Source organism: Lepisma saccharinum, chromosome 11 (assembly GCF_977018435.1).
Source record: "Lepisma saccharinum chromosome 11, izLepSacc3.1, whole genome shotgun sequence".
Taxonomy (NCBI): domain Eukaryota; kingdom Metazoa; phylum Arthropoda; class Insecta; order Zygentoma; family Lepismatidae; genus Lepisma; species Lepisma saccharinum.
The window spans coordinates 14,839,085-14,911,173 of NC_139239.1; the positions used below are offsets into that span (position 1 = coordinate 14,839,085).

Sequence of the window (72,089 nt, forward strand, 5' to 3'; positions counted from 1 at the left end):
GATGACATGATTACCAGGCTGAATTGTCATTTTTAGATTCGGCAAAAATCCGATATTTAAATTGATTCAGTACTTTATTTCTTATCTTTGAAAATCTGCTAAAAGAGGATCTATCATCTGATACTGTTTTATCCACGTTACATGAATTTAACTTTAAATTAACAAAACTCTCATATAAACCACAAATGATAGCCACACTAACAATTTTATGAGATGTCACAAACCAGGGTGTGAACTTTGAAGCTCTTGAAAATGTACATAGAGCTGTTCATTTCGATTAGATGTTGATGATGCTTCATAATTTGGAAACCTGATATCGTAGCAGTTTGCAAATTTGCTACCTTCTTTCATGAATTTGCGAGGCAAGGTAACGCGAGAACACAACCAGTCTGTGTTTGTGTTTGATTGTTTCTTGATTTCTTTTAAGTCCACTTTATGCACAGATAGGCTAATTGGGACTGGACCTGCAATTTAAAGTGGGATCCGAACCACTGTGCAATGTAACTCCACTGGGTAAAATATGGGACCACTTGATTACAAGGCAAAGACATTACGCCAATGGGGGGCCCCAGCCAGTATTCATTTAAAATACCTTATGAGAATTGTGAATCCATTGTTACCAGTATGGAATTCTGAAGTCAAAGTATCACAGGAAAGGGGAAAGTGTGGCATGATATTTTTACAGGGAAATTCTCCCTCTGAGCCAAGAGCATCTCTGTTTCAATGTATATTTGTAAATGAGTTTAAAAAGAAGGGGTTGACTTCTTCAAACAACCAACTCATGATTTTATAGAAAATAACAGATTTTTCGATTTATATGATTGGGAATATTCTAGCAAAGTTTTAAAGTGCATATTTGAGCTTAATATACATATTTTTGCATATGTTGGGATTAATTTTCATGCAGTCGTTAATTGCAATTGTTTTGTTCTTTGTGCGAAGAGTAACCTGTATCGCTTAATTGGGTCAAGGACATCCAGTAACTGGAAACCTATTGTTATTGCAAAAATCAAGAAAACCAGCTTCCCACCAACCAGTGACATCTAAAACAAATGAGTCACAGATCCAGGTGCCAATCACAGCAGCAGTGTGGCATTCTTTGCTAATTAGTTGTTCATACGTTATCTTTGTAAATCCATGTTGGTGCTTGTGTTGTAGTGGTACCTGTTTGGGAGGGAGATAGAAGGGATATTTCCCCATCTGGTTGCAAATGTTCATGCTACGTATATGCTTATGAGAATTTTCTTGAATCTCCCCTCCTGATCTGGAAATATTTAAACTACTACGCTGCTGTGTGCAACTCTCCATCCACTGTATGAACAAAGAAAAGGTAAACAAAAACAGGTGACTTGATTCGCTAATACAATCTTAGTTAATTTTTGTGAAACGTGTTCTATTTTTATGCTTTAGAACAGCTGCCATCGAAAATAACCAATAGAATTTTTCCAATCTGACTGCATTTGTTTACATCACTCCATCCTTACTCTGGATGGACGGTAGTTAGAAATGTGTTATACTGAAGGAGTGAAGAGAATACTGATACAACAATATACAGAAGGTGATGACTAGGGCTCAGATAATTATGCATTTTGCATATTGCATATGCAAATGCATATTTAAGGATTTTTAACTAAAAATGCATATTTCTATGAAAATAAGTTGATGTGCATATTTTTGTACCCACAACCAACACCGAGCATATACTCTATTTATTTTTCTTCTTCTCGCTTCTCTTCTTTTCTTTATCTTTTCTCTGTCTTTCTTCTTTCCTTTTCCTGGATTGTATGAAATGTGGCAAGTATGTCTGTCATTCTTACCTCAACAATGGACTAAGCTGGCAACGCCGTGTGCAAGTTTCTTATCGCTTGTAGGTTAATTAATTCCTGCGAGCGAAACCCGATATGTTTAGCTACAATTGTCGTGGCTTTCACACAGCTCTTCTCTCCGTCCATTAAACCTGTACCATGCGAGAAGTTTTCTATTTTTGTACAAGCCGTTTTCTAGTGTAGGAAGACAATGCCTAGGAAAAGAAATGTTTGAGTGTCATCTTGGAGTCATACGTGAAACTGGACAAGGACTTCAGCACAGACTGAAAAGTGTTGTGCTACAAAGTTTGCGAGTGTACTGTGTCGTGCGAAAGGAAATTTCAAGTGCAGCAACACATGTGAAAATGAAATCTCTCAGGACATTAGTTAAGCAACAGACACTTTTGAACTTACTGTCACACCCGGGTCCAGCCCGGTCTGAATTCAGTGCAGATTTGTGTAAAGCTTTCATCTCAGCAAATATTCCCATCCACAAGCTTCAAAACAAAGACCTTGATTGTTTTCTAGAGAAGTATACGCATCATCACGTACCCAATGAATCAACCATTAGAAAAACTATGTTCCGGAACTGTATCAGGAAACTTTAAGTTCAATGAAGCAAAAAGTGGGCCAAAATAACATTTGGGCATCACTTGACGAAACAACTGACGTAAATCAAAGGTGTGTTGTAAATTTCGTGTTCGGTGTATTGGGAGTCAAAGAAGAAAAGTCAAAATCTTATTTGTTGACAGAAAAGGTGAACCATAACACAATAGCAGCTTTCTTTAATAATTCTCTACAGTTATTGTGGCCAGACAGTGTAGGGTCATATTACGACCAAGTGCTAGTTGCTTGTACCAATGCTGCTCCATGTATGTGTAAAGCAATGGCCGGTCTTAAAATATTGTATCCGAAACTTATTCATGTTACATGTCTTGCACATGCGCTGCATCATGTGTCTGAATTAGTTCGAGCAAACTTTCATAACGTCAATGAACTAATTTCAAATGTGAAAAAGGTGTTTCTCAAAGCACCTAGCCATGTAAGAGTTTTCCAGCAAGTAGCGGTTGACATGCCACTTCCACCATCTCCTGTGGTTACTAAATGGGGCACGTAGATTGAGGCTGCTGCATATTACGCCGACAATTTTGAAATGATGAAACAGGTTGTTGATAGACTTGATGCCCAGGAAGCAGTGTGAATTGGGGAGGCCCAGCGAATACTTTCCACAGAGGGAATTCGTGAGGATCTTGCCTACATCCGAGCTAATTTCTCTTGCCTGAAATATTCCATTTGTCGATTAGAAAACAAAGGGTTACAACTTGAAACAAGCATCAAAATTATAGAAGACGTTAAAGAGGCCCTTGCCCAGGTTGAAGATCCTGTGTATGTACAGAAATTGGATGCAGTATTGAAAAAGAAAAGTGGGTATGCAACAATGGTGAAAGTTTGCAAAATTCTGCATACAAATTGACAACGTGTGGATGATCTGGAACTTGATGTGTCCGACTTCGTTGCCCTAAAATACAGCCCACTTGTATCTTGCAAAGTGGAACGTGTGTTTTCTGAATAATAAGACTATTCTAGCTGAAAACAGGAGTTTCAAGTTCTAAAATTTGAGACATCATGTTGTTATCAAATGCAATCATGATCTTGATCTGTAATGTATTGGGTTTCTTTTAATGCAGAACCATATTAATTGAAAAAAAATTGTGTAGCGAATTAGCATTCAGAATAATGCATATTCATTGCCTGGCATGTAATCTTTCATAGTTTGTAATATACAGCATTTATAAATTATACTGGTTTTTAAAGTGGTTTTTTTACACTTTTTTAGTGCATATTTACATGCATATTTTGCATTTTTTTAGTGCATAACTATCAGAGCCCTAGTGATGACATTGTTACCACTGATGCCATAGTTGTTTACGTCTATTTTCAGCATTAAATTTAATATCTTAGGTGTCTACAATAATTCCTTGTGATTCATATGGAAATTTACAGAAAAGAACATGCCAATCTATTGTCTATTGTAGACTGTATGCCACCCTAAAGCTCCTCCCCCAAGGGAATTTGTGACATTTAGCTCTTTATAGACAATAACACAAAAGAAAAGTGAAAAAAATTATTAGCCAGCTGGCAATTATGCATTAGGTTGGGAGAAACTAGTGTTACTGGCCAAGTTCCGATTGTCTAATTACAAATCTATGATTGTGTACAGGCATTTCTTAAATGCTTCAGTTTGAATGCAGCACCCATCACAATAATCCAAAACACCATATGGAACATTGTCTACCCCTTCATAAGCACAAAATATTAATGACAGAAATCAATAAATATTTATTATTTTCTATGACAAAGCATTACAAAAGAAAAAGATTACCATCAACAAGTCTTCAATTGAACAATTACAGTCATTTTGAGTTGATAAATTACATTCCTGAGGGTGAAGACATCATCCAAATACTGAACACAGCATGAAATGCTCAGAGCGCAATCATTGTTCTAGTTGCTTACATGGCACACTACTGTCACATACTACAATGAGGTGCTGGCAAGAAGAGCAATAACTGGTATCGCATTCATTGCTTACATGCGTCTTACCATGAAATCTGTTGGCATTATTGAATACTAGGCCCAAACAAGTTGGCCACACTGATTAACATTTGAATATGTTAAATTATGCTCTCTAGATTTATACACAGGATATATACAGTGCTTAAATGCACACCATGACCCTGATTTAAATTCTTGATTTTATTTCCACTTATAATGTGCTGCACTGAAAATGATGATGAAAAGGTTTCTGGCATTTTGCAAACAACATTTTAAGATTTGGAATAGCGTTGGGTGATATGTTGTCTAGACGATATTTTGTGATATTGAAAAAATCAACTAGATGATATATCATCATGATTAGGGCCAGAGACTTTGTCCTGTAAAACTGTAAAATATGTATGTAATTATGTCATAAAATATTTTTTAAAAAAATGTCATGAAAATTGAAAAATATGTCAGAAAATGTAGAAATATTCCCAGTAAAGCCAAAAATATGCACAACAGTACTTTCAAAGATCGGCTAGGGTCAAGGTGGGGTATTAAATGAAGTCAGAATCCATCTAACCGAAGAATGTAGTTGAAAAATAGTGAAAATATCATGAGGTTCACTGTAAACTGAATAATGCTTTCTAAAAAAATTCTTAAAAAATTATTTTCAAAAACATCTAAAAACTGTTTACTTACGTATTGGTGAGTATTTTGTTCTTTGAGCAACGTTTCGGGGTTCCTACAGCCCCCTTCTTCAGGTTTTACTTGGCACTAGTTTATCCTACATGCCACGTCACTTATTTTTAAAAAAATTGGGTTAAAAGGTACATTTGGAAAATAGAAATATTTTAAAAAACATGCCTTGGTAAAAAGTTTCACAAAAACGGTATTACTCCCGTTAAGAATCTCCGAGGACGTTAAAATATCAAAACCAAAAACTGTTAAAAACATCCCGCACAGTCGCCCATGATGGTATCTGGTTCTTGTTGGAATTGGAAGTGAAGCCTGAAGAAGGGGGCTGTAGGAACCCAGAAACGTTGCTGAAACAACAATATACTTGCCAATACGTAAGTAAACAGTTTTTAGATGTTTTTAAAAATATTTTTTTAAGGAATTTTTAGAAAGCATTATTAGTTTGCCACGAGTGAGTAATTCACACATGTACTATTATGAGGTTCACTGTAATTAACTGTAATTATCCTGTTTCATTTACTATTATGTCAGATTTACACCATTGTGGAAACTGTGTGGTGGAGCCATCTCACGCCTCTCTTGCACAGACACTTGTTTTCATTTGCCTGCTCCAGAAATAACCGGGACAGAGTATACACATTGATACGTGTGTGGCTCAAACGACAAGTTATCTTGAAACTCCCGTATCTATTGCTGATAGTGCAGGGGCTGTAACGTACCGAATGTTATTTTTACTTTTGACTGATTGTTGGAAGCAAAAAAAAAAAGGTAAAAAATGAGAACTCCACACAACAATTACAGAACATTTTCCCCTCAATAATGTTCACATGGATAACAATTGTCAGCATGATAAAAAAAAGGGGGGGAATTATTGTTCTGTTCTAGTTGGTAACAAAAGACGGCATCTGCTTTTAATTTGTTTGTCCATAATTTCATTATCCTGCCATCAATAATATAAACTACCCGTTTCACTAAAGATACGAATAATAAATTATAAAATGAATAAAATTATAAGCAAGACAATTACGAAATTATACAGAAATATGTTTTATTATGAGAAAAATTGGAAGAAATATGGTGTAAAAAAAATAAATTGTTAAAATTTATCAAAATATGCCTTACCAAGTTTGTCAATTTTGGCTGATTTTTATCAGATACGAAAAGATTTCACCCCAGTATTTGATTCGATGCCACATAAAAAAATATGTTATAACATAAAGACCTGGACCCTAATCATGATATTTTGACGATGTGATATACAAGGGTTGGATAAAAAATAATGGCAACACTGGTATAATTGGTACATGACTGTATTGGCAGAGAAGCATGTGTTACATTCCTTCAATGTAATCGCCCCCCATCTCTACGATCTTCTGCCACACGTATGAAAGGAGTCGTACACCGTCAGCTCGTCCATCTCTGTCGATGTCCCGCAGTGACCGCCCTATAGCACGTATGATGGCTTCGCGCTTGTCGTAGTGCTTCCCGCCCAGTGGTTCCTTCATTTTGGCAAAAATGTCGTAATCACACGGTCTCATACCGATGAATACGGTGGATGTTCCAGTACCTCCCACTACCAGTTATGCAGGAGCACCGTCACAGTGTTCACAGTGTGACACCTTGCATTGTCAAGCAGGATGATGGGACACCGTGCCAGAACGTGCCGTTGCTTCCTTCTTAATGCGAGACGAAGGTGGTGTTGCAAGAAGGTGCAGTAGTAGGCTGAGTTGACCGTCTGCCTGAGAGACGTTGTTCTTCTGGCCTACACATATTGTTAGGGCGCTTGCACTCTCATCCTCTGCTTCAGAGCACTGCTGTTTTTGACTGAATAACATACAATCGCTCCCACTCACTATACTTCCTCGTCTGACATTCCTTTATCAGCCACGAAATGCTTATGGCGCTGTGACTCACCCCTTTTACGGGACAGCAGTGTTGCCATTACTTTTTATCCAACCCTTGTATATTATCACAATAGTTTGGCAATATATATCATGGCCACGTATATCGTGTCAGCAATGGTCTCCACAATATGTATCGTGCTTTGTCTCCATGATACACATCGCATATATATATCCTGGAGACGATATATATATATGATATTGCCAATATCATGATATAGAAAAAATATCATATTATATGATGTGTGATGACATTTTCTTGACGATATATTGTGATACCTAATTTTTGATATCGACCATACCTAGTCTGGAAGGATTTGTAACAATATTTGGTTATTTTATGTCGCTTTTCTCTCTCTCAAGGTTAATCACGATGATGAGTATGAATGACAAACTGATGGAATAGGCGATGGGAATACATACATCCATGCCTTACTCAGGATACAAAACTGTGAGCCATTTTCTTCACAATATGATCAAACCAAAAGGAAAGGTTAGTAACTCTGGTTCTATCTTGCTTAAAACCACCAACATCACCAGTGTGTAGTGTGTTTTGAAAACTGTTATATTTCATAATACATTATATTTTAAAATGGTGAAGCATACATTCCATAAATATGCACCACAGATGCTGCTTGCATTGTTCAATATGAAATTGATTACGATGCAAACTGTAAGAATGCTTGAATTACACATATCATCATTAAGTACTGATTAACTATTCATGTGTTGAGTGCAAATGTTTCATTATCCTCTGTTGGTTCTTGTAAGTGGATAATTATGGAAATCACATCAATTTCTTAGCCAGGAATCATGGAATTTATCTTGTAATTACAATCACACCGAGACCTTAGTTCCATTTGCCAGCAATCAAAATATGGTTCCTTGGTGACATTCTTGGATCAAACACAGGTACTAAACAGGAAAGCGAGCCTGCAAGAGAAAAAAAAATCACAGTAATAGCTAGATGCATGCACATTGTATTTTTTGACGAAAACACTAAATGTGAAATAACACACTGTAATGTTCATTTTTCATGTTTTTGAAAGCTGTGAGGTGAATTTTTCTAACATGTGTTGTCAGGAAATTATGCAAAATGAACTGCAAATATGAAATCAACTCTTCAACAAGAAATTTAATTTATTTACAGACACAACACCTTCTGATGTATTAATTCTGCTGTAAATATTTGAGAAGCAAAAATTGACTCCTAACACAGAAATAAACTTAACACTCTAATAACCACATGAAAATGTGTTATTAGAAGGGAAATGTTTATTTTGTGAAATAAGTGTGGTTTTAAAATGAAATATAAGGGTTTATCCACCATTTTAACACCAAAATACAATTTATATACTGCTTTTTATCACACAATATGTCAGAGTGTGACGCAAGTCAGTGTGTGCGTGTATATAAAATGTGTAATTGATATATGTGTCAGAACAGTGTTTCTCAACGTTCACGAGACTGTGGCTCCTTAAATCATTGATTTCCCAATTAGTATTAATTGGAATTTTTCAGTGTTTAAACTTCAACAAGCCAATGAAAATTAGCACAACCAAATTAATTTAGTGATGGTTAAGGCATAACTTACACCACATGCCATCATTTCACTAAACAATAAGTCACGTTTTGGCATGTACTTACTTTTTTCCTCTAGCTTTCACTACAGTATGTGGTTTCTTCAGGATATATATGTGTGTGTATTTTTCATCGTTTCCGTTGACTATGGCTGTGTTTCATATGTACTCTTTTTTCTTCTTTAATTGTTCTGGAGTGGTACTTAGTAAACCCCTGGCTAGAAAATTGTTCCAAATGTTTCTTTTTTGTATTCTGGAGTGGGCTTTGGACTTATGGATGAACAGTTTTACCGTGGTTGGCTTCCTGTAGACTGCAGTTTGGAACTTGCCTCGTACTTTCTTGATGGTTAAGTTGTATAATATGATTATCTGTGATGATACTTTATCAGGGTGTCTACCAAAATAACAAATTCAAAATTCTTGACTTTTTCTTGACCTTTCATTCCCTTTCCCCTTTTTTTTAATATTTCTTAATCACCCCCTACTTCGGTATAGGTGCAAAATTAAGGAAACACATTTTTATTCAATGAAAAACCCCTATCATAAAGCCGATTGAGATGAAAACTGAAGCTGTACTTTAACAAGAGATTTAGACTTGTTTTAATTATTATTAATGCATCTAAAAATTAATGCTTCAGACTTCATCCTGGATGAGGAGTGGCCCCGTTATTTAATATTTTGCCAACACTTCATGCAAACAAAAATGTAATTCTTAAGGAATAAAGTGAACAAATCTTAACCACAACTCAATACAACTTTTGATTTCAAAATATTCAATTTTATCAAATCCCAGTACAGGTATATAACAATGTAAGTTCACTATAACGTACAAAATAGCAAAACTTTTTGACCAAAAGCATAATTTCTTGACTCTTCCATGACCAGCTGTTGATTTCTTGACATCTTGACTGGTAGACACCCTGTTTATATAGCCATGCACTACTGTTACTGACATCTTTTCCTACCGAATAACATACTTACATAACTTACATAACATCAGTACTTTATCACAGTATTTCTCAACTGACAAACCACAGGGCCTCCCCGATGGTGCATTGGTAGCGTCGTTGCCTTGTAATCAAGGGGTCCCGGGTTTGATACCTGGTGGAAGCACATAGTGGTTCAGATTCCACTTTAAACTGTAGGTCCAGTCCCGTTTAGCCTTACTATGCACGAAGTGGACTTAAAACACCAACTCAAACAAACGAACCACGGCTTGTTAATGGTTCACCAGCTATGCAAGGACATCAAAGCCTCTGAGAGGAGACTATCAGCCTCCAAATGTGAATTCTGTGTGAACCATAAGTGTGAAGTGACTTGCAGTCCAAGCTGGCAACCAGCTGGAAAGTGGAAAGATGACCATTTGCTTCAGCTTGAGTTCAACTGCAGTAACAGGAAATGCTTCCGCTACAGTGGCAGTGAACGATGAAATTATCTAACTGATAAATTGGGAAGTTGTCGGACAGACCCCATGGTTTGCGCAGCAATTTTCATTAACAAATATAATGAAGTGGAAATATTCTGATTAATTTGGATTTCTCGGTGTCCAAAATTGAACATACCTATGTATGAAAATTAGCACTTAGCAAATAAATTTAATGATACTGGCCAGAGGAAACTAAAAGATTGTACTATTAGATCCAGTCATTGCCAACTAATTTAAACCAAATTTTATATTTGTCAACAAAGCCAGACATAATGGAGCTAACACACTCTACGATTGTCATAATTTATTTCTTAATATTAAGTTCCAAGGTACATATTAATTAACAAATAAAGTTAAAAGAAACAGGAAGCTATTTACAAGTAAAATTGTTGGGATCGGGGCACTGATTTATATAATAAAAAAATTAAAAAAAAAAAAAAATCTGGGCTGCAGGCTCACGAAGGTTGGAACCACTGCCCTATGAAAATGGGATCATGCTTGTAGAAGAAGTCCATCCTGAGATTCTCTCTTTCGCTAAGTTAATGCATTGTTGCTTGTCAAGTATAATATAATAAGTTTCCATTAAAGACTCGTGATGCTATATTGAGACATATTCATAATCTGATGGTGATTCCTTCCTGGCTGTGGGATAAAAATGTCGTTCTAGATGATTCATTACATCAAAATGAGACCTCGGTGAACACAATTCTATCCAAAAAAATTGTTCACATGTTGTGAAAGCTTATCTGTGGTTCACAGCAACACCCTCTATGTCTATATTTTTCAATGCACGTATAGATATGTGTTGGTGTCATTTAAAGATTTACACACTTATATTCTAATGTTAACACATTTGCAGAACAAATATATGTGAATAAAAGATTCAATAATCTTATACAGGGCCTACATATTTCGAAAGCACGATGCCCTGTGCCATGGGATGCGTCGCACACACCTAACGGCAGCCCTGGATGGTCACATCTAATACTCCAGCATTTTGCTGACCGCCATGCAGAATGTGGTTTTCACATCACGCTAAGACTCGAGTGGTCCTATGTTTGAATTCCAGCCTTGGCATGGGGTGTTCTATGCGAGTGCCCCTTCATCAATTTTATCACATTATCACTCATCCTCATAATCGCAATTGACCAAAAGTGATAGAAAAGCGACATAAAATAACCTAATTTCATCAATCCAACAGCATTTTGGATCATCTAGTTCCATATTTTCAGATGTGGCCTCCCCCAAGAAAAAATACTAGGTACGGGTCTGAAGCACACAGTATTGTTGCCAAAGCACAAAGCCAACTGTTTATATATGTATACTGAGTGACCATTCCTACAATGATGTTAACAATGTGGCTACAGAAGCTTCTACAAAGTTGGACTGTTTTGAAGTTGTTTCAAATTTTCATAGTCTTGTTTGAAATTCTTGTCTTGTTAACACTATTTTCCTTGACCTGACCTGCCCAGGAAACTTCCCTTTCTTTTATTACACACAAATTATTGCATATTGCCGGTATTTAGAAGCACACACAAACTACACACATTTTAAACTGCTAACTTGGGTTATTCACAATTGATTAGTTGGCGCTGAACTGGCTACCTGCCCGGATGTGATGGCTGCCTGACTGCCTGCTTGACTGGTTTGAAGGAATACAACATGTTCTAATTGCTACTGGCTTTCCTCGACTGGATTCTGTGGAACAGCTGAGCAAAAATCATATCAAAAGAAAAATTCTGAAAGACCATACATCTTATCAGACTGAAACATCACCTGAGGAGTGGAGCCCAATGGCGATATGTTACAATTTACCTCACGGCATACGGCAGTGAAATGTAGCATTTACCTGAAGATGGTAGGTTACGAAAACTCAAACTTTTCGATTTTCAGTTTTTTAAAAGAAAAAATAGTCTTGTGTTTTTTTAATTCGGTTCTAAACAACCTGTTTTTTTTTGTTTTCGGAAAAAACATAATTTTTTGAAAAAAAATTTTGTTTTCGAAAGAAGGATTTTTCAATTTTAATTTTTTTGAAAAAAAAAAAAAAAAAGTGGCCTACCCTAGTGTTTTATTTCAATTATATCCAATTAATATGTACAATGAATGAGTTCCAGAAAACTGGGTCAAATTTTCAGAATATGCCACTGATACATTTACATGAAACTTAAATGTGTTACTCACCATGCTCGTGCAGATACAAAAGTCTATCAAACAGGAGAACGGTCTCTATCAAAGGAGCAAGCATGAGTCGAAGTGAGTAGAAAATGACCACCCTCTTCCAATCTGCCAAGTTCTTGCTGGTTTCGTCTGACATTAAATCTTCCTCCGGAATCTGCAATCCCAGCTTACTCACAGCCAATTTTGTGTACCTAAAAAAACAGCAACTTGAGTTAGTTGTGTAAGACATACAAAATCTGACCTTAGGCTTTTGTTAATTAGCCTGCGACCCTGTATTTAATTCTATACAGTCCCGTCTACCTCTAAGATTCCTTCTATCACTTTCAACATAAATTTTTGGCAAGGCTACAAACATCTAGTGATATTTGCTAGATAAACAATTGCAGCAATACAACATGAAACCTAACACTTTGTAGACTGGTCTGAAAATACTGCAAATTTACTACATTTTTTTTTTAGAAAATTACAGATAATATGATGCTGTGTGTATTATTATTTACTATTTTTTTCTGAAATTCACGAGACATTTTTCTTTGCATGTTACATTAATGACTTTTTTCTGTAACAATTTATAGAAAGAAAAATAAAAGTAACTGAAAACATATTTCGAATACATAATATAGAAATAACTAATGAAAAAACAAAAAAAACTTCTTCCTTGGATCAAAATCGTCAATAACTTCAAAATCAGAAGTAAAATCATCATAAAGAATTTCCACACTGTGCATGTAAATTGGAATTTTCAAGAGTATATGCAAAAGCACAATAAAATTTGACACAAAGTACAAGTAAAATTCAACAACAAAGAAAACGAGACGTCTAGCAGTTGAAATCTGACAGAGGTGGTTACAACACAAGTGCACAAGAGACACTATGTGATTATTAGATATTTAGGACTTTATAAACTTCATTTTAGGACTTTTACGTACTTAATAATAAATGAAAATGCATAATTATTAAATAATAATAATTTTATGAAATAACTGGTTTTAGATGTAATTTGCATGCAAAAGTCACTATTTTTAGTGCAATGAATATCATTCTTTGATTATAAAAAATACAATTTTAACAATGTAAAAAACTTTTATCATATTTTAAAGTACTGCACCACCATATGCTTTTCAATGTCCTCTGCGGAGAAGTTCTTCCAGTCATCCATGAGTAGGTCATTGTACAGTCACGGACACTTCTAGGTTGTAAGAATCCCATTAACTTTCAATGTGATCGTTAGAATCCAGAAGTGTCCATGACTGTACATGTAGAACCTTCTCACCACGCCGCAGGAAGTTATTGGTGCACACTCCATAAATGCAACTGCTGCTGATTCCCAAGGCAGGCTTTGTTCTCCCCGAGGTACAGTGGTGACGTCGTCGACTTGTAATTAAGAGGTCGTAGGTTCGATATCCGTTGGAGGCACATAGTGGTTCGGATCCCACTTTAAACTGTAGGTCAAGTCCTGATTAGTCTATCTGTGCATAAAGTGTGCTAAAAAAAAACAACTCAACTGGCAGGTTAGCAGTAGTTTTCTCTCCTTGATGAACAGCCTCTATACTAGGGCAGTTGTAGTTTCCGGAGCAAACCCACCCCTTTCACCTACTGTTTATTTATTTATTTATTTATTTCAGAAATTGAACGCAACAGGTATATTACCCATTAATGGCGTTCATTATACAATAATTTTGTGATAACATTATTGAAATATTGCACAGATGAATGTAGTATATAGACAGAAAACATTTAACAAACATATAAATCTTAGGTTCTATCGTAATTTATGTAATTTTAGTATACTCCTTTTCAAAATTGCGGTTTGGCAAAATAAGTCCACACTGTTTTCACTTTTGATGGTATCATTAAATGTTTTACACATATTCCAAATTGGGGATATTGTCAGAGCGTTGGTTCTATTACGACGGAGGCTGAAGAGTTGCGTTCTTGGTCGTAATTTGCTTGAGGGGACGTAGAAGTCGAGCTGTGACAGGGCGAAAGGAGCTTCGATGAGATTATTTAAAATTTTGTGGAGGAAAATGAGCTGATGCATGATGCATCTGTTGTTGAGAGTTGTTAGGTTAAAATATCTGAGAAGGTTCTCACGGGATTCCATTTGAGGGTATATACCATCTAGTTTGTACTTTAAGTGTCTTAAGAATTTACTTTGAATTTGTTCTATTTTGTTTACATCTTGCTGGGTTTGAGGGTGCCACACTATGCTTGCGTATTCAATTTTCGCTCTAACGTAAGCATTATAAAGCATCATTAAGCTTCCGACATTTTTGAACTCTTTGCATGTACGCATTATAAATCCCAGAAGTCTGTAAGCCTCGTTTGTTACAAAGTTAACGTGCGCGTGAAATGTAAGTTTAGAATCAAACAGAACTCCTAGATCTTTGATTGTTTCTACCTGTTTTAATTTTTCTTTATTTATGCAATAGTCGTATTTTATTGATGTAGTGTTTCGAGTATATGACATTTGGTAACATTTTTCGCTATTTAAGATTAGTTTGTTGCTTTTGCACCATTCCACAAGACTGTTTATGTCCGCTTGTAACTCGGTACAGTCACTGTAACTGCAAATTCTTTTGTATATTTTTAAATCGTCCGCAAAAAGTAGTTTACCCGATTGATTCGGATGTTCGTGAAGATCATTTATGTACATGAGAAAGAATAAGGGACCAAGGTTAGAGCCTTGGGGAACTCCGGATGTAGCTTCAAATTCATCGGAAGTATTTCCCTGAAACGTTACGTACTGTTTGCGGTTTGTTAAGTAGGATTGACACAATTGTAACATCGGATTCGATAGATTGTATGATTTCAGTTTTTCTATTAAGATTCTATGGTTTACGGTATCAAACGCTTTCGAAAAATCTGTATATATTACATCTACTTGAGCTCCGCTATCCATCGCGGTTGCGATAAAATGAGTTATTTCTGATAGGTTGGTACAGACAGACTTTTTTTATAAGAAACCATGTTGATAAGGAGAGATCACTGATCGTATGTGAAAAGAAATGTGCTTGTAAAGAATTTGCTCTAAGAGCTTGGCAGGTGCTGCCAGGACTGCTATCGGCCTGTAATTCTCTACATCATTTTGCTTATTTGTTTTTGGTATCGGGGTAATTTTTGCTAATTTCCAAATATCTGGAAATGTTGAGGTGGAAAGTACAAGATTGAACAGCGTGTGCAGGGGCTATTTGAGTATCTCACCGCATCCTTTAAGTATGTAAGGTGGCATTTTATCGGAACCAATAGATTTTTTCGGTTTAAGATTTTTAATGGCATCTTTAAGACTTTAAGATTTCTTTAAGACTAATATCTGATAGGTTTAGTTTATCGATTTCACTGTAAGTTTGAATATTCAAAGTCTTATTTTTTCCATCATCCTGCCGGTACACCGATTGCAAATATTTAGCAAATGCTGTTGTTACTTCTAGAGTGTCAGAAAGTACTTTACCTTGATATTGAAAAGGTTCTGCTCTTTTTTGTTTTTTCATATTTTTGGCAAAGCTGAAGATGAGATTAGGGGTATGAAGTATGTTATACTCTGTGCTTGAAATATAATGCATATATGCTTTTTGAATCCCTCGTTTAACAATATTCCGAAGTTCTTTAAATTTCTCATGATGATGTTCAGCGTGGGGAGCGTTATTTTTCCATTTTTGCCTATGATATGCTTTTTTCCTGATATTATTTATAATTTCCCGTGAGAACCAGCTCGGAAATTTCTTCGGTTGAGTTTTCGTTGAAGGTACGCATTTGTTAAATATGTCATACACCATTTCATAGAACTTATCAATAGCGGTATTAATATTAGTGTATTTCTTCAGATCATTCCAATTTACAGCTCTCATAAGATTATACATTTTTAAAAAGTCTGCATTCCTAAAGTTATAGTTATATTCTGCTTGAATTGAATTTTTCGTGATAGATTTAAATTTAGTCATGGAAATGTCAATATTTAAAGCTGGGTGATGAATGTCTTCTGGTACGAGAGGATCGGATTCCCTTGTGACTGTTATGCTTTTAACGTTACTTAAAATCAAATCTAACGTTCGTTGGTTATCATTTTTTATGTCATTGAAGCTGTTTAGTAGGTGGAGTGACATGAAATGACTCAATTCTACGCAAGCTTCGTTTGAAAATAAGAGATTGTGATCCGCCCCCTTCATCTCAGGGAAATTAAAATCCCCTGCAATAATAAGGGAAGACCCCTGCTCATAAAGTGATTCTAAAGTTTGATAGAAGGAACTGTATACAGATCGATTCGTATTTGGGGGGAAATAGGCTACACAAATATGCATATTTATTTCGCTAATTTTTACTAACAAGTAATTTATCAGAGGGTCAATTACCGGATTACCGGAGTTTCAATTTCGATAGCTCGTGTTGTGTCAATGGGGGAAATAGGCAAGGTGATTGGTTACTTACAGGATTGTCTTTCCTGCTCATCACAGCAGGCACTCGAAAAACAGCTAATCACATGGGGGTATTCCTGGAATCTTCCCGCGATCTTACACTGTCGGAGGCCGGGAATAATGCCGGCCCTGTTTTAACAACTGAATGAATTTGTAGCTAGGATTCTGTATCAAAACAGTTTACATTTTTGTTTGGTATACTACGCCTACGTCCCTCTAATTGCCTGGAAAGTACAACATTTAACATCGGGTCAGTTTGCTCCACATTTTTCCAGTTTTGTGATGCAGTCTGGAAGATGGTGGAGATTTGCAGAGACGTTGACACCGCTTTTGGTTGGATTGCTTCTTTTGGCACTCCGATTCCTTCAAGTTCTCAATGTTCAAGGGTCTCAAAGCTTTGTGGTGGAAATTAAGGGTCGTTCTTAATTAAAAGTTATTTTTAAAGTTACAAAAGGTTTAAAAGGTATTTTTCAGGTCAAAATACGGTTTTAGGCATTTATAGGAATTTATAGTTCATTTGGGCATTTTTAGGTCCCATAGAATTTCAGTAGAGGGGTGCTGTGTACATGAAATAGCAAATGTCTAGGATGCAGGGATGGCACTACAGGGGGGCTGGGGGGGGACTGAAGCCCCCAAAGCCAGCCTCAGTTCCCCCTGTAGCCCCCAAGATTTCTGTAGTATGGTAGACACATTTTGACCAAAAAGTTGAAGTTTACATTTTCCATTATTAAAATTCCATTGAGGCAAGTACAATGTTCAAGTACATTTTCTATTTCAGTTAGATGCGAAGTTACTTTCAATACGATGTGATCTAAAATCAAGGAGAGGGAGGTATATGCAGATATACCTGGTAGCAGTGGCTACCATTTGATACTACGTAATGCGGCAATCATGAGTGCCAGTCAAACTTGCTACGAAATTTGTTACCTGCCTCGTTGGGGGAATAACATATTCACTGGCTGTGGATTGTTCTTTAATTGTTGGCATATGCAGCTATATGTGTACATTATTAGGCTCCATAAATCGTATTGCTATATTCCTGAATAAATCTAACAGATGTGTAAAATGAATTTTCTTTTAGTAGGACAACGTTCAACATCTCTAAAGAGCCATCAATGTTCTTTTCTGTTTGTTGGTTCCTCATTCGAGTACCGATAATGGTATGAGTGTCATCGATGTTCTCTCATTGTTTTCATCCTTATATCTATCCTTATTGTTGCAAATATTCAAGAGAGAGAGAAATAGGACAATAAGAAATCAAAGAGTACACAAAGTAACTAATTCTTAAATGTTAAGAATTGGAAATATTAAAATTGGACCTCCCCACCCTGGTTATCTAGCAGCAACACTGTTGCCTTGAAATTAAGGGGTTCCAGATTCGATCCCCGGTGGAGGCACATATCATTAAGTGGCTTGGATTCCACTATACGCTGTAGGTCTTGTCCCAATTAGCTTCTGTGTATATAGTGGATCTTAATACAAATCCAATCAAGTAAACATTTTGATCCAATTCTGATCAATATTCAGAGCATAATATATTCTGAAATAAAATTATAATCTTCAGCAGTCACTTCTCTAACCAAAATGTCCAGTGCAAGAGTTACAACTACATATATTCATTGATTTTATGTCAATTGTCAATATATTTGTCTCGTAGTGGAGGTGGGTTTGTAGTGAAAATATTTTTGTTCCTTGAGAGTGGCACGTGTGGATGATATTTCTCACATCCTCCCCATTTGTAGCCCAAAGTTCTGAATTCCTGTCGTTGAACAAGAAAAGTAAGATATTTCATAATGGAAGAGAAAATGGTATCATTAATACAGTTTCTATTCAAGGGTGATTTAGCTTATTTGATGCCTACTTTATGAAGTTAGTGCCACTTTTCTGAAGAATGAAAAGCTACAATCTTTATACGCTCCCTACTGTTGGACAGTTTAGAGTCATGGCACACTATGAGGCAGAATGAAAACCAAAATAAAGACCTTCAGCAGCTGCTTGCAATGATTGAAACATACAAAATTTCCTTTTACGAACTTTGCCAGCTCTGTGTTATTGAAATGTTTATATCCCCATCAACGGTTGCTTGCGACAAACCTTCGAAATCAAATTGGTGACGAGAGGTTAAGTGCTCTATCCGTCCTGTTCTTGCAGAGCTTACAAAATCTTTGGATTTAAAAAAGGTTGTGGCTGCTCATAAAAACAGACGTATATCTTATCGTAGTTTCTTGCTGTGCCTAATTTTCTCATTTTAGCAACAAGTTAGTCACACTGTTTAAATAGAAATAGTGTTACGTGTTGTATTTATACGAATATCCAGCGAGTTGATAAAGTAATGAGTGTAGTTTGTATGGTGTATTTTGTACTCCTCACATGAATAGTAAGACTCTGATATTATTCCACTCAATAATTGCTTAGGAAAAGAAACAATATAATTATTGCATTTTATTTGACATAAAAGATTCGTGCCTAAAAGTACTTTTGTATATGATGGAACAAAATGCAACATCTCATTGATTTATCTTAAGTTCTGATTGTAAAATATGCACTGTAGCCCTTCCCCCCTCCACTTATTTCAGGCTGGCAGAATCACTGCTAGAATGTAGCAAAAAAAAAAAAAAAATAGGTATGGACCTAGAAATCCATTCCCTAGTGATTATAGTGCATACAAGTGTATAGAGAACAAGGGGCTATGCATGTCACCTGTCTTGTTGGACAATAGTTGTACAACACCTGTTAAATGTAAAAACACAAAAGTTGTCAATTCTTGAACCTACTTTAGCCAATTATCAGGCAAGTAAGTGAAAGAGTATATCCAATAAATTTGCACAAACTAAAAGGGTTCAAGATGATGATTTTGAGGGCAATGAGGTCACGACAATCTGCTGCTTGCCACAGGTAATCTTTTATTTAAATTTATATATAAACAAAAATATCTGGATTATAAAGAAAAAATCAAATTACCAATTATGGTAATTTTGATTTATAATTTTCTTTTATGTTTAAAAACCACACAAAAGTTCCTACTTCATAGAATGCAGTTAGCACGTTGTTCCGCTCTTAGCAACTAACTTTCAAACCAAATGATCCTAGGAAATCACATAACATGGGGTGATGTGTAACCCAGACTGTCTGTAAGCCAAAAAACATTCTTACATTGAAAATTTTGGAAATGTCTCTAGCCTATTTTGCACATACTTTTGTTAAAGCATTACATTAAAAAAGTTATATTAATTGAGATTTTAAAACCAAACAAAAATAAATACAGCCAGGAACATTACATACTCAGAGAAATCCATCCTGTCGGCATGTTTGACACTTCTTAACCCTGAGTGACGAAGATGTGGCCAATGTTTAACTAAAATTCTCTCCAGTGTTGCTCTGTAGCAATGAATCTAAAAAGAAATAAGAAAACCAAAATAATAAAGAACAAAGATAAACATTTGAGGGAGGAAGAAGCATGTAACAATAAGATTGTTTCACTGATACTTCGGAGAACCAATACATGATGTATATGTATAAGGCCTGTATTTCCCTTAACATTTCTGCTACGATTGAATTCTACCATGTAAAGTGAAGGAATGTTATAGCACTTGATGCATATTCCACGGCACATTCCACAGATAGAATTGGTCCTAATTTCCTTAGCATTTTGCATAGCACAACCAATCTCAAACAAGCTGTAGGTCACAAATGATGGTGAGAGGTAAACAATGTATCACTTTATAACCGATGTGCCAATTACCATAACCATGTGCCAATTACAAATCTCCATCGGTCTTTCTACGCTTTCCCCCAAGATCTTATTTTCTGCTCTCTGAGAAGAAACCCAGCTGCCTCAAGAAACCCACGTTCGTTACCATGAAGCCTCCCATATATCATCGCCCCTACTTCAAGGCGAAGGAAACAGTGTGTCCGACAATAAACTCCCATAAACTCCCATATCTGTCCCATACAAATTCATGTAAACTCTGGCTCACGTCAAGATAATTTCAGCCCAGATGGAGCCTATCAAGATGATTTCGGCCGAGAAGGAGCTAATCACCTGAAACTTCAGGCATTTAAAATTTAAAACCCCAAGAAGACTTTCTCCCTTGTTTTGAACAAAGATCCTCTGTCCTCGTGAGATTTTGCAGGTGGCCAGGCTCGGAATCGAGACAATTGCTCCACACATGGTGTTCTCCACGAGACGCATAACTTCCACGATCGCCGCCAGCCCGTCTGGCTCACTGACGTCGAATTGACAAGAGTAAATAGCAGAGAATCTTGAACTCCAACCCTGCCAGAACATTTCTCTTCGTATATTTTCGCTTCGATGCGATTTCGACAGCAAAGGAAGGAATAACTTTACCGAAGTGTCCGAGTTGTGTGCGATAAAATTTGAGCTGAGAGCCATTAAAATTAATTAAGAACAGATGCTTTTCATTCCTCGAGATCAGCTCTCAAACAAGGTGCTATTGTGTTTTCATGCTATGCGATTATCGCCTCTCAGTAAGCAATTCTCACCCTTATCTCCCCCGTGTGTTACGATTATCGCCCCTACATACGGAAGTGACCACGTGTGGGCGGAGCAAAAAGTTCAACGACCAATAGAGTGAAGGACAATTCTAGGGAGAACGGAAAGAAAAGACGAAGTAAGGACTTAGCGGAGGGCAGTGGAAACTTAGAGTGGAAATAGACAGTTCGATTTGGCAGTTCGACATTCACATTTTAGAGAGACAGTTTTAGAACATTCATTCACAGTTAAAAGTTTCAGATAGAAACTTTAATTTTCAGCACCTCTGTAGGTCAGAGAGAAACTGTTTTCTCTCTCTAGACCATGATTATATTCGTAGCTTTGGGTGCTTTAATGTAGTGTTTGCGTATGAAACCGACCATCAGCGGTCCGCGTTGCTCACTTGTTTAGACCCGGTGCATTGTGGTCCGTGACAGTGTTTTTTTTATGGTGCCTCAGTAGGCGAGCGGAATTGTAAGTATGTATAGAGTGGTGTATTAAATAATATGTCGTAACTTATTTCGGTGTCTAGTGTTCTGATTTCTGATTTCCGATTCCTGATTTTTAAATTCAAGATAAATTCATGGTAAATTTGGCTTGTAAACGAAGACCGATGAAAAGGGAACTTCATCGTCTTTTTCCATCGGCCGTATCTTGGACCGTGACAAATTTTAATGGTACATTTTAATTTCTCCTTACATTAGAACATCCATGCCTAAAAATTAGCCGTAACCTTGGTTCGAACCTCTAAACGCCCCCTTTTATTATTTTAATTTTTAATCCTTGTTATAAATGGCTTTTCCCGAACAGGGACTTGTTTATAAGCCAAGTTCAATGTACCGTTTCTAAAATTCTAAATTTTCCCTAAATTTTATAAATTTCATAAAGAAATCAGGACACTAAATATTTTCCTTTTGCATGCCACGCGAGTGCACTAACCTCCGCTAAAACTAACAACAAACACTTGTTTGATTTTTTTTCTCTCTCTCTTTCTCTCTTGTAAATTTCGAATGCCCATAACCAGAAAAATGGCAATATCATTAGAAGAACTCAGGGACTCCATGAATGAAATAGTGAAGGCATTAGGGCTATTAAGAACAGATTTAACAGAAAAGATAGATGCAAGCAACACAAGTTTGAGCCAAAGAATAGACTCATTACAAAGGGGAAATGAGGAACTGGGAAACAGGATAGAGGCACAGATAAAGAAATGTGAAGTAACAAGAGGGAAAGTAGACCAGTTAGAGAAGAGGGTAGAGAAGTCAGAGGGAGAAAATAGAGAGTTGATTGTTAGAGAGGTGCAGCAGGCAGAAGGTAGGCTTAACAGGGAGGCTGTTAGCTACATGAATTCATTAAGGGATGCCAGGGAACATGAGTTCAATGCTTACAAGATTAGCTTTGAAGCGAAAAGTAAAAAAGAGCTCGAAGTGATCAAGCGCAGGGTAGCTGGTATTGAAGACCTTAATAAGGAAGGGAATGATCAAGTGAATGCTAGGTTGGGTGAGTTAGAAAAGGGAAATAGCAAAATACTGAATAAGTTACAGAGCAGATTAGATAGAATAGAGAACCTGTCTAAAAATGTAAAAGGGAAGAAAGATAATAGTGGGGAAATTGCCAAATTAGAACGGGCTATTGAAGACCTAGAGAAAAAATATGAGAGCAACCAGGGGGAGATTAGCCAGCTAAAGATAAAAAGGGAAAAACAGGCGGTTAAGCCTAAGGTTCAATCCCAAAGCACCCCTTATGCTTCCTCGGACTCGGACAGTGATTCCGGGGTAGAGCATAAGCCAAAGCCAAGGAAACTGACTGCCATCAGGTTTGGGGACCTAGAAAAACTCCCCAAATTCAGTGCTGCAAGACCTGAGTACCTAGCTTCTCAGTTCTTGGCAGACATTGAAGAGTCGTTTTGCTTGCTGGGTGTGCAGGAGGAGGATATTTTATCCTACCTGCCAAAGTTACTAACTGGCGTAGCAAAGAACTGGTACCTCCAAGTAAAGGGGAATTTTGATACCTATTCGGGGTTCAAGGCATTGTTTCTGTCCACGTATCAATCAGATACGTGGAAGTCAACGTACCTAGCCAAGGTCATGAATAGTAGGTATACTGACCATAGCAAAGGCTCCATGCTTTCCTATTTTTGGCAACAAGTCAACTTACTAAATAACATACAAACGGGCATGACGGACCAGCAAAAGACGGTCATCATAGCCAACCAGCTCCCCAACAAGGTTAAGGAAGCTCTCTTAATCCACCCCTACATTAGCCTAGAGATGGCAGCCGAGATTGTAGCCAGGTTAGACATAGTGTCCCAATCCAGTCAAAGGGAGGACCAAAGGAGGTTCCAACCCCGGTACCCCCAAAATAGACAAGAAAACTTTCAGGCTAGGCAGGTCAGGGTACGAAGACCTAGGTTCGAACCCAGTCCCCCACGAAGAACTGAAAATAACTTCCGTCGGGGTAGCACTTGGGATAGCAACCTGCGACGCAACAACTCATACCGGGGCAGATCGAACACATACTCCGATAATCGTAGCGGGGGAGGTAGTAGTTTCAGCTACCGTAACGGGAGAGGAAACTCCCCGGTACGTAGGAACAACAACCAGGCTAGCCAGGGTAGGGGTTCCACTTATGCACAAGTGGTGGCTGCGGATCGAACCCGAGCACCAGAACAAGGCCCCACCTTAAATCCTAACAGCCCTCCATTTAGAACTGGTAACCAGCCTACCAGATCTTTAAATGCTTAGGCTCCCCTCTTACAGAAGGTAGATGATACTGATGACAGGGAAACACAAGTAAAGCAACTGGTGAATGATGAAAATAGATATGAAATTTGTAGGGTTGATTTGAATTTTTATGAGGATTTTGAAGATAATGAGGAATATTATAGTACAAAAAACCTTTCATTGCCAGTAAATATCAGGAACAAAGTAAAATGTAGTTCATTTGTTAATGTAAGTTTCAATAATAAAGAATATAAGGCACTTGTAGACTCGGGAGCAGAAATTTCTGTAATGGCTGAGAGTGTTTGGAGAGAAATAACAAGTGAAATTTCAAGACCTACCTTGCTTAATACTGATAATATAATGCTGATAGATTACAGTGGGAAAAAGAGACAAAAGTCACTAGGGAAATTCATTACGGATGTGAATATTGGAGGTAAAATAGTAACCGTGCAGTTTTTAATAGTCAGAGAACTACCAGCTAGAATTTTGATTGGGTTGGATTTACTTTTTGCACTAGAGGCTAAGCTAGACCTGAAGGAAAGAGAATTGTTATTAAACACAGAACAAGGAAGTAAAGTAGTACCATTGTTACCCCTACCACTTGCTGAAGGCACTCAGGATTTAGATAATCCTTGTAACCAGGTACACAAGCAAACTAGGTATACAGTACCAGTTGGGAATACTCATTGTAATACACAGGCCACATCCCAAGAACTCTTTCAAAAGGCACAAGATGCAGAAATTTTAAATCCTACTGAAAAGGATATACTTTTAGATACTTTATTAGAATTTAATGATCTTTTTGATGACAAGCCTGGGTGTTGCAATAAGTATGTACATAAAATAGAGGTAGATACCGCAGAACCTTTGGTAGCGAAGACTTATCCCATACCGTATAACTATAAATCTCAAGTCAGGGAACACTTACAGAAACTTTTAGAGTGGGATATAATAGAATTTAGTGAATCTTGTCACCTCAACCCCTTGGTGGTAATACCGAAATCTGATGGGTCGCTACGTATTTGCACCGACATGCGTAATGTCAACTTGCACCAGAAATTGATTCAAACAAAACCTATTAGGATAGATGAGGCTTTGCAAGGTTTTCAAGGCAAGAAATACATAACCACCATAGACATGTTTTCAGGTTTTTACCAGATTTTGATTACCGAAGAGTCTAAACCACTTACAGCATTCAGTTTCGATGGTAAACTATACCAGTACAAAAGGTTAGTTTTTGGTTCTTCGAACGGAGTGCAAGCTTTTACAGAAGCTATGAATAGAACACTGGGGGATACACTTTCAGATAAGGTTATGATCTATGTAGATGATTTGTGTATTAGGACAGAGACTTTTGAAGAACACATAGAGCTCTTAAAAGAAGTATTTTCAAAGATTAGGGCTGCTAACATGACCATCAAACTGAAGAAAAGTTTCTTTTGCAAAGAGAAAATAAACTATTTAGGCCATACAATTGATCAGAACGGGATTCACATAAATCAGGACAGGATACAGTCAATAGTTGAACTTCCTAGACCTAGAACTAGGAAACAACTACAGAAAATTTTAGGTGCTTTGGGTTGGTTGAGAAAATTCATTCCCAGTTACTCAGAAATTTGTAAACCACTAACAGACTTGCTTAAGAAAGACAAAAAGTGGGAGTGGGGTAGAAAAGAAGAAAATAGTTTCTTATCTATGAAGGATGCCATAGCCAGGGATGCTACATTACACCACCCTGACATGCAAAAGGAATTTTTCATACAGACAGATGCGAGTGGAATTGGCATAGGGGGATATCTATTTCAAATTGATAACGGGGAGCCTCGTGTCATCTATTATGTAAGTAGAACATTGAGACCATATGAGGAAAAGTACACCATCACTGAACTAGAATGTTTGAGTATAATCTTTTGCATTTCTAAATTTAGACAATATGTAGCTGGTACTAAATTCACAGTCATTTGTGACCACCATGCTTTGCAGTGGCTAAACAGCTCAAAAAACTGGAATGCTAGGCTGACCAGGTGGTCTTTGCAGTTGCAAGCCTACCAGTTTCAAGTACATTACTGCAAGGGCAAAGAAAATGGTCTGGCAGACCTGTTAAGCAGGACTTTTGAAAGTAAAGAAACTGAAAACTTACATATAAATGCCACAAGCGAACCGTTCCGTAACGAGATACTTGACTTTTCCGTTGACTTCGTAGCTGCGGAGCAACGAAAAGACCCCGTACTTCTCCCCATCATACAGTTTTTGGAGGGTACGCACACAGAAAATTCAACTAAGTCTAGAAATTGGTTTAAGTTTTACAAAATTTTGCCAAACAACTTATTAGTTACGAGGGATTATCATTTTTTGAATGAATGGAAACTCTGCATACCAGAATCGTTTGTACCAGTAGTTCTTAGAGCTTACCATGACAATTTAGGACATTTTGGGGTAGATAAAATGATGAGAAGGATTTTAAAACTCTATAATTGGAGAAATATGAGGAAAGATGTCAGATCTTATGTTGCAGACTGCATTACATGTCAAAGTACTAAGGATAACACACACCCACCTAGACAAACACTGTTATTGCACAGTATGGAAGGTAGAGATATTGTTTTGTTCATAGATATTCAGGGCCCATTACCAAGGGGTAAGAGAGGTGAAAGATTCTTACTAACTATTCAAAATGCAAAAACTAGGTTTCTAACCGCATACACCTTACGTAACAGTACTACCGACAGCATACTACGGAAGCTAATTGATGTCTATTTTTTACATTTCGGGATCCCAAATTTAATAGTGAGTGACAATGGAGTTCAGTTCAAGGCAAACAAATATGTACAGTCATTAGCCTCTCTAGGCATAAAGGTTGCTTACACCCCGGTATACAAACCAAGCAGTAACCTAGTAGAGAGGATACACAAAGATTTGAACCGGCTTATGCGAGTGGTCTGTGAAGGCGCGCATAATGCTTGGCCAGAGCATGTCACCAAAGTTGTTAACTTGTTAAATGGAAGTGTCAACCATTCCACTGGTTTTGCACCCATAGAGCTTCAATTAAATTATCCCATTGACAATGCAGTAAAAGCACACTTTGAGTTGCCAGCTGGTGAAGAGATGAACTGGGAACATAAGCTGTACATGGCTAATATTAATACCACGGGTGAAAGGAACAAAAGAAATACCAGGATAAATGCACAATTGTCCCAAAGGCAAAATGTCTCTGTAGGTAACTTAATCTTTTTGAAAACACACTTTCTTAGTAGTTTATTGGATGCCATAACCAGGAAGTACTGCAATACCTTCTCCGGTCCTTATTACTGCTATCAAGAAGAGCGAGTTGACGTGTTCACGCTGTTGGACTGCTGTACCGGCCAGATGGTAACCAATCAGCATGTGGAAAACATGAAGCTGTGGCACTGTACCGAAGGTAAAAGGACATTGTACCTCAGGATGTTGAAGGGTAAGAGACCAGATCTTTTTCCACAGGATGTTAATGATACACATGTTACATAACACACATACTTTAAAAAGGGAAGTCCTCTTAAAGGACTGGAGGCTGGGAGACTCTTTTACACTTGATTCTCAGGATGGCGTAAATAGAATCTTGTTCTTTATTTCTCCTTCAACCTAAAAATTGGTTCTTAAAAACAATATTTGGCTTATCTTTCATTTTCCAAACTAAAAGCATTACGCTGTTAAATAAGGCACTTAAAATGAATTTTCAGCATAAAAGCTACAATTTTTGAAACAAATTTTTACATTTAGGACTTAATAATAACAATTAAACTATAAATTACTTAAATATAAAGAGTTAAGCTTGTATTGCTTCATAAAATTGAACTACTATGACATAAAAATCCAAATTTTGTCTGAACTAGTACCTTTGCGAAGAACTTGAATTTTAAATCAGCCATAAAATGCTTAATTACAGTCGGATCTTTATGAAAACTAATTACTGAAGTCATAAACAGACTACCCTTGAGGGAAATTACAAAAAATCAACCAGGACTTGCATAATTTTATTTTTAATTATCCAGTTTTTATACGAAGGTGTCGTATCGGAGGCTCGTAAACCGAGAAACTTCGAATTTATGTAAAAATTTTACTTTTATTTCATGATATTTACTTAAAACTTGTTTAATTATTTAATATAAGTGTTATAGATGTTTTGCAACCAACTACCATTTAAAGTTAGTGAAAATCAGTGTTGCCAGCTAATTTTTTAGAAAATTTTTGACGTTCCGAGGAATTATTTTCAGAAATCACCTTTCTTCGATGTATTGATTAAACCAGCATACCTGTGACTTGTGTAATCATACAGTATAATAGTTACTAAGTAACAATTCATAATAAATGGTTTTGCAACCATCAACTTTAATATTTTTCTCAGCATATGTGCCTACCCGTACATGCTGAATGCGACGGATGACCTGATGATAAATAAGAATTTATAATGAAAGGGAGACCAACTTCTTCGTTTTATATATCTCCCTAGGGTTAATTTCTTGCTATAGAGAACCTCAAAGATCAAAATTTCTATTCTCAAAGGAGACTAGAACCCAAAATTTATTTTGCCACCATTTTGGAATACTTTTGGTATACCCCGGGTAACTTGAAAGATTTTTTTTGGTGTGGAAGTTAAGGAGTTAGGAAGAGGAAGATTGGAGCACACCGCGTGTCACCTGTCCTCCCAACAGCTCATAAGACGCTATGGCAGCGTGAGCTAAACATGATTTAAATATGGATTTGACTTAATCATTGCGGAATTCGACAGTTTTCATGCGCGGAGCATATTTTATTTTACACTTTGCCTTCTTTAGGCTTTAAGGGATTTTTTTTTATCAACATATCATCTTGCTGTCGGATTCAAGGGGGGGACTCTTTTATATATACATGCGGGTTGGGTTTGGACGTGTTCGGTTCCTGGATTCTATCAGCCACGTGACAGGTCGACATTTGGCTGCTAGAAGTTAGGGCCTAACTACGCAGTCCTCATAAAATAGCCCTGCGGGGCTAACACATTGCAACAATTGCTTAAGAATAAGTAAGACAACAATTACACTCGACCAAAAAGCAAAAACTTCATACACATGCATACACTTGTAATATAGTTGTATTTTAATCTTTTGATTTTTATGATGTAACTAACAGAAGGTGGTGTTAGGTCTTCTGTTTGTAATAATCTCATGCAATTGCTCATATTAACTTCTTTATTATATTTAAACAATAATGTCCTCTAATATTTTTGTGTGTTTAAATTTTATGTTTTTATCATTTTGTAATCCTAATTTTTGTAAACTTGTGTAATCAGGTGCAACATTATGTAGGCACACACGTGACTCAGTAAGTCACCTTATCATTTTATTAATGTCTAGTTAGTGGTGAAACTTATAATTTTGTTTATTTAGCACAGTCATAGTGCCATGTAATCCTTTATTTACTTAGAAGAAGAAGTAGTTTTTTTTATTTTCTTTTTCATTTGTTTGTCAATATTTACAGAAAATATTAATATCAATTGATTATTGATTAATCTATTTCTATGTTTTATCTAAACGTGTATTCTGATCTATTATAGTTAATATTTGATAGGCTAGACACACCAGACCAACCAAGGCATTGAACGGCCAGTGATGTATGATGAAGAAAATAAGTTGGGTCTGTATAGTAAAATAAGGATTAAGTTTGTATAACAACTAGATTCATGCACCATTTAGCTTTGATCAGGAGAAAATGGAGGCTAGATCTCCATAATGATTATTCACTGTTTGTTTTTATGTTGATAAGGAGAGTATTTAAATTTTGGCATTTTAACTGGCTCAAGTTGCATAATTTTACTTAATGTAAGGTATAAGACACAGAATAAATACATCTACCACATACACTTGCCGACAACACACAACAAGGATTTTGGTGTTATAAGAGGGTTGCGTTAATTTTAATTTGCCCAAGGAGGCCTATGCTTTACATAGCATAAAGAATGTGCCTATGATGCACACATAATTCCTGCCATAGAGCAGAAGATTTGCCCATTGTGGCCATTATAGTTTTAAGTATGCACATGTAAGGGGCTGAATGCCCGTGCAGTAAATACTGCCTAACCTATGAAGTGTGTTAGTGAAATAGTCTTGTGTTGGTAAAGCCTTGAGCCAAGTAATGAAATACGAAATAAGCTAAAAACGATGAGATAAGTTGAAGAGAAGGGTGCATGGAGGATATAAAGTAAAGGGAATTTTCTTATTTTAATATGTGTATTGGTAATTTTTCAATTTTTAATCTCAAAACTAGCCAACAAATTTTTATATATAATATTTTATTAAATCCTGTATTGATTTTCATACTATCTTTGTAGAAGCTACAAATTTTTGTGTAATTTTCATTATTCATAAAATGTAATCAAGAGACATAGTGGTCAAGTGCACAAAGACAAGGAACTTAAAGTGGTAAAGAGACTTGAAGTTGTGACATGTGAAGAAAGTGCATGAAGATAAATTAAGACTTTCAACTAAGCATATTCTAATGCCTTTAAAAACTTTCACAGAATAAGATACTACAGCCAAAGAGATGGCAGGAGAAGATGCACCAAGGAGACTCCGGACACATTTCTTCAGCAGATACGAGAGCTCCAGCCAGACAGACCAGATGACAGAAGGAGAAGCCAGGACAGGCTACCATTCCAAGACGACTAGACAATGAGGGCAGCACACCATTATCACCGACCGTATTCCTGAACCACTCGACACCAGGGTTGGCAGTCAGAAGAGAGAAGAAGATGCCATGAACACCAAATGAAGCAGTGAGGGCACAACTCACTTGCCCGGAGCCAATCTAGGCAGGAGGAGAAGCAGCAGAAGAGAACTACAGCTATGGGAGAAGGAGAGAGCCAGGCAGACTTGCCCATAAGAGGCAGATGTGACCCGATCACTTAAGTCTACGGGTGCTAGGGTTACATTCTGACCTAAGTTAACATCGGGAGGCAAGACACATCAGAAGTCCTGCAGGAGGCAATGCAACTGATAGCTGAAAAATTTGCTTCCCTTCATTTCAGCAAATTTTATTCGGGAGCAGGGGGATGTATAACCGATGTGCCAATTACCATAACCATGTGCCAATTACAAATCTCCATCGGTCTTTCTACGCTTTCCCCCAAGATCTTATTTTCTGCTCTCTGAGAAGAAACCCAGCTGCCTCAAGAAACCCACGTTCGTTACCATGAAGCCTCCCATATATCATCGCCCCTACTTCAAGGCGAAGGAAACAGTGTGTCCGACAATAAACTCCCATAAACTCCCATATCTGTCCCATACAAATTCATGTAAACTCTGGCTCACGTCAAGATAATTTCAGCCCAGATGGAGCCTATCAAGATGATTTCGGCCGAGAAGGAGCTAATCACCTGAAACTTCAGGCATTTAAAATTTAAAACCCCAAGAAGACTTTCTCCCTTGTTTTGAACAAAGATCCTCTGTCCTCGTGAGATTTTGCAGGTGGCCAGGCTCGGAATCGAGACAATTGCTCCACACATGGTGTTCTCCACGAGACGCATAACTTCCACGATCGCCGCCAGCCCGTCTGGCTCACTGACGTCGAATTGACAAGAGTAAATAGCAGAGAATCTTGAACTCCAACCCTGCCAGAACATTTCTCTTCGTATATTTTCGCTTCGATGCGATTTCGACAGCAAAGGAAGGAATAACTTTACCGAAGTGTCCGAGTTGTGTGCGATAAAATTTGAGCTGAGAGCCATTAAAATTAATTAAGAACAGATGCTTTTCATTCCTCGAGATCAGCTCTCAAACAAGGTGCTATTGTGTTTTCATGCTATGCGATTATCGCCTCTCAGTAAGCAATTCTCACCCTTATCTCCCCCGTGTGTTACGATTATCGCCCCTACATACGGAAGTGACCACGTGTGGGCGGAGCAAAAAGTTCAACGACCAATAGAGTGAAGGACAATTCTAGGGAGAACGGAAAGAAAAGACGAAGTAAGGACTTAGCGGAGGGCAGTGGAAACTTAGAGTGGAAATAGACAGTTCGATTTGGCAGTTCGACATTCACATTTTAGAGAGACAGTTTTAGAACATTCATTCACAGTTAAAAGTTTCAGATAGAAACTTTAATTTTCAGCACCTCTGTAGGTCAGAGAGAAACTGTTTTCTCTCTCTAGACCATGATTATATTCGTAGCTTTGGGTGCTTTAATGTAGTGTTTGTGTATGAAACCGACCATCAGCGGTCCGCGTTGCTCACTTGTTTAGACCCGGTGCATTGTGGTCCGTGACAGTGTTTTTTTTATGGTGCCTCAGTAGGCGAGCGGAATTGTAAGTATGTATAGAGTGGTGTATTAAATAATATGTCGTAACTTATTTCGGTGTCTAGTGTTCTGATTTCTGATTTCCGATTCCTGATTTTTAAATTCAAGATAAATTCATGGTAAATTTGGCTTGTAAACGAAGACCGATGAAAAGGGAACTTCATCGTCTTTTTCCATCGGCCGTATCTTGGACCGTGACAAATTTTAATGGTACATTTTAATTTCTCCTTACATTAGAACATCCATGCCTAAAAATTAGCCGTAACCTTGGTTCGAACCTCTAAACGCCCCCTTTTATTATTTTAATTTTTAATCCGTGTTATAACTTCACATTATTAAAAGCCAGTAACTATTCAGCTGAAAGCAATAGCGTTTCCTATGGAAAAAAGGTACAAATCAATGAAACTGCTTAACCCTAGCTTACTCAAGGGAGACTGCCAGGCCCACCATATCTATTTTTAATGTAAATAGGAGGCAAATTGCACTTGGTGGATCCATCAGACTGCCTGTTATTTGAGACACTCCTGCCAGTGACAGTGTACAATTGCCTGGTAATGATGGTAATTTTTGTACTTATTTAATAAACAACTGCCCCTCTATAACCAAAAAAACAAAAAGTATTAATAAAAAAATGGTTTTTTCTTAGTTTTAGTGAATGGTAAAATATGTCTGTGACGCTCATAAAAAAATTGGCTTTTGTTTTTTATTAATGATGGTAATTCTAATTTATAATTATTATAAATAAATAATTGTACATATATAATCAACAAAAGAAGCAGATTCAATAAAATTTCTGCATAGCACATCTCTTGTGTATGCCCAACCGTAAGATGTTGCCTGTTTAATTAACAAGGACAGAAAAAGGAGATAGAATAAAACTAAGGGACATTCCCACCGGTTGAGGAGACAATTTTCTTCCGTGGTCAACACGAGCTGCCATTTCAAGGTGACAATGAGATTGACCCACCGAGGGAGGTTTCACACTGAAGCTACAAGGTATATGTGTCACTTGAGGATTTCACAAATCGAACACCGCCTTGTGCAGCCTATCGTGCCGCTATGGTGTGAAAAGTTTCTGTTGATTGGGTCACTGCAAACAACGTGTGTGCCCTCGGTCTGAATTCTTCCTAAATCTTGAAGATCCAAGTCACAGGGATGGAAAATTAGGATTTTGTTAAGGTTACGTTTCGAAGGCAGGCGACAACACCATAAAGGATCATATCCAAACCTGGAAGAACACATTCGAATGGATTGTCCATTGCATAACAGCTTCGTGAAATGGTCACACACACGCATACTGAGATCGTATCGGCACAAACACAACGTTTGTACATTGCAACAGAGGAGTAGAGTGATAAAAAATGTCTCGATATCATGTTCTGAAGAAAATAAAATTTAAAAAAAAACACCAGCTTAAACAATGGCAGATTTAGGAGACAGTTGCTCTCCATTTTTGGCCCCGCACTATGGCTTTTTAATGCTAACCTTTGTCTGACAAGAGAAAGTAAACTTTTCTTACTCCCTACCCTCTACACCATTTTGGAACTGAATCGCCAGCATCGACCTTAAACTTGCGAGGTTATATCTATACCCCCGTAAAAAAATGATGTTTAGCCCCCCCCCCCCCCCCCCCCCCCGAAAAGAATTTCTGGATGTGCCTGTCTCATGGTATTCTGATGCCCTAATGATTGACCTCATGGAATTGGCATAAGAACGATACATTTTTATGCATTCTATGCATTACAGACTATTAATGGAGTTAGTTATGGCATATTCATAAAAAGTATGTTTTCTTTTTTTATCATACAAAAACTAACCAACCTATATATTTGACCTTAGTAACTTTTTCTCCACACTGAACGTTCTTGCATAGAATCATTTTCTTCTTTAACGTTTTAAAAATATCCACATAGTCTGTCTGATATCGGTGCTTCTACAAAGTTATACCCTGTAGTTATTACTTTGTATTTGTTGTATGTCGGTTTGTGCATGTGGCAAGACTATTATCTTGTAATCACAGGGTACCACCTCACCAGCACATGGCATAATGATTCGGATTCCATTTTAAAACTTTAAGACTAGTCATGATTAGCCTATCAGAGTAAAAATGAACTTAAAAAACCTTCCACGTTTGTCTTGTTGATGTCATAAAAATTGAAGCAAATGTTAATATTTAACTACTAGATGTAAAAAAAAAAAAAGGTAAAGTGCTCCCCTGTGCATAGCACCACGCCATGAAGGCGTATAGGGGGTGTGGGGGTAACGCCCCACACTTTCTTGATCCGGTCGTGAGTGGGGGTGATGTGATCAGCATCACGCCCCTGACCGCCTTTACCCCCCAGGGTTTCCCCCAGGTACCCATGTTATTCGACGCTGGGTGGGCGCCGGGGCCGCTTCCAACCTTAGAAAAGTTCCCGGATTTGAACCGGCCGGGGATCGAACCCGGGACCTTGAGCATGGTAGTCAGACGCGTTACCGACTGAGCCACCCCGGCCACTACTAGATGTTTTAGGACAAATAAATATGTTTGATTGAATGATTGAATTGTTGTTTTAAATAAGTCCACTTTATGCACAGAAAGGCTAATTGGGACTGGACCTACAGTTTAAAGTGGGATCCGAACCACTATGTGCCTCGACCAGGTATTGAACCTGGGACCCCTTGAATACAAGGCGAGGACACTACGATTGCGCCATCGGGGAGGCCCATAAATATGTTTACTATTCATAATACGTATGCACAACTACATATGCATATACTCCATTAAATAATTAAGATCAGTGTGCTACTACAAGGCAGAGTTAGAGCCCAAAGTAACTTATTATTGCGAATGCTGTTGTTGGAAAATGGCCGGATTTTTGATTGAATGTTACAGGCTACATATAAAATAAATTGCATCCCTGATTGCATAAAGTAATGTTGCTCCGTGTAATCAAGGGGTTCAGGTTCAATCCCAAGGAGGATATCTGAGCATAAAGTGGACTTAAATAACACTTTACTGACAGAAAGCCAGATTTTTAAAAGAAATAATGATAATGTACCTTTTTTTTTGTCATTTTTGGTAAATCGATTTCAGTATCTGCCTCAGTTTTAGGGCCACAATGTACTAGGGCAAGAGTTCATTAAATCCAGTGATTGCCAACGATTCGAAACTCAATTTCATATTTTTCAACAAGCCTAGTCTTATACCATATGGCATATTATATTTATTAATATTTAATTTCAAGAGTGCATATTACTGCGTGAAGCTAAAAAAAAATAATAGAAAGGAGTAAAATTTTTGTGCAGGGCATCCATCAACTTTATAAAATTAATTTACCACATTCTGGTCTCACAATGGTTGAGAAGCACTTTCTAAGGCTCACTCTGTGAGCAGGTTCAACAGCTATTAGATCAATACATGATGCACTTGAATGTTACAATACAAATATTTTATGCTAAATACAAATTTAAAGGGGCTTGATACTAGATTTTTTATTTTAGACATAGTTCAAGAAAAAACTGTATCACTGAGAGTACATTTGATAAGTGTGTTAAAAGATGTAGCAATATTTTCTTCCTTGCAACTGCTGGTAATGTCTAGCTATGAATTCCATGTCGAAAGCATGTATTTTAAATTTAGGTACAAGTGTATTTTCACTGTAGAGGTACAAATGCAAGGTGTGGTACAAGAAAAAATGTAGTCAACATTTGGGGGAAAAGGCCTGTTTTTTTCCGAGCACTTCCAACTTGAGAATTAATACGTATGTAGTAAGATATTTTAGTACAATTATGTATTATATATGCTACAATTGCTATATTTTTTTTATATATATAAAATAGAATTTCATGTTAACCATAAGTCAATCCTGCTTTTTCATTTTTACATTTGAAGTGAATATTTTAAAAACTTAAGTGGGATTCTTAGTGTGGTGTTAGCTACAATACCTTCTTAAACACACACATGTTTAAATGTATGAATTGTCCTAATGGCCCCAATGTGGAAAATTTTGGTTTTTCACCTGGAAAACCTGGAAGAGTTAGGAAATTTTGTTTTTACGAAATTGTAGACACCCTGCAGTAACACTTCTTGAGACCTCCTGCCACACTACTGACAATAACACATTGACATCGTGCATTACAGTTACATTTTACAATTGAAAATGACACACGAACAAATAAAACGTTCATGCACAAACCTTCAACTTTGAGCAATGACCATTTTGCAGTCTTTCACAATAGGTTTCAATGGCATGGCATGCAATCTCTCTTGCCTCAAAATCCAGCGCTTGACTCTTTTGCTGCACGTGGTTGCTTAGAGGGTATCCTCTGAAAGAATCACTGCGGGGAAAAAATAATTATATTAATTTCTATTAAAAATACAGCAATGGGTATGTTCAAAGAACATTAATATCATGACAGAAATTTTGAAATTACTGATAAATCAGTTACTCATGACCAACTGACTAGTATATATCATTGTCAAGAACATTAAAAAATAAACCAAAATATGCAAATTTCTCATATTTCTTATCCTCTATTTTCTGAAAATGACAATATTCAGTTAGCTGCAACTTAATAAGTACTTTCAGTACTGTGAAAAACTTTAGAGTATGGCAATTTACCATTATATAAAATAACATGCAAACAAAGAACATTAGTTTTCCGGGTCTGAACTTACACACTGTACGCAATGCTTGAAAGAAAGGAAAAAAATCCTGCACTTAATCCTACATTGCAAAATTTATCATAGTCACATATTAATCAACATGGTTTCCTTGTTATAGGCCTAGTATTCAATGATGTCAACAGATATTATGATAAGACACATGTATGCAAAGCACTTGTCGCTTCGGCCAGATATGATAATGGTCATAAATTGTTGTTCTTTTTCCAAATACAGTAATATATAGTTATTTATTATTTTAATGTCAGTAAAAGAGATAATCTAGGTTCAGTTTTAGTAATTGCATAATCATTAGTAGAGCCCGGACTTGTACATAATTACATATTCTATTCCTTTCTAGATGCATACCTTGAACAGGAAAATGTTAACGAATTATATAACTGAGATGATTTTGTATAAGTTTAATGTTACATATTTTCACATATTTGCCAAGATATTACATATTTGCTAATTTACTTTACATAAAACAACATATTTCAGTAAATTTTTCCTATCTTGATCCTTTTTCCTATATTTTTGATCTCTGAAACATGAGGAAGAAAATTTGTAGCTCCTGTAATGCCATATTTTCTAATCAATGAGTGCTTATGGTCACCTAAAATTGACTGCCAAGTTGAGAGACAGGCTAAAGAAAGAAAGAAAATAAAAAAAGCAAGCGAGAACTGTTATTTATCGAAAGATGATGGAGGCTCTCCCCCTCCCCTTCTGGTTACATATTTTTGGTTCACTTTCTGGTTTAGGCAAAGAACATATTTTCGGTTCACTTTCAGGATTAGGCAAAGAACATAGAAACTTGGCATCAGTGGACAAGAAAGCTACTTTACTGTACATAGTGAGATACACAATATGTTCCCTTGTACAAAAAGTACAAAAGTAGCTGTGTGTTTTCATTCAATTGTTCTTACTTTAGACACTTTTTTTTTTTTTACAATTTGTTTCGAAAGTTACAAAGAGCTCTGTTACATATTCTACAATAATTTGCAATGTGAAATGCAATTAATAGTTGACAAAATAGGTTTCTTAAATATGTTGCTGTGCATTTTTGAGTTTATAAATTTGATACAAGTTTTAATTTGAACAACTTATATCCTTAAAATTATGTTGAATATGTTCAAATAAAATAAATATCTAGCAGAATTCTTGAAATTGCTATTAGTATTACATATTCTTTGATACTACATATACACTAAATCTTTATCAAATTTATGTGATGTTCCATTTAACATTATTAAACTTCTAACAAGTAATTCTGTATTATTGAAGAAAGCTGGTGAACCAAACATTGTTAAAAGGTGCCATGTTGAATTTTGAATAAATTTCATAGTCCAAATGTTAATTAGGTTACTTGCTACTCAGTTGGAAGTCATAGAGGGATACTAAAAAAGAGACTAAACATTTGATGTAAGAAGTACTCTATATTGTTTTTGTGATATTCTTGTACAGGTACTTGTTGTGAAAATTGTCATTGTTGCTGTGTCAGTTTAATTGTATGAGGGTGGTTTGAAAAGTTCTCGGAATCACCACCAGATGTCAGTGCTAGGACAACGAGGTTCCCGCATAGTAATAGGCCATCCTTTATTAATAAACACGTGGCACGTCAGTGTTCTGGGTAGAGATCTGTGGTGCGGACGTCACTTTGTAGTTGTTCCCATGCAGTGCTTTGTGAAGATGGAAAAAATCGAGATTCGAGCGGTGATTAAGTACTTCGTAAAGAAAGGTATGAAAGCAAAGGAAATTCATGCCGATTTTCTGAACACACTGGGGGACTCTGCTCCTTCATATTCAACTGTTGCAAAGTGGACAAACGAGTTTAAATTTGGTCGGGACAGCTTAGAAGATGATCCACGTAGTGGTCGCCCAAAATGTGCTACTACCCCAGAAATTATTGAAAAAGTGCATAAATTGGTCATGGAGGATCGCCGACTGAAAGTGCGTGAAATTTCTGAAGCTATAGGAATGTCATCCGAACGGCGTATCACATTTTAACAGTTGAATTGGATATGAGAAAATTATCTGCAAGATGGGTGCCGCGACTTTTAACACAGGACCATAAACGCATCAGAGTGGACATTTCCGAACAATGTTTGACTCGTTTTAAGAGAAACCAAACAGATTTTTTGCGCCGGTTTGTGACGACAGATGAAACGTGGGTCCACTACTATACCCCAGAGACAAAACAACAGTCAAAGCAGTGGAAACATGTTGATTCACCACCACCAAAGAAAGCAAAGGCAATACGGTCGGCCGGAAAGGTAATGGCATTAGTGTTTTGGGATGCGAAAGGGATTCTGTTGATTGATTATCTTCCCACTGGTCAAACAATTATGGTACAATACTATGCTAATCTCCTCGACCAACTAAAGCATAAGATACGGGGAAAAAGGCCAGGTTTGGCAAGAAAGAAAATCATATTGTATCAGGACAATGCGCGCCCTCACACAATTGTCGTTGCCATGGCAAAAATTCATGAACTTGGTTACGAATTGTTGCCACATCCGCCTTATTCGCCTGATTTGGCTCCCTCAGACTTCCATCTTTCCCCAAACTCAAAAGTTTCCTCGGTGGACGGAGATTCTCTTCAAAGGAAGAACTAATAGCCGAAGTTGACACGAATTTCACAGGCCTGGAGGAATCTAATTTTCGAGATGGGATCAAGGCATTGGGACATCGCTGGACCAAGTGCATTAGTGTACAGGGAGACTACATTGAAAAAAAAATCACTGTTGTAAGTTGTTTCTTTCTATTCCATTCTGAGAACTTTTCAAACCACCCTCGTATTTAGTTGTTTCCTTTGCCTAAAAGAAAATAAAACTAAGGGTCACACAAGTAGAAGCTCCTCATAATGGCTAACAACCTCATGGTAGTGATGAGGATGGTCATAAACATTCAAACTGTACTTGGAATTTGAACTCAAGATCTTTCTTCCATGTGCTTATTGTTTTCAAAGAGCCCTTCCTTAAAATTCCTTGCATGTCTGTCTCTCCCTACAAAGTTTATAACAGCGGTCATGCTGATGAAAAATTATTTTGAATGTCAACATTGTTATGAAAATTGGGCAAAATAATTACAATTACTTACAATTACGAAGAGGTGGGGAAGAGATGAAGGCCCTGTTGTTGGCTGATGACATAGTAATATGGGGGAACAGGGAAGAAGTAGTACAGAGACAGCTTGATAGTTGGAATGAGGAAATCAGAAGAAAAAAAAAGGTAATGGAAATGGGAGTTTTTAGGCAGTATTTTGGGGAAGACTAGAAGGGATAGAATAAGGAATGAGGAAATCCGGAAGACAGTGGGTGTGGTGAAGCTTCAAGACAGAATAGATCAGGCACAGATGAGATGGTTCGGACACATGAAGAGGATGGATGCAGAAAGACTACCAGTAAGAGCTTAGCATGCACAAGGAGTGGGAATAAGGCCAAGGGGGAGACCAAGATGTCGGTGGAAAGAGCAGATAGTGGAGGGGGTTAGGAGAAGAGGACAAGATTGGAATACCGTGGAAAGAGGAGTGGTGGAAGACCAGGAAAAAATGGAGGCTTGACTTCTATGCCGACCCCAGCCAGAGGCTTCAGGTATTTACGCACGGGGATACAGATAAATAACATTTAGGTTTCATGCTAAATTATTTTGTCTGCATTGAAACAACCATGCAATTTATTCATTTGGATTATGGGCAGAGGAGCTCGTAGTGAGGGACAATTCGGGCACTCTCCCGAGGCGCCATGCTAGAAAAAATTAATTGTTTGTGTATGGTTTATTACAAGTTTATAAGATGCTCGTGCTTCCAATGCCTTCATGGATTGTTTTCACATACTTAAAAATCTCCCAAATGACTGAAAGCATGTTCAAATATTTCAATAATTTTTTTTAATATACACTATTTGTTTAACTATAGAATGAAATCATGTGAAAATATTATTATATGCAAAAAACATGCAAATGCATTACAGCATCAAACTTCATGAAAAAAAACAACAACAGAGAATGTTATCAGATATGATTAAAAATTGACACCATGATAGGCAAAATAATAATTTATCATCTCATCAGTGATACATCGGAAAAGAAAAGAAACACTAATTTAGATACTTCCATTAGCCTCCCATAATGCTTGGTTTTAACCTTCAACATGTTCTGTTTATTGCTCTTAGTAGATAATATGAAATGTATAAAGTAATTGCAATAAAGTTTATATTGTGATCATTTGACACCTGTACTTTAGACTAAGGAACGGAAATCTGATTTTGTCAGACTTCTGAAAAATTTAGTTGTAGGTCCCATGGTATATTGTATGTCCCCGGTCCCGCACCTATCTATGGCCGGCTCTATGTGTTGGGGGTGGGGAGGGGGGGATGCACGATGCTTCAAAGACCAGATGCTACCTCAGGAGCCGGGGTCACCGCACTTGATAATGAGCATGATAGGTTGTATGTGCATGCTAGCAACTAAGGAGTGTAAAGTGTGTTGGTGGTTCATGATTCATTGAGCTATTAGAAACCCTTAGACAAGAAACATACAACCAATCCGGCTTATGTAACATACATGTAATAAAGTTTACAGCAAAAGTTTTAGGAATCTACATTCTTAACGTACCCTTCTGTAGTTAACTTCATGTAACAGCAGCCAACCAAATTGACAAAGACAGCATTTGGACAGGTTTCAAACAACTGCAGGAGAATGGCTCCGAGATCCCCACATGGATGAAGTCCCACAATTCCAAACTTGAAGTCAGCCTCCTCTACGCCAAAGGCCTCTTTCAAAATCTGGAAAATATAACCAGAATAATTTATATTTGTCACTCTCTGTCCATTTCCAACAACAACAACAACAACAACAACAACAACAACAAAAAGAAAAGAACAAAAAGACGCTGACGGAAGTACAGAAATGGAACCACTCGGAAGTCGATATCTCGAAGCAAGAAAAGGAATAATTATACTGGATATATAAGGATTATAATTGATCCTTATAATCGATTGATCCTTGCCGGTCATAAATTCTGGTCGTGAATATTCAATACCAGTAGCTATTTTCATGTTCAGATTCTCAAAACCCTGGACATTTTGCAATCCCGGACAGCACTAAAAAACCAGGACTGTCCGGGCTAATCCGGACGTATGGTAAGTCTAACCTGGGAGGTGCACAAAAATGGCACACAATTGATTTGCTTTATTATACTTCCCTTACCTGCCATAACTAGAGGCGGGGAGAGGGGAAACAGAGCCCGTTCTGAAGTTTACACATCAAAGTATACCAGTGCATAAAACCACTCTGGGGAAAATAAAAATAGTTACCCACCCACTTGTAGAATCCTAACTATTGTACTTACATCTTATAAATACATATAGTGTCCAAAATCATTATTACACTAAATGTAACAGATTACACATTAAAACTTCAAACTGCAAGATGTGTCTGTAATCCATAACTGTTGATTCTTGTTATCTTGTCACAGACCTTACAGTAACATGTTGTCGATTTCAATTTAAATAAATTTATATCTCATGTCTCACCACATCTGATACTGGCATTAGTAATAATATTTACTTGATATTACAAATAAGATAAAAAATATAATATATGTACATACTTTTAGGAATTCCTCCACATTCATATCTGGACTTATCCTTATGTTCAGATGTGCAGGAGCTTCTATACTGTCTAGGATATCTGAAGGTAAAAATTTTCTCACTGTATACTCCAGTTGACCATCAAATTGTCTGTAACAAATGTTTATAACTTAACATAACAATACATATATATTTATATGTGAAGAAATAATATAGCTGCAAAATTTTCTCATTAATAATTCAAATATTATTGTAAAGTCAATTGCAATAATAGAATAATAATAATTTAAAGCATGTTATTCTTCACAAGACTAGAGGCAGAGAAGAAAAAGTTAAACTAAATATGCTTCTAATGGTTGATATGAATGCAATTTTTTTAATATGAAAATCCTATTGTCAACATGATAGATTTTTATTATATATTTAGGGTATATCTCTTGAGAAATATGAATGCATACATCAAGGAGGTGTAAGAGTCATACCATAGGAAGAACATTATACAGGGTGAGTCCTTACTTTCATAACATGATGTAGTTAATAAAGGAATAATAAATGTTTTTTGGGGAGCACATTGAAAAATTTTAAGACTATTTTTAAAAAATTCCCCCTTATTAAAAAGTATGTTCTGTTGAGTGGTTCATTTCTGAATTATGTTACAATTTCATGGGCTAGACTAAGCACTCTCAATTTAAAACATAACCAATCAAAAGATTCAAACTGGAATTATAACACCACACAAATGTTACATAATGTACTAATTATGAACACTTTAACAAGTTCATGTCAAAGTATTTTTTATGCTCTTTTGTAGTAACAATACTATTACAGTGGAACCTCACTGAATCATTTTTTGAAGCGATTGTAGTGAAATGACTTACAATGAATAATCCGGGAAACATTTATAGAATTTTGTTTCATCAGGAAGAAGAATGAATAAATGATTTAATTTACTTCGTATTTCTGCCAGTTTTGGCTAATTGTGAAGATGAGGACAAATGGTGTTAAGATGAAGTTGATGAAGGGACTATCAAAAACACATATGGACAACACAACACGAGCCTAGAAAGAATTATACTGGCTGTGAGTCCAAACACCCAAGCCTCGTTAGTCTGCAACAATGCAGTCCAGGGTGTACTATGTGTAAGTGAGGCCGACATTTGGGTGTTTGTGGAAAGGGCCATACCTTACCCTCCAGGAGAAAGAAAATAAAACCTACAAAGTGGAATATTGTAAAATCTGGGAATGTAAAATCAGCCTTTCACTACAAGGGTTAAGTCATAAGTCATGGCAACTATTATTTTTTTCTCGCAAACAGGGGACAATACGAAAAATCTAAGATGTATGTTTGAAAGTGTATGGAATGTACCTTCAAATAAAGCCACCACATGAAGTCTGGATGCAGGAGACTGTCGTAGGGAAGAGGTAGAACACAGGATATTGGACAACAGTGTTTTATTATGAGGCAGATCGGCAGTTGACACTGCCCCATTTGAAGGCCTCCACCCACCTTGCCACTGTTCGTAAGGGCATGGCATGCACACCCAGAGCTTCCCGTACCTGTGTATGGCATTCCAGTGCATTTCTGCTGCAGAGAAGTGCTACGTACGAACGTTGCTCCTGCTTCATGACCTCCATTTTCGAACGCTGTCACTCACCGACTGAACTTGGGTGCATGCTTACTACCCCACCATTGTTCCCATACACGATCTGGTGGCTTCTTTCGAAAGTACATTCCATACACTTTCAAACGTATATCTTACATTCTTCGTATTGTCCCCTGTTCACAAGGAAAAAAATAGTTGCCATGACTTATGACTTAACCCATGTACATACATCTGTGATAACTGTAATAAGGGTTTTGTAAAGTTCCTTTGCTTAAATGAATCAAGACACCTCAGCCATGTAAATAATATTAAATGCTGACAGTCCAAAAATAAGTGCAGAATAATGGTTATCTTGGCCCAACTATGATAGGATATAATGGATCTGCTAGGGTTTACTGAAAACCATGTCTACTGCTAAAAAGTGAGGGGAAGGAGGAGATTGTAGATTGCAAAACCAGGGGGATGCTAGTTTAAAATAAGACAACACTTAAAATCTTAAATCCACATACTTGGCATTTGAGGTAAATTCATCTTGTGCCTCCAAGCAACAAACTCTGAGTCCATAACCAAATGCCAGAAGACGAGCAAGATGGCCAACACCAGAGCCAACATCCACTATGTACCGACAATCCAAACTTCGTGCTGTTAAAACTGCAATCTGCAAAATTAAATGCATTAATGTACAAAATAAAAAAAATACAGGCTTGACCAGGTTTGGAACACAGGTGTCTAGTATACTATGCCATTGCTCTAGCAACTGAATTTTTCCTTCTTCTGTTCTACATGTGTGGAACTGTCCTTGTCAGTGATACTGCAAGGGGATCTACTGTCTTTGACAGTGCCTAGTACCTTATAATCTAGCAGACACAGATGAACTACTGGCCCAGTAGCTCAGTTAGTAGAGCAATAGAATGGTAAGCCAGAGCCCACATTTGAGTCCTGGTTGAACCTGTTTGTTTCACTTCAATTTCTACACAGCATATCTTCTGTGTTTGCCAAATTATGAAATTATGAAATATTAATAGCTTATTGTGTAAAGTATTTTGAAGTAAAGTACAATACAATGTTTTATGTGAAAACAGTACAAGACTACATTGGAACAAAATGTATGTCCATAAATAACAATACAAAAGTACGTGCAGATAAAACAATTACAGGTGCATGGATGTTCGGAAGAGGTAACAGGCCCCCATCCTGTAAAATGAATGCCAAACTAAAATTATACATTCATAATAAAATATTACAAATTCCTAATATCATATAAAAAATGTATCCTTAGGGAAAATTACTGTTGCTATAGCAACAACACCAAGCACAATTCAGCCAACCTAAACATAGTGTACACTAGCTGATTTGTAGAACAATGGCTTGTGCACATATTGAGGCTTTATCAAGGCTTAGGGAAGGAAGAAAACATTTGGATGTTTTGCACACCAAATATTCTCCAATGCGAACATTATGTGTGATATTTAGAGTTGGAAGAGGTCGGGAAAAAATGGCTTTTTTGGGGAGGGGAAAAACCACAGGTTTTTCTGTGACTTTTTTGGTTGGCATCTTTCCCCAAGGTGTTTCAAATCAATGAAAATACATTTCTTGGCTGCATTTTGCTTGATCTACATCTTTCATTTATCTCATTACTGTAAAAATACACTCGTATCTAAATTGAAAATACAACTGTCGACGTGGAATTCATAATTAGATGCAAACAGTAGTTGAAAAATGCAGTTATGGATGGTTAACTTCTTATTTCAGTAGGCTTATTAAATATATCTATGTGGTATATAAACACACACATAACTAGTGTACTTTTGTATATATTTTGTAAATAGAATCTAATAGCACGATATAATTTTCAATGTTTGAATTTAACATGTGAACATGCATGTGAAACAAAAAAATAAATTTGTGACAAATGAAGGGGAAAAAAAGAGGTTCATTAAAAAAAAACTGGCTTTCTCTTAGTAAAATTTTGTTTGTTGAAGTCCATTTTATGCTCAGATATGCTAATTTGGATTGAACCTAGTGCTTAAAATGGGACCTGATCCATTGTGCTTCCATTGGTGATTGAACCTAGAAACCCTTAATTTCATGGTGATATCATTATTTTATGAAATCAGGGAGGCTTGTTTTTTTATATATGTATATTCGTGATTTTCCAACAGTACTCACAATTATAAGTTACTTTGGGATCTAAATCTCCCTTGTAGTAGTAGTATGCTGATCTTAAGTATTAAATGGGGAGTACATACACATGTAATTCAGCATACATACTATAAATAGTAAAGTTTATAATTGTCTTGAAACAGATAATAGTTTAATATTAATATTTGCTTCATTTTTTGTGACATCATCGGCACAAGTTTATGAAAGTGAAAATTTGTTCTAAGTTCATTTTATGCACATATAGTCTAATCAGGATTGGGCCCACAGTTCAGTTTAAAAATGAAATCTTCATCTTCATCTTCATGCAATATGTCTCCACAGGATCAAACCTGGTCAGTGCTGTAGAACACTGTAGGGCATACGTGTCAACAGACATAAATAGAAATTGAATCATGTAAAAAAAATATATATATAAAAATAAAAGGAACTTGGACCAAGTCACATGCTGTCACATTAACGCTACGTAATATCCTCTCTTCAGTTGAAAAAAAAATGGATGGTATTGACCATGAAACTTACCTTAGCCATTTTGGATATCTCATGCCTCTTCTTTGGCTTCACATGCTTGTCAAACACATAGGATAACTTGGGATGAGCCATCACCTTCAATATGTCAATGTTTGTATCTACGGCTGGGGATTCACTCGTAATTGCACCACTGAAACTGGAATGGCAAGTTCTTCTATTTTGGACATCTTGTTCACTTACACACGAAGCATTAACACTTGTAGTTCCTGTCTCACAAGACTCACTTTCTTTACAGCTATGCTCACCGTTGCAGCTATCACTGGAATGATACAGAATATGCTCAGAAGTCCTATTAGCATGCTTCCTGCAGGTTTCTAATACTCTCCTTTTTATTCCTGCAGGTGTGGTGCACCTGGCATATGTAAATGCTTCTGCTGCATCTTCTACAGGTTTTCGAGCCAATGCAAGGGATCTTGATGCAGCTCTAAGTGCCAGCAATGACAAAGGCCAAACCTGCTTGTACCTGAAAATATAGAAAACCATGAGAAAACTCTTGAATATATAACCGACCCCCATGGCAGAGTGGTTAGCACATCACTCTAAAATGCCAGGGGTTCCAGGTTCGAATCTTGGCCTGGGCATGGATGTTTGTGAGGGTCCATTCATCAATTTCATCACATCATCACTTGTTCCCATCTTCGCAAATTAGCCAAAATTGGCACAAAAAGCAAAGTAAAATAAAACAGATCAATCAGTCTTGAATATATACACAAAATATAGTTTGTTATCTAGCATTGCTTTTGGCTAATCACAATGATGGCTAATTGATTTATTTGACTTATTTTACTTCACCTTTTCTGCTACTTTTGGCTAAGACAAGTGATGAAGGGAGGACAGTCACAAAGAACAGCCACGTCCAGGCTGAGATTCTAATCTGAGGATCGGGATGAGTGAAGATATGAAGACATTGATGAAGGGACACTCAAAAAGATTGCCCATGCTGAGATTTGAACCTGGGAAGTTTGGTGGTGAGATTGGAAGTCAACCAATTAACATCCTCGGCCATTAAGCCAGCACACATAAAATATCCTCATACAACAAAAACAGAAAAGAAATAGTGATACAGGCATAAATTAAAACATGGTTTTATTGGTTATTACTTTGGCTAGTACTTTTATCACTAAAATAAACACTGAAGACCTAGAACACAAAAAATATGCTCTAAGATTGATTTAGTTTATTTTACTTCGCATTTTGTGCCTCTTGGCTAATTTGCGAAGATGGGGATGAGTGATGAAATTGATGAATGAACATTCACAAACAATCAAGCCCGGGCAGGATTCGAACCCGGGACCCTTGGTGTTGCAGCGCGATGTGCTAACCACTCGGCCACAGGGTCCGGCAATATGCTCTAAGAATAATATAATTTACTTTCTTTTTCAGTTATTTTATGTTGCTTTTCTACCCCTTGGGCTAAGTGTGACAATGAGAGTGAATGATGTACTGATGAAGTGGAAGATAGAACAAATGACACATCCATGCTTTACCAGGGTTCTAACCTGGTACCAATTTGTAACATAATATGCTAACCACCTTACTGTGGAGACCAGCAATATACAATACTAATAAATAAATTGAATTTTCTCAAACAACTTTGTTTATGAGGTGAACTATTTGTGTAATAATAATATTAAACAGAAGATAAACATGTCAAGAGTATGAAATTTGAAGTATGTAAGCTCATTTATTTAATTTCAAATATAAGTAACATATACTGAAATACTGGGAGTAAAGGTAATTCCCTCTCTTACTTTCCCTTGAACATTTCAATATATGTCTCCTTACAAACTCTTTTTACATTGCTGTACCACGTAGAAACTCATTTTTATGACATCCACACAAACAAACAAATGCTTATTTCAATTCTTACCTTGGAGACAAGCTTGGATCCAACCATTCCCCAAATTCATCTGGTTCCACAGAATACAAAACTTCCTGCCATGAAGGAGGTAACTTCTTCCAATGGTTATCCACAAAGTAATCCTATAAAAATAATGATTGCATAAAATAAATTTCACGTATTCTGACTCCTACAAAGCCTCTGCAGGCTTCAAATTCCACATTCAAGCCATCCAAATTTCCAGAAGTAAACCTTCATTAATATCGTGTTATCTAGATAAAACAAAATATGCATGAAAAATGTACATGTGTACTTCAATTCCTTTGCAATTTATACCCTTAACAGTGTCATCGCAGATTTTTGCAGAAGAAATACAGATCATCAATAAGGCAATTGGGGCTGAAGACTAGCATCTAACCATCCACATACCTTCATTTCTTCATTTGTACAGAAGAAACTACTTACGGAAATAAGTTTCTCTAAGGTTTCCAACGTTCGTCGAGGTATTTTCATTCATCTTGGAATCTATTTCACCAGGAAATCATGTATTTTTTAAGAGAAATATCTCACCGACGCACAAGTGCCATTGCTTTCCCTACATGAACCGGATGCTGCATAAGTTTGATGACGTAACCCCCTGTCAGTGTTTCCTACCCCCCCTTTTTTAACTATGCTTGCTTGTCTAATCTAACCAAACCTAACCTTATCGGAAATGGTTCGTGGGGCTATCCGTCAGCTACCTGTGCATAATGTCAAATTTGCACACGTGACGAACACGATAGTAGGCATTTTTCAGTGAAGAAGGTTGGAAACACTGCATACCTACAACGCTAGTCAATCTCTGCCCACCATATTGTGTGTTACAAAAGTGAAAAAAGGAATAACAAAAACTACTCTCTAGGTGAAAAATTGTGTTTGTTTTCATGTAAAAAGCATAATGGCACCTTGAACTATGTTCCGCAATACACAATTGGTAAATACGAACCATGCAAAACACAAAATATCCGATTTTAATGTGTCTCCGATATAACGAACTGTTACTGAGGTGTCTTTATTCTTCAGGTACAACACAATTCGTAAAGTCAATAGACAAAAAAAAAAGTAGTAGTAGTTTGCCACAAGCACTGAATTAAATCGTAAACATGTCAAATCAGGCAGGTGTTGACCCTTCTTCACCTCTCAGATTTTGACCAATTGTGGTGATCCGGTGTTGATACGAGTTTATGAAACCTCCTACAAGAGTTTTGAATAAAAACAAAATTTCTCAAATATTTAGGGATCTTCAAAAATTGCAATGTGTATTTTTCTGGAATGATTGGATGGATCTGAAAAGGTGAAACTGGTCTTGTTTTGAAAATACAGACCTAATAATACATCTTATGTGGTCAATGTTCAAATTTGAAATTTGAATGAAAGTGGTCATGCAACCAGTGCTGGAACATTCACTATGGACTCACCAATATGTTTTCTGGACAAGAACTCTGGTCTTAGTACAATTTCAGTGAACTAAAAGTGGATGAACATCATAATAATGTTTCTCTTACTTATTCAACATTTCTAACAATATTATGTGTACTCAAATTAGTGGTAATTTGTGAGTGTTTTAGAGCCATTTGTCAAAAATATAACTGTATGCCAGTGGAAAATTTGGTTCAAACACCCCATACTGAAACATGTGATATTTTCACTATGAAAAATATTACCTTTCTGATTTTTTAATATTATGTTTGACATGTATTGATAACAATTTTCATTGTGGTAAAACCTGGGACTCTCTATCAAACAATTACCCGAAGTTGAGTGTATTTTTCATCACAACAAATTACTTTTATTTAAACATTTTTCTACCTTGAGTAAGTGAGAGTGGTAATATAGTCATTTTATATTAGGACTGTCCTCCTCTCCAACAATACCTAAATCATCTCAATACTCCACATAGTTTCCGAGGTATGACATGTTCTGTGTCACATGGTCCGTTCGTTCATCCACCCAATTTCTGAAAATCTTCAAATTTTAAAAAATTTTAACTTTCAAAATATTTGTTGGCCAAGTCTAACATTACATATTTGGATACTAATCTGATATTCCCCGGACAGATTTCTTCATTTTTACAGAAGAAACTACTTACGGTAATAAGTTCCTGTAGCATTGCCTAACATCTGGAAGGTGTTTTGTGTGATGTAACGGATTTCTTCAAATTTAAAAGATTGCAGCTCATTTGGGGGCAGGTGACTCGGGCCAATATCTAACATGCCTTTAACAGGGACTTTATAGATAAAGCCGGGGAGCCGGAGCGGAGTGGAGGCGGGGCTGCGTTAGCAGTTGGGGGAGGTAGGTCAATTACCCCAGGGTCGGAGCCCGGAATCGGTGGGAAATTTGGACTGAAAAATTTCAAACAAAAATAATTTATTAGTTTACATTTCCCACCGATTCCGAGGCGAAAAACGTTTTGGTAAAATTTAAGTATCCCCGAAATGCATTTCTTCAAATTTACAGGAGAAATTACTTACCGAATGCAGTTTCTTTAGAATTGTGGAAGTTCGGGGAAGTGTTTTCTCGCATCGTTCATTCAATTTTGCCGGTAAATCATCTATTTTTTTGATATAAATGTGTGACCAATGCACGAAAGCTCCTGCATCCATATACTTCCAGGTGGATGTAGCCTGTGTGTGATGACATAATCCTGTCAATCCTGGTACTGGTTTCCAAACACGTGTTTTTGTAACTGAAGAAGTTACCTTTCCACAAATGGTTTGTGGGGCTATGTGTCAATGGTTCGTGGGGCTATGCGAGAATGGTGTGTGGGGCTACGCATATTTTTTTCAAAACTAATTTTTAACTATTGTAACCTATACGTGACCCTACCTAACCTAACCTTACCGGAAATGTTTGTGGGGCTACGTAGATAGTTTTTGGTGGAGTGGGGTGGAAACACTGCATGCCGACTACGGTAGTGAAACTGAGACCGCCATTTAGCATGTTACTGAACGGAAAAAGAAACAAACAAAACTTACTTCATACGTCGAAAATATAGATTATTTCCGTGAAAAAAATGAAATGGCACCTTCAAGATTCCTTAGAAATGCACAATACGTAAGTACCAATGTGAAAAAGAAGAAAATAAAGGAATTTCAGGCGTTTCTGGGATACTTAACATTTAATCCAAATTTTAACTATGTTTGCATAACCTAACCACAAGTCAATGGTTTGTGGTGCTAGCGCCAATGGTTCTTGGGGCTACCGTCAATGGTTCGCAATTATTTTGCAATTTCTAGACGTTTCCGACAAATTTTAAATTCAGATTCGTCATTAGCAGGCCTCAATTAGTAAGTATGTCAAATATGAAGAAAATCGGAGAGGGGTCCGGTCATCTTAAGTCATACCGTACTTTCTTGTGTAAAAATGAAGAAACACGTTCAGCCACTTTTACCGTAGAAAGAATTTAGGGATCTTATTTTAATGCTAAGGGAACTAAACCTGACCCACCTAACTACAAAAGTATTGAATAAAATCTTTGAACATTTTGATAGTAAACGAATGGCTGTTGGCAAGTACAGAATTATATAGGAGTATATGGAATTGCTAAGTGTCAAGGAAACATGGGTAAATATGTGAAATAGCCCGAAAAGATTTCTTCAAATTTACAGGAGAAACTACTTACTGAAATCAGTTTCTGTAGCATTGTCAAAGTTCTTCGAGGTATATTCTTTCGCGGAAACTGAAAACTTCACCATAGAATGCTGCAGAACAAGAAATAATCACTTTTTATGTAAGGAAATTGCATTTTCTGTAAAGCGACAAAATTTTGCCATTGTTTCCATTATGTACCTGCAGATGGCACGAGCGTCGAAATTCACATGGTCTCGCCAGTGTTTCCAAACCTACCTTTTTTTAACGAGAATTCTCTTTCTTTTTTTTAACTATGTTTACCTAACCTAACCTTGCCGGAAATGGTCCGTGGGGCTATCGTGAATGGTTTTTTAGGCTATCGTGAATAGTTTTTGGGGCTATCGTGAATGGTTTTTTGGGCTATCCGTCAATGGTTTGTGGGGCTATCGTGAATGTTTTTTTGGGCTATCCGTCAATGGTTTGTGATGACATAATGAACACGAAAGTAGGTATTTTTCGGTTAAGAAGGTTGAAACACTGCATACCCACTCCAAATCAACAAAACACAAGCACGACGCGCAATGATCCATGACGAGTGAACGCCATATTGTCTGTTACCCAAGCGGAACAAGGAAGACAAATAATGACTCGTAATATGAAAAGTTGACACTATTTTATGGAAAAAGGCATAACTTTACCTCAAAGAATCTTCCGCAATGCAGAATACGTAAGTATCAATCCTAAAATGAACAAAATAAACGAGCGAGAGGTGTTCGGGCTATATCGCATAATTACCGAAACATGCAGTACGTAATTGAAATGGAACCATGTTAAAATTGCATTCGTAAGAAGATGAAATCACAATAAAACAAAAGGAATTTGGGCATAGCTTTACGAATAAAATTCAGAATTTTGAACTTACCAGAACATAAGAATCAATCAGCCATTTATAGCGTTCTAATACATGCAAACCATCATCTGCAGTTCGTTTGACACATGGATATAAACAACAAGTGCATACACCACCTGTATGCATGTTTGATTTTATGTATTTTAATACATCTAGAGATATGGCATGAACTTCAAAATTTTGGGTCCTTTCAAGTTAGTACGAAACAGTGTGTTGATCTCAATAAATAAAAACTACTTCACCAAAAACACAACAGCACAAATTTTATCTACATATTTCTCCAGCAGAACATATTTACCAACAACTGAGAGTTATATTATACAGCATATTTGCAGAAGATACAAATAAACCAACAAACATGTCAATATACGCTGGAGAAAATACACCTTATTACTATCTTCGTTGACCCTGTAGTAGTAAGTTGTATTTTATACAGCATATATTGATACACTTGTAAATTTGCTGTTAAAGAAACAAACTTCCGGAGTACTAATTGAGGTGAATGTACAGGGTTAGGATGTCGTAGTTTTCAGGAATGTACTTTCCTTCTTCTGCATGTATGCAACTTTGTTTAGCACGAACGGACAAAAAAGTACTCGACAGCTGCAAGCAGAGGGTATTCTAGTTTTGGCTTTGCAGTCGCTCATCTGCGACATGTTGTGACATCATAATTCAATATATGCAGCAAAGAATGAGAAAAATACTAACACCATCACCTATCACTAACCTGGAAAGAATAAACAATGTGTCTTCTTTGTTGCACAACACTTTTGCTACCTTGTTGTCTGACGTCAGATGATAAATTCCGACGTTGTTAGGTTGGGTCTGTTAGGTTTGGTTATATTTGCAAAAATACACTGCAAATGTATTATTTATGCTAAGAGAACTAAAACTAGTTAGCCTAGCTTAACAACGTAGGCATTTAGCCTAAAAATGAAAAAAATCAGTCTCTGCTGACGTCAGAACGCAAGGTTACAGAAATGTTGTGCGATAAGTGAGACCCATTCAATAGTAAATTTTTCACGACTAATTTTTCCAAAAATTCATTGGTGACTTCGGAGTGCGAGACAGCAAAAGCCAACCGAAAAAGGAGTGAGAATCATTTTGCTTCATATCCTACCCTTGAAAATCGAATATTATGGAAAAAATCAATAGCACAAGGAAAAAAAATATTTCTACAAGCAAAACGTGAAGCGTGGATTAAATATTGCAATTCAATAGACATGCAGGAATCATCCCGAAATGTATGGCATAAATTTAATTCCTTACGTAAACCATGTCCACCTCGTAAAAAACCTATAGATAATAGTTGGCAAGACCAATTTTTAATGCTTTTGGCTCCACCATCAGTACACCTTCCATATAAAAAAATAGAGGAAAATATTTCTAACTTTTCACTTGAATTCCCTCCCATTTCTACAGAGGAATTAAAAAACATAATTAATAATATTAAACCCACTGCACCAGGTTTAGATGGAATACCATACCAAGCCATAAAATATCTACCTAAAGCAGGTTTAGATATTCTTGTATCTTTTTACAATAACATATTCCGTACCGGTACAGTACCGAGGGAGTGGAAAGATTATATAGTTCTCCCAGTTTTAAAAGCAAATAAATCACCACATTGTGCTACATCTTACAGACCCATAATGTTAATTTCAGTTTTGGAAAAAATATTCGAACGAACGATATACCTCAGAATTACCTGGACACTAGAACGTCAACGTTTCTTTTATCCTACTCAACTTGGCTTTAGAATCAATTATGGCAGTCAAGATGCAATAGCTATCCTAAGCACTGCAATTCAAAATAGCAAAATTAGTCGTTCACACTGTTATAGTCTTTTTATAGATGTGGAAAAAGCATATGATTCTATCAATTTACATATGCTTTGTAACAAATTAGAAAATCTTTTCATTCATCCTCAATTATCGTTAATCATATGGAACCTATATTCCAATAGAAAGATATATGGATGGTTCTCAGAAACAATTAGTGACCCTCGTTTCACTAGCATAGGAATTCCTCAAGGTGCACCTTTAAGTCCTTTATTATTTAATATTTACACAAATGAAATTCACTCCTTACCTCTTTATCCGTTCCAGTTAGTACAATACGCAGATGATTTCTGTTTTTACTGTACTACAGATGATGCAACCCAAGGTATAATTAAAACACAGAGCTTAATTAACACCATTAGAGAATGGTTTCATAATGCAGGATTAACCCTTAGTGAAAATAAATCCAAAATCATTTGCTTTAATAACAAACGCACAGATAGTTATCCCAATAATATTTTACAAATTTCTGACATCCCAGTGACAGATTCTCACAAATATTTAGGTGTACATTTTGATAGACGTTTTACATGGAATACACACATTTTATATTTATTAAACAAAGGTCAAAAGTTTTTAAACATAATTCGTAGCATGACAACAACAAAATGGGGAGGCCACCCCAAAATTTTACTTCTCTTTTATAAAAATTGCTTTCGCTCATTTTTCGACTATGCAGCTTTCAGCTACGGGGGAGCAAAATCCAATCTACTCGACAAATTAGATATATTACAAAGAAAAGCATTGAGAATTTGTCTAGGTCTTATGCAATCAAGCCCCAATGTAAGTGTTTATATGGAGAGTAAAGAGACTTCTTTGAGTCACAGGCGGATTCAATTAACAATAAAATTCCTCCTTAAATCATGGGAAAATCATCCTCATCCATTTAATAAATTGTTTGAAATACAAAAACAATGGGCTGAAGCCGATGTAATAAATCCTCATACCACCTCATATTTCCTTGTATACTGTCATTACTTATTTCCAGAACTTCGATCTAATACTTTCACTCTCTTACATCCTTTGATCTATCAACTAGATATTCCATTATATACTCAATGTTCAATCCACTTCAGAGATCTAGGTTTACATGCATTGTACAGAGAAAAATGGCCAATGCATGTAATGATTTACACCGATGGTTCTAAGAATAACAATAGTGTAGGATGTGCCTATTACATCCCAGAGAAAAACATTTATCAACAATTTAGATTACCTATAGATTCATCTATTTTTACTGCGGAAAGTTACGCCCTATACAAAGCCTTACAATATGGAATAGCGGAAGACTTTAAAAAAATTCTTCTCCTTACAGATTCGCTGAGTGTTCTTCAAGCATTATCTACATCCTATCCCAAATTATATCACCAATCATATCTTATTATTTTAATTATTCAACAAATTCAACTTGCTTTCAAAAGAAACATTGACATACAATTCAGTTATGTCAAAGCACATGATATTAATGTAGGAAATGATAGAGTGGACATATACGCTAAACAGGCCAGAGATTTACAACTCATAAGTTTCAATAGGTTAATGTATACTGATTTATTACCACGAGTAAAAATCAAACTTATGGAACAATGGAATGAATGGTGCAAAGATCAATTTAAGTTTGTTGGCAACACATATAGATGGATTGCAGAATTTAAATCTAAAGTCCCTTGGTTCAATTCATACACACTCCCACGGCAAGTCATAGTTTTTATTAATAGATTAAGAACAGGACACGTACGTACACCAGCACATTTAGCAAAAATAAAAATTAAAACTCAAGAAAATTGTAAATGTGGCAATAATAATCCTGATGCTCAACATTTAATTCTAGAATGCCCAATCTATTCAGATCAACAAATCATACTCTACAAAGGTTTTCAACGTTTAAAAATTCCATTTCCAATATCACTATCATCCATTTTAACAGATTTATCCCCTTCATTAATATGGATGCTGTATGCATATTCTCGAAAATGTAGACTTGAAATATAAAGTGATTTTTAAGAAACAGCAAAATGGACAAAAAAAGTGAATTATTTATAATAATTGTTATATATTTGTGATTCCGATTATTTTGTGAGACTAACTGCCAACTTTAGAAGAAAACATTAAAAGAAATAAAAAAACAAAAACAATAACGATGTCCAAAGTCGACAAGATAATGCTGACAGGGACAAAAAAAAAGAAGAAGAAGAAGAATCAATAGTGGATGTATGTACTACAATGCGATTAGCCTGTGGTTGATGGAAACTGAGCTGTTTGTGTAATATTGTGGTAATATTAATAGTTGTTAATTAAGTGAGTGCTGTTTATAAAGAGATAATTTTGTGACTGGAATTGAGTTAATCCCATATACTTATTTAAGTTGAAGTTTAAAACTACGGTAAAAGGAATTATACTCATTAATGTGATTTTCGTAAGGCAGTTCTTGTTAACGTCATGGCGGATGCCATAGGTTATATGGAACTTAATAATCAAGTAGAAATTATAACGAACTTGGTAGAAGACAATGATATTGTTATAGAAGATAACATTATAGAAGAAACATCTAGAAAACAAGCTAAAAGAGTCAGATCTTCTGAAGATGATCAAGTTCCAGCAAAAGCGGTAAGGATAGACAGGTTAGATAATAGAGATAAAGTACACACGTTTGGAGAAGGTCGAAGAGAAAATAATGTAGACAAGTGTAAAATGTATTATGATACACATAATGGGCCATATTTAGTAATAATGACTAGTACAAAAGGTGCAGAAAAGAAATTTAACTCTATGAAAATAGGCAATGAATTGCGAAAGAAAGATATAAGGGTCAGATATATCCAACCAAGTGGCTTATATAGAGCAAAGATTTATTTTTACACCAGGAATGAAGCTAACAATTTCATGAAAAATATGCATTTTCATAAAGAAAATAACATTGATGTGTTCATTCCAGAATCCTTATTGGTGAAGGAAGGATTGATATATGGTGTGCCCACTGAATTTGAAGAGGAGGAAATTAAGGAAAGTATTGAAGACCCGACAGTAATATCAGTGGAAAGAATGAAAAAGAGAATTCGAAGAGATGATGGTTCATATTATTTTGTTCCTACTAAGCTAATATCAATCACGTTTAGATCTCAAGAAATGCCTAAACAGATTATAGTGGTTAGTCACATTTTCGATGTTACTCCTAAAGTTAGAAATGTGATGCAATGTAAGAAATGTTACAGGTTCGCACATTCAGCAGCCATATGCAAGGATAAAGCTAAGTGTGCTAGATGTGGAAGAGAGGAACATGAAAATTGTAATGAAACTCCGAAGTGTTTAAATTGCGGAGGAGAACATGTTGCTACTGATAAGTCATGTGTAAAATGGGAAATGGAAAGAGAAATCATGAGAGTTATGGCATATGATAATTTATCCCGGCAAGATGCAAGAGAGAAAGTAATAACAGGTAATGTTCCAAGCAATTATGTTGTTCAAGGCAACTCATATGCTGATCAAATAAAAAACCATATAAACAAAAGTCAAATAAGTGAAATTAACACAAGAAAGACTGGTGTTGTAGGAAATAGCATAACAATACAAAACAGATTTGAAGCCTTAAGTGATTGGGGTGAAAGAAAATCAGATACATACTTGGAAAATGTTTCATGGAAAAGAGTTCCTCCAGAACATCATAGAGACTATTCCAAATTTGAAAATAAATATGGAAAAAATTTCAGACTAAATTCCTATTCACAAACAAAGAATTATAATGGAAATTCTGAAGGAGAATCAAGTAAAGGTTCTCTAAAGAAATTACAAAGTAATCAAAAACAATTAAATGGAAAGTCTACAGGAACTGTTATTAAGACAAGGAATAATGAGGAAGACGTGGATAGTACAAATAGAAGCCTGCAGGAGGTGAATATCGGAATCTACAACAATGAAGAACAGAAAAAAATCGTGTACTTTCCTCACATAACATCTCAGAAGGATCTTATGTATAATTTGTTACAATTAATGGCGAAACTTATGGCGACATTAACTAAAAATTCTGACTTATTAAATATAAAAGAAATACTAACAGAATGCTCACAAATAAATGGCCAGGTGCAGAAAATTATTGAGGATTTGGAAATTTTTGGAGAGACACCTTAGGGTGTGGAAGGAAAAATAATGGAAAACATTCGTGGGTGTACACTGGAATGTAAGATCACTGAAAGCAAGAAAGCAAAATCTGGTGAAATTAATAGATGAATATAGACCTGAACTTTTATGTTTATCGGAAATCTCTGTGAACCCATCAAACATAAATTATTTTAAAGTAAATCATTATCACATGATTTATGAAAAGATTAAAGATGATAGTAAAGGAGTTGCAATTATGATTCATGAAAGCATTCCATTTGAACCTATATCTTTTGATTATACATTGTCTATATACGACACATACAAAATTGAAGTCGTAGGAATTAAAATTGCTTTTATGAATCAAAAAGTTAGTATTATATCTATATATATTCCTACAGGTGCAGAGTCACAGAAATTAACGACGAATACATTATCGCAAATGTTTCAATGCATAGAAAAGCCTTTTATTATAGCAGGAGATTTCAATTGCCATCACACAATATGGGGAGATCAGGATGAAGATAAGTTGGGGAAAGTGTTAGTAGAATGTATGGATTTGTACAACTTTACTGTAATTAATGACGGGTCTGCTACCTATATAGGAAGATTAGGTACTCGGCCAACAGCTATAGATTTAACGTTAATGTCAGATGATATATGTGGTCAATTTCAGTGGGAAACAGACAGTGATCAAAGAACCAGTGACCATTATCCATGTTTCTTTTATACTGATACTAATTCAGTGAGATCTTTCACTATTCCGCTCAGAAAATGGAAAGTTAACGAAGCTGATTGGAATAAATATTCTAAATTACTTACAATCTTATTTAAAAATAGAGATTTAAATAATATTGATAAGAGTACATATGATTATTTTGTAGATTCTGTTAGTATTGTTATGGACAGATCATGTACAAGGGCAAAAGAGGAAGTTGTAAAAAAGTATCCAATAGTACACTGGTGGAATAAAGATTGCCAAAATTTTAAAATACAGAGAATTGAAGCTACTAAAGTTTATAAAACAATACCAAATCAGGAAACTTGGATTAATTATAAGAAAGCAATAGCGCAGGCCAAGAAATGTTATATCAGTGCAAAAAGACAATCGTGGGAAAAGTATTGTGAAGACATAAATAACAAAGAGAATATCAGTACTGTGTGGGCTAAATTTAAATCAATCCGCAAACCACATACCCCTCGATTAATACCACTCAAAGAAACCTGGAGAGATGAATTTATTATGAAGGTAACATGTAATAATAAACACGAACCTGCAGATGCCCCTGATGAAATTTTCTCTTTCAGTCCTAAAGATAGACATTCACAAGGATTATACACCAATATCATGATCGATGAAATAAGAGACATAATAATTAGAACCAAGGACACAACTCCAGGAAAAGATGGAATAACATACTCGATGATTCAAAATTTACCGGAATGTGGTATAATATATCTTTGTAACATCTACAATTATATAATGAATTCAGGAAATGTACCGCAATCGTGGTACACTCAAATGATTTTACCAATATTGAAACCTGGCAAAAGTCCACATAAAGGAGAATCTTATAGACCGATAGCTTTGTCTTCAGTACTGGGGAAAATTTTTGAAAAATTAATTCTAAAGAGAATAAGTTGGCATATAGAGGGACAGGAATTATTTTCAAGGCTTCAAGTTGGATTTAGGAAGGGTATGGGGTGTACAGATGCCTTGGCAATGTTATCATCAAAAATTTATGATACAATGAAAAGGAAAAGTAGTCTTATTGCTGCTTTCTTAGATATTAAAGGGGCATATGATAATGTAAATATAAATAAATTATTAAACATTCTACAAAATCTGAAAATACCTTATATGCATCTAAAAATAATTTGGAATCTATTAAAAAATCGTTGTTTATATTTTTACTTTCACAATAAAGTTGAGGGACCTAGATGGATAACAAGGGGACTTCCACAGGGAAGCCCTTTAAGTCCTTTACTTTTTAATATATATTTAATGGATGTTCAAAGAATATGTCCTGAGCCATTTGGATTTATACAATATGCAGATGATTTATGTATATATGAGAGTGTCAAGCAAGTAGATAAAGGAGTCACCAACATGGAAGCGAAAATAATAGAGATAAAGAAATTTCTTGAGAATAGGTCTATGAATATATCGTCAGAAAAATCAAAGTTGATTATATTTAGTAAAAACGGAGCTCCGAAAAATGTGAATCAATACACAAAAAAGTTACACATTCCCATAGAAAATTCAGTGAAATATTTAGGCGTTATATTTGATAGTAAATTAACATGGAAACCTCATGTAAAAATGTTAGTGAAAAAGGCAGAAGTAATTTACAATGTATTTCGTTCTATGGCTACAACAAAATGGGGAAGTCATCCTAGTACCATGATGAATTTTTACAAAAACTATTACAAACCAACAATAGAATACGGGATTATAGTCTTTAATACAATTTCAGAACGTGTATTTCGTCCTTTGGAAGTAATGCAGAGGAAAGTTCTACGAAAGTGTCTAGGATTGATGAAGAGTACTCCTAATGTTGCTGTATACATGGAAGCATGCGAATGGAACTTAAGTTATAGGAAAAGGGAAATGTCTATTAAATATCTGTTAAAAACAATGTCAGAAGTTAATCATCCGTTTAACGACATTCTATTCGACTTGGTTGAATTATATGATACAGGCAAAATTAATAACTGCGAAGATATAGGATGGGTGCAATTATATAATGAGTACTATGAGGATCATCAAAAATTATTGAAAGTAAGGAGTAAGCCCATATATACTCTAGATTTTCCTGTTTGTGAATATAGAGATATTTATTTTCCTGAACAATATACCAAATATGATTACATGGAAAGATGGAAAGATTATTACTTTATATATACAGATGGTTCAAAAAGTAGTCAAAATGTAGGATGTGCTGTTTATGATGTACAGAAGAAGGAATCAATTATGATACATTTACCGGAAGATTTTTCTATTTTTACAGCTGAAGCTTATGCAATTTATCAAGCACTAATTTATACATATAAATTGCAAGAAAAAAATATATTAATATTAACGGATTCCAAAAGTGTATTATATTCAATTCAGTCCAATTATGATTTATTATTTAAATGCTCCCCATACATTATAAACTGTGTAAAAACTTTACAAAATTTAAGGAGCAGGGGAAAGATAATTCATTTAACCTGGGTTAAAGCACATTGTCAAAATTTAGGAAATGATATGGCAGATTTGTATGCAAAACAAGCTAGGGTAATTCAACCTGTACTGGAGTTGAAAACCTGGTACACAGACCTTCTACCGAGGGTGAAGAAAAAGTTGAAGGAAAACTGGACGGAATGGTGCAAAGGTGAATTTCAAAATGCAGGCAGCTTTTATCAGAGGATAGCTAATTTCAATAGAAAGAGGCCTTGGTTTACAAAGGTTCAAGGTTCACGGAATGTGATAGTATTACTAAATCGTATTAGGTCAGGACATACAACTACTAAAAGTCATTTACAAAAGATCCGGATTGTACAAAACCCAAACTGTACATGTGGCAACAAGGAAGATATACACCATATCCTATTTGAGTGTAATAGATACACACAAGAAAGAGAGACATTCTATAAAACTCTTATAAACTGTGAAATTCCTTTTCCTCAGTGTTTGGAATCTTTGATTTGTGAACCTAACCTTACAGTGGGATATATATTGTTATCTTTTTTTAGAAAATGTGGCTTAACTATTTAATAGAAAAAAATTGTTCATAATAAATAATAATAGTGTACTAAAAAATGTAAGTTTATGTAAAGTACATATATAGTTATGGGAAAAACTGCTTAGCGGTAATCCCAAGTAAAATGTAAATAAATAATAAATAAGTACTACAATGCTTTAATGCTTTGAGTGTAAACATTTTTTAAAAATATTAATTTATTTTTATACTTTCTGTAGTTTATTAATGGTTATAAGTTTTACATATGTAATGTTGGCTACATTATTTTTATGCTTAGAAACGTGGTGGGTTGAATGTGAAAACCATTGTTATACAGTGTTTAATGCTAACAGTAAATAGGTATGTACGTATTACATTAAAAATTTCGGTAACAGTTTCATGCATCGGAGACACATTTAAATCGGATATTTTGTCTTTCTCGTGGTTTGTACTTACCAATTATGTATTGCGGAACATAGTGGAAGGTGCCAATATGCTTTTTGCACGAAAACAAACACTTTTTCTGCTAAAATAAACCATTTTCCTTAATGCTACGGAAAGCACGTCACGGTGCGATATCGCTTGCTTTGCGAATTGTAACGCTTCTTTTGTTTTCGAATATCAATGTTTCCAACTCTATTCTGCATGAAAGTTGTAAAAAACCGGGGATCAAAAACCATGCACGGGTAGCCCCACAAACCATTGACATTAGCCCCAAAAACCATCCACGGGTAGCCCCACAAACCATTGACGTTAGCCCCAAAAACCATCCACGGGTAGCCCCACAAACCATTGACGTTAGCCCCAAAAACCATCCACGGGTAGCCCCACGAACCATTCACACGAGGTTAGGTTAGGCCTGTTAGGTTAGGTTCCATTAGCACCCATTTCACCCCTAAATTCATCGAAAAACCATTTTCCTTTCTCGACAAAAAACCGCGAGGTATTTTCTTTCATCGTGGAATATATTTGACCGGGAAATCATGTACTTTGCAAGAGAAATATCTCACCGACGCACAATTACCATTGCCTTCATTTGGTTGCCCTACGACAACTGGATGCTGCATACGTTTGATGACTTAAGCCCCTGTCAGTGTTTCAACCCCCCTTTTTTTACTCTGCTTGCCTAACGTAACCAAACCTAACCTAACCTTATCGGAAATGGTTCATGGGGCTATCCTTGAATGATTCGTGGGGCTATTCGTGAATGGTTTCTGGGGCTATCCATCAGCTACTCATGCATAATGTATAATTTCCACTGGTGACGAACACGATAGTAGGTATTTTTCGGTGAAGAAGGTTGAAACACTGCATACCCACAACTTGAGTCAAGATGTGCCTGCCATATTGTGTGTTCTGGAAGCAAAGAAAGGAATGAAAAAAAGCACTCAGAATGTGAAAAATTGCGTTTGTTTTCGTGTCTCCGATCTATGAAACTGGTACCAATTTAATTTCTGTGTGGTTCTAGTTTTACATAAAAGTTAGTATTACGCTTATGAGTTGGGTATATTTATAATGTATACATATAATTAAATATACTTTTTTTTTTCAGCTGTTGTAATTTGCAGTTCAACACAGGTGAATAATAAGAATGAGAATTTTTTCATCCCTTTGTCAGCGAGTGGCTGATATGACAAAAAGATATTCCAACCTTCCAGAATCCTACATTGAAAGAGCAATGGAGCAGGTAAAGCAATTTTGATACTACTTTACTATAAGCGTGACACCTATAAATCATTTATTTCACACTTTTTTACATTGCTAACGCACTATTCTGGAATGCGGAACATTTCTTTAGGTGATATAATGAATTTCTAACGAAAATAATGTCTATTTCTCACATTTACGAGTACTTACTGTTACTCGTTATTTCGATTCTATAACACACATTATGGCGATAGCGTACTGGTTCATTGCACGTTGTGCGAGTGTTTTGTCGATTTATGCAGTGTTGCAACCTTGTACACCAGAAAATACCTACTTCCGTGCCCGGATTTGAAATTATGCTAATACCTCGCAAACCATTGACGTTAGCACCACAAACCATTGACGTTAGCCCCAAAAACCATTCACGTTACCCCCACAAACCATTCTCCATAAGGTTAGGTTAGGCTAGGCAAGCATAGTTAAAAAAATAATTAAAAAATAAAAATACTCGACACGTCATGTTATAGTGAAAACACGGCGAGTTTGAAACAATGACTACGGGGTTTACGTCATCTATCACATGGAACATTGTGCTCTCGTGCAGAAAGCAAATGGCGACAGCAGCAACAGCATGCTGGACGGAGATTTTCTGAGAAAACAACATACATTCGCATTAAAATGGATTAAAACTACATTCACGAACTTCCACAAAGCTACATAAAATGATTTGCATAAGTACTTTCTCCTGTAAAAAGTAAGAAATCCATCACCCCTATAGTAAAGTGTTACCACAATTTTTTTTTGTGGGATGCTGGTGAAGGTAGCTTTTAAGATATTTTCACCGAGTTTTAACCTGCACAAGTGCATGGTCTACAACCTGGTCTGTTACATGGACGCATGCATTCTTTAGTTGTTGATATGTATCAAGCTTATGTCTTGTGTGCATTTATTTTAGTGCGGTCAACAAGTACTTTTTTTCCCCGCACACCATGGAATTGGAAAAATACCGTAAGGTGTTCCAATATGAACTGCTACTTCTAATATGTCACATGATGTAGTTGTGAAGGGGTATTGCATTCCTAAATGCTTTCACCGCGGTGGCTCAGTCTGTAATGCATCTGACTACCATGCTAAAGGTCTCGGGTTTGATCCCCGGTTCAAATCCGGGAACTTTTCTAACTTTGGAAGTGGCCCCAGCACTCACCCAGCGTGAAAGGCGGTCAGGGGCATGATGCTGATCACATCACCCCGACTCATGACCAGATCAAGAAAGTGTGGGCGTTACCCCCACACCCCCTATACGTCTTCATGGCGTGATGCTAAGCACAGGGGAGCACTTTACTTTTTTTTTCATCATCGTTGAGATAGGCTGGTCAGGTTTAAGGCTGTGAACATTATGACTATTTCCGTAAATACTTCCAACACCTGATTATGTGATTTCTGTTCTTCAGCACTTTCTGCTATATTCACCACTTTGTGAAAATAGCCCCCTTATGCTAGCCTCACCACCTGGTGAAAGTACCATATGATATTGTCACCACCCGATGAAAGTAGTCATGGCCTTCTTTTTTATATTTTTCAGTTTTTTTTCTGTTTGTTCATATGATAAGTCACCAGCTATTTTTTCCATTGTACGCTATTTAAGGACTATGTGATGAAGAAGTAAATGTATAAAACACACCTGATAAAGATATAACAAATAACTGGCCAATCTTTCTATTCTGAATGGTTTCATGAGACAGATAGGCTAGTTTTGTTTTCCTTGGCATTTCAGCACCTTCTTCTCATACATACATACATATAATTTTTAAAACATAAAAAACTCTTCAAACAACTAAAACGTAAGCATAAGAATGTTTGCCCAACACGTGACATAATATTGAAGATGAGTTAGGGAATATGCTACAGCCGAGAAAATATTCTGAAGATGGATGTATGTACTGATAAATGAGCATTATAGTTTGTTATTGTAATTTGATTGTAGTCATTGCTATGTGATGTAATTTGGGGGTGGGGGATTTTTAGGGGAAATATTTTTTAAAATGTTATTCTTCTATTTAATAGGTCATACAAGATTTTTATGAGTATGGCCTTGTAATCTAATTATGACGAATTAGACAAAGCATAACTCTACCATTCACAGTTTCTGAGATGTTAAAGTTCATTTATGAGCAGTACATAATTTCAAGGTAACAAAGGCTGGGTATTTAGGCTAATTAATAGTTTTTCTTGTATGTACGCATTGCTTGCATGATAGAATTATTTTCCTGTAGTTTACATCAAGAGACTTTGTGAAAACAATGATGAATTTGAATTACCTGATGATATTTGGGATTCATAATTTTAAAAAAAAATAAAAAAAAAATAGACTGCTTTTTTCACAGTTAAGTTGCTATATTACAACAATGTAACATTGACAACATCCATTATATAACAGATTCTTTTTGTTTAAAAATTACTAACCATTGTTATAACTGTATCTTTAGTCAAAATGAAAATAAATGTCTGATGAAAGGAGCGTGTGTTCTCCTGAAACGTCACAAAGAAAAAACTGTTTTCTTATGCTTGTAATAACCGTAAACTACAGGAAAATAATTTAGGCTAATTCCAAGAATCATGCTAGACATTTTAGAGTTAAATATAGTGATGCCACCAGAAGAAAATAAGGAAGCAGAGGGTAGAGGAATATTGGGGGGGGGGGGGGTGCAGTTGTCACTTAGTATTCACCTAAATTCCATACAAAAATTCCCAATTTGGGTAAGAGATCTAGTTTTTCTTGTTTGCCGGAAGGGACAGTTTCAACCACCCCTTTGACACCTCCACTAGTTAAACAAATCCTAAAGAAAGATAAGGTATAAGGAAGTGCCAGATAGCATCTCTTCAGTCCATTTATAAAGGAACATTTTGCAATGTAGCATAAAAATCGGCCACATGAATTGTGTTGTGATCAATATTTTCATTTTAACGTTAATTAATATTTCACCCCATAGGTTGCCTGGCGGACACCTCGAGGATTTCCACAATATTTACCAAAAGTAGTCAAGAGGAAAAAATTTCGATTTACAATGAACAGACCATGGACAAAAGAATTTCAACAGCAAAATGCACGTGGCGTTCTCCGAAAGAAGGTGTTTCTTGAACCAATTAAGGATTGGAACTTCTTCCGAGGAGACAGGGTATGTACACATTCCATGAGGTTTATTACACTTGGAATTAATAACTACTGCATAAGAAAATAATGTGTTCTTTTACACAGGGACTAATGGAATTATATGTTTAGGAATTATAATGCAGGAGGTCTTAGAAAGATCGCTTCGCGGGCTTGCAGCAGACGACAATATGGGGGTGTGTCTGCGAGAACCAATCAGGTCCGCGAATGAGCGATCCCAGTTGCCACAGCTGGCTCGCTGCACCCTTCTGGAAGGGTGAGTGACCTCTGCCTCTTGCTACCTCGGCCTGTTTGTTCGGCTGAGGAGCAGACGACACGAGAATATCCGCAATAGTGTGCGAGCGACGTCTGTTGTTAGCCCGCGAAACGCTCTTTCTAAGGCCTCCTGCACTATAAAACGTTTGAGTTGTAATAAATGCAGATTTTGTCAAATTAAACTGTTGGTTATTAGCAGGGATGTCCACATTTGAAACATAAATACACAGAGTAATGTCCACTTTAGGTGATTTCAAAAGATTTGAAGTGCTTTTCTTCTACCGTATTTCTTGCTGGTATCATTCTGTACCCCCACGAGAAAGTGGAACATTTTTGATGGATTATGAAGATTGTTTTTCATGTGAACTTTTTCTGTTGCTTTGTCACATCTTGACATTATTGCAAAGTCTGTCTGATATGTTCTGTATGTGGTGAATTACTTACAATTTCATTATTGCTTACAAAATATCACTCCTTTGGTAGTTCATATAGTACAGAAGAATATGAAATGTTGCCTGTTATTACGTTACATTTCAGATTATATTATAAAAGAATTATCATATGTATATAGTGCTGTTGTTATTATTTCTGCAGGTAAATTTCATGCTTGATTATGGTTGCAGCACTGATAGTAGTTTTAAATTTTCTAGGTGTTTTAATTTTAGTACTGTTAGAGCTTCCTTGTTATTTTTGACTTTGTGTGTACCAGATAACAGGGCATGAAATTTCAGTTTGAAGTCAGTCGCTGGACTAAAATCTTTGGTCGCCACTATTTTATATTGATAAATAATAAAAATGTGAGCAATTATTAACAAGAACATACCTTAGGAATTAATGTTTGTGTAGCGCTGTCGTTCTACACTAAAGTACCACTTATCAATCGCAGCTGCTGGGTCAAACTCTATAACAGGGGGGTGGCGGTTCCTTTTACAGAAACTGAGCAAATCATCCAGTGTTTTAGTCTTCAGAGAGTTCCTGTAAGTAGTCTTGAACTGTTGTGACAGCTGAAACATTTCTCACATAAAGCTGTCCTCACTGGTAGAACAGCTCAAAATGACAAAATCTGGAGCAAATTGGGGAATCTTGTTGAACACTCCTCACTGTGAATCTTCTCCAGCGTCTGATTCAAAGTCAGAGAAGGAAATAAAAGTTTGAATTCTGTTCACTCTGCTAACAGAACATCAATTTTCTCATAAAGGCTTGGGTTCAAGTACATGTAGAGTTTCTTTATTTCTTCTATCCCAAACTGAAAAATATTTTCTTTGGGAGGCCAACTCAAGGTGTCGAAAACATACAGAGATGCAATCACATCTGTTGATATAGATTGCAATCTTTCTGTGATGTACACCTTCGCATTGTTAATTAAGTTTCCTCTAACAGTCTGATGCCCGGTTCGCTCAAACATCGTTAAAACATTCTTAACGAGCTGATAGTTAACGCATCACTAAAATCTTAGCAGCCTGTTAAGCTTTTAATGTTCGCTCAAGTGATTTTTTAGGCCCGTTAACTAATGACATGTTAGAGGCATTTTGCTTTGATTCCTTGCTATTCTCATACTTTGATACGAGAAATGCAATGTTTTGATTGGTTGCACCGTGGACAGTAGATTGTGCATAAGCGTGTTCTTCGAAACATTTGGCTTTTTTGTATGAAATTCCAGGAACAGCAATAAATAAAATAATGTGTAACACATAAATATATGTTTAAGAAATGAATGTTAGTTAGGTATTTACGTCTGCAAATGTTATGTATTAAGATTAACAGTTACATTGTAATTTCGCAAGTTAGATTTAAATCCGTGCCTGCTGACTGCCAATACAAGGTCATAAATATATAAATAAAAACTACTGTTCTAGGTTAGGTTAATCTGTTTGAAGTTTGATAAATTTATTTATATTAATATGGCATTTCAAAAGAGGCCTAACAAGAGAACATTTTACAAAATGTACACCATGCATAACTTAACTTGCTTTGCCATGGCAATTAAATAATATGTAAATATTGCAAGTCACTTCTTTTGGCATTGATGTGAATGTGACGCTGCAAACAAGTAATCTACTGTTTCCAAATAATTACTGACAAAAAGAAGGCACATATAATGTTTACCACTTACCAGTATGCTTTCCGTTCATGCATATGTACAAGGAACGTTTCTGAATGGTTGTGTGTTTTGTTTTGTTTAAATATTTTTTAAAGAAAAAATATATAAACAATATGATATTTTATATTTGATTTCTCATAAATTGTAAAAAGAAGGACAAGTACACAGTTAGACAGTATCCTTACCACTTGTACGAACGTACCATACAAGGAATAATTTCCGAATTGATGGTAGTGTGTTTTACAAACACATATATGCATACTTTTACAATGTCCATGCACAAAACTACAATACCTGAAACTGCTTAGGATTAAGCTTTTTTCTTAATGAAACGTACATGTGTACTACGGTACTTTACTTTATGTTTGGTTATTCATTGTGATGAAATGGTAGTCATTCAGAAAATGTACCTTGTACATGGAACAGTTGATTAATATGATATTTTATATTATATTTGCTTTATCATAACTAATGAAAAAAAAACAAGTGCACTGTTAGATAGTATCATTACCACTTGTTCGTATGTACAAGGAATAGTTTCCGAATGAATGGTAGTGTGTTTTATGTCACTGCACAATGTCAAAATGTTACAATATCCATGCACGAAACTACATACCTGAAACTGCTTAGGACCTGAAGCTTTTTTCTTAATGAAGCACATATGTGTAGTACTCTATATTATGTGATGAGATGGTAGTCGTTCGTAAATGTACATGTAACGGTTGATTTTTTTTTTTTTTCAATTTGTAAGTGCTATTTCAGTTTGTTACGAATACTATTTAATTTCCATGTGCACTGTTATTAGTCAGCCCACTTTCAGTATGCTGAATAATAATTGTTTTGATTTTGTGATTATTTTAAGACTCACGTTATATTAAATAACATGTTTTATTGTACAGTACATAAGTACAGCTACGAGCTAAATAAGTAAATAGGTTAGGCAGGTTTTCTATATTTTTGTACTTGGTTAGGTTAGGCAGGTCAGGTTTGGTGCTTTTAGCATTTATCTCCAGGTTGCTAAAGCTGTCACTAGCTGCTCGTGGTTGCACACACTGTGATTCAGAATTTAGAATGATGAACATTTGTGTCGAGCATTCTCTTCACTGCAAAATCATTTTTTTCCATTATGTTAATTGGAGTAGGTGGATAATAATTTGAAAAGTTTGAAAGAACAATTCCCTACTATGCCTTTTCCGCGCTTAGAAGGGACTGCACTGTAAACACAAGGGCAAAAGTATTACTCCGCCAGGCTTCAGCGATTGGATGATCGTAAAGCTTCTGCTGCTTCCACCACGTGTGAGAGAAAGTTGGCGCGAAAGCAATGTTACAAGCTACGAGAAATTAAATAAAAAGGAAAACTATAACTATTCACAAGATAAGCTGAACTTCTGTACTTAAGAATTTAATTTGAAGATATAAAAGTGTTTTACTTGCCTAAGCAGAGTCGGATAGAAAGTCGATTCCTTAAATAGATGCCTCCCCTTCACTGTTGGTGCCGCCGCTACTGCTATCAGCTGGATTGATAACAAGTCGGTCAACAACCTTGTCGCACATGTAATCTGATTCCCAGAAGCGTTCCTCTTCTTTCTCCAATATGCAATACAATAAGGCGTCTGCCTTTGCCGGTCGGGTTTCTTAGCCCTGTGGTTAATCCTGAGAGGAAAGCCTGTTTTTTTTAGATTTTATGGCAGAATCTACCCACACCTTAGAAACAGTATGACCTTCATTCACCCACGTTTCATCAAGGAAATACAACTTTCGCCCCTCCTGCCTGTATTCGCGTATTTTCCTCAGGTAGTTCCGGCGCCACAACAATATGTCTTCTCGGTTAACAATAATATTTATTCTGTTGCGTTGCACAAACTCGAAGCTGATTTCTTTCAGAAGTGTGTGGAAACTTGTTTTCTTAAGGTTCGGCAGATCCGGATCACTATTCACACTCACCAACACTTTATTTATTGTTGGCGCTTCGTTCCTCTCCAAAAAGTGATGAACCTTAAGACGGATCCTCGCAAACTCATCACACTGAACTTGTAACACAGGCTTTTGACGTTGACGCTTTTTCCCTGGTGTTGTTAAAATGCCCTCATTTAGAACCTCGCTGCGCGCAGATTTTACACTCTTAACAGAGACACCAGTAAACTCAGATGTCAATTTCATCACGTCCTGGGTAACCATAGTTGGATATTTCTCGCAAAACTTTGCGAACACATTCAATACAATTTGTTTCTCTGTGCTTTTCAACGGTTTCCCGCTGCAGTGTTTAACGTAGCCAAAGCAAACATCCATCTCGCACAAATTGAAATTCC

At 36.2% G+C, this 72,089-nt stretch overlaps 2 protein-coding genes across 2 annotated transcripts in view; one reads left to right on the forward strand and one right to left on the reverse strand.

Annotated features, from left to right (window-relative positions):
- Positions 1-7,150: 7,150 nt before the first annotated feature.
- Positions 7,151-53,250, reverse strand: LOC145994647 (methyltransferase-like protein 25B). The gene is made up of 10 exons (XM_083130751.1): positions 52,960-53,250; positions 48,459-48,571; positions 46,580-47,051; positions 44,407-44,555; positions 42,314-42,443; positions 41,317-41,486; positions 36,237-36,378; positions 19,825-19,934; positions 12,134-12,321; positions 7,151-7,879 (listed from the first exon to the last, which is right to left on the reverse strand). The coding sequence occupies exons 1-10, from the start codon at positions 53,071-53,073 to the stop codon at positions 7,797-7,799; spliced, it is 1,671 nt and encodes a 556-aa protein (XP_082986877.1). The 5' UTR covers positions 53,074-53,250; the 3' UTR covers positions 7,151-7,796.
- Positions 53,251-64,160: 10,910 nt separating this feature from the next.
- Positions 64,161-72,089, forward strand: part of LOC145995143 (large ribosomal subunit protein uL24m-like) — a 23,035-nt gene continuing 15,106 nt past the window's right edge. The window contains exons 1-2 of the mRNA XM_083131688.1: positions 64,161-64,295; positions 67,246-67,431. Of these exons, the coding sequence (XP_082987814.1) occupies positions 64,200-64,295; positions 67,246-67,431 (282 nt within the window). The 5' untranslated portion in view covers positions 64,161-64,199. The remainder of the gene's footprint in view (positions 64,296-67,245; positions 67,432-72,089) is intronic.

Excerpts from the sequence above, each read along its gene's own strand:
- LOC145994647 (XM_083130751.1), bottom strand. The coding sequence starts at position 53,073 with ATGCATACAGGTGGTGTATGCACTTGTTGTTTATATCCATGTGTCAAA. Across the intron at positions 48,572-52,959 it reads TGATTGATTCTTATGTTCTG|GATTACTTTGTGGATAACCA; the intron begins GTAAGTTCAAAA and ends TTATTTTTATAG. Across the intron at positions 36,379-41,316 it reads ATGAAGTTAACTACAGAAGG|TGATTCTTTCAGAGGATACC; the intron begins GTACGTTAAGAA and ends TTTTCCCCGCAG.